The sequence below is a fragment of the Myotis yumanensis genome, unplaced genomic scaffold (genome assembly GCF_028538775.1).
Source record: "Myotis yumanensis isolate MYYU_CA2020_CCGP unplaced genomic scaffold, mMyoYum1.0.hap1 SCAF_18, whole genome shotgun sequence".
NCBI lineage: Eukaryota > Metazoa > Chordata > Mammalia > Chiroptera > Vespertilionidae > Myotis > Myotis yumanensis.
This window is the reverse complement of record NW_027223769.1, coordinates 11055635-11116582: the sequence shown is the minus strand read 5'-3', so window position 1 is coordinate 11116582 and position 60948 is coordinate 11055635. Positions and strand designations below refer to the sequence as shown.

At 51.9% G+C, this 60948-nt stretch overlaps 3 protein-coding genes and 1 non-coding gene across 9 annotated transcripts in view; 2 read left to right on the top strand and 2 right to left on the bottom strand.

Annotated features, from left to right (window-relative positions):
- Positions 1–829: 829 nt before the first annotated feature.
- CDH15 (cadherin 15) lies at positions 830–18012 on the top strand. Its single transcript, XM_070397947.1, has 14 exons — positions 830–972; positions 8487–8645; positions 8857–9012; positions 9990–10134; positions 11288–11448; positions 12353–12481; positions 12906–13091; positions 13982–14235; positions 14850–14992; positions 15155–15391; positions 15599–15838; positions 15944–16080; positions 16290–16457; positions 17349–18012. Exons 1-14 carry the CDS (start codon positions 931–933, stop codon positions 17547–17549), a joined length of 2358 nt encoding a protein of 785 aa, XP_070254048.1. The 5' UTR covers positions 830–930; the 3' UTR covers positions 17550–18012.
- Positions 6327–6433, top strand: LOC138997479 (U6 spliceosomal RNA). The gene has a single exon (XR_011468943.1). It is a non-coding gene; the product is annotated as a U6 spliceosomal RNA (small nuclear RNA).
- A 194-nt stretch (positions 18013–18206) lies between the features above and the next one.
- On the bottom strand, positions 18207–23075 carry SLC22A31 (solute carrier family 22 member 31). Its single transcript, XM_070398072.1, has 9 exons — positions 22698–23075; positions 21023–21126; positions 20772–20926; positions 20302–20470; positions 19949–20094; positions 19747–19855; positions 19414–19628; positions 18900–19011; positions 18207–18691 (listed from the first exon to the last, which is right to left on the bottom strand). The coding sequence occupies exons 1-9, from the start codon at positions 23073–23075 to the stop codon at positions 18385–18387; spliced, it is 1695 nt and encodes a 564-aa protein (XP_070254173.1). The 3' UTR covers positions 18207–18384.
- Positions 23076–38454: 15379 nt separating this feature from the next.
- The window catches only part of ANKRD11 (ankyrin repeat domain containing 11), a 243488-nt gene continuing 220994 nt past the window's right edge, over positions 38455–60948 (bottom strand). For 4 of the 6 annotated variants that reach the window (XM_070398880.1, XM_070398881.1, XM_070398882.1 and 1 more), the window contains 9 exons: positions 60935–60948; positions 60522–60725; positions 59091–59233; positions 56612–56759; positions 49512–56140; positions 44902–45000; positions 44672–44815; positions 42041–42133; positions 38455–39443 (listed from right to left, as the gene is read on the bottom strand). The exon at positions 60935–60948 is cut by the window's right edge and continues 157 nt beyond it. In XM_070398880.1, coding sequence (XP_070254981.1) covers positions 39258–39443; positions 42041–42133; positions 44672–44815; positions 44902–45000; positions 49512–56140; positions 56612–56759; positions 59091–59233; positions 60522–60725; positions 60935–60948 — 7660 coding nt within the window. In that variant the 3' untranslated portion in view covers positions 38455–39257. Of the gene's footprint in view, positions 39444–41696; positions 41851–42040; positions 42134–44671; positions 44816–44901; positions 45001–49511; positions 56141–56611; positions 56760–59090; positions 59247–60521; positions 60726–60934 lie in introns of those variants that run through there. The other 2 variants (XM_070398883.1, XM_070398885.1) reach the window with 2 other exon arrangements.

Here is a 60948-nt window from a genome sequence, read left to right as displayed (position 1 = left end):
ACAGACAGTGAACACATTGGCACATGTGATTCAAGATGGGAGATGCCAGTGAAGGCAGTGACTATGTCTAATGGGTGGTGAGGAGGCGCCATTAGACACAGCCCTTAATTAAGGCCGGGAAGAGCATTCCAAGCAGAGGGAACAGCTAGTCGAAGGCCCTGCCGAAGCAGGAGTGTGCCAGGCAGGTTCGGGGACCAGTAAAAAAAGAAAATGAGTGAATGAATCCACTCTGGCCCCCTAGCCCAACTTCACCGACCGCTGCCTTTTCAGATGGTCTTGGTTCCACCGTCTGACCCGGGGAGCGAGCGTCCCAGAATAGACGCCGAACCCGGACCCTCCAGAGCCTGCCATCTGCCTCCCAAGTGCTGTCACGGGCCCCCCAGTCCCAACCTAGGCGCACGCAGTCCTGTCACTCAGCCCCTGGTCACACCACCCCCACTGAACCCCCCCACCCCTACCCAATCCCCTGCAATGCTGTCTCTCAGCGCCAGACCTTGCCCACACAGTGCTGTCACTCATTTTTGACCCAGCTCTCTAGCCCAGCAAAGTGCTGTCACTCAGCCCAGGCCCCGCCCTGCACACGTGCTGTCACTCAACCCAAGTCCCCTCCCCATACTCAGTCCTGGCCGGCCCCCACCCCACCCAGCACACAGGCTGTCACTCTCTTGGCCCCGCCCCAGCCCTGTCCGCACACTTGCGCTGTCACTCAGGCCCAGACCCCGCCCCCGCCCCGCCCCAACACACGTGCTGTCACTCACTAGATCCCCAGCCTGCACACTTGTGCTGTCATTCAGCACCAGGCCCCGCCCCGCCCACGTGCAGTCACTCACTCTGCCCCTCCACCACGCACTTGTGCTGTCACTTAGTGGTTCTGTCTGAGCGGGAGGCGCAACTCTGCCCGCAGGCGAACACTCGGCAGGCCTGTCGCCCATGGACACCGTGCTCCTCTTCGCCCTCGGGCTGCTGGCCCAGGTAAGACATAGGCGCTGCACGGGGTCCCTGCCTCCCTGCACTGCCCGACAGTCTTAGAGTAGGGCTCCAGGTCACCCCGGGACTGCTGGCCCTGGCTGCCTTTGTGGGCCTGTGAGCTGAGGGTCCTGGGTGAGGCTCTGCTGCCCGGGGCGCTGTAGGCCCCGGGAGTGAGGGGGGTCCAGATGCCAGAGTAACTGCCTCTGCCTGGACGGGGAGCCAAGCTGGGAGACTGCCAGGCGGCCACCTAGCAGGCAGCCCCTCCCTTTGAGTGTGCCCCTCGGTCCTGGGGTAGTCGGTCTTGTGGTGGTGGACAGGGAGAGGGCGGAGCAGCAGGAGCACCCCAGCTGGAGGAGCTGGGAGGCCAGATTTTTGTCGGGACCCTGCTGAGGTTTGGGGGAAGTCTGAGCCCCTCTCCATGAGCCCTGCCAGCAGGAACAGCTGCAGCTCCACCCTCCAGGAACTCACTCTCCCTTGGGAGTACCCTGTGCCCAGGGAAGCCCGGCCCCAGCACAAAGCCCACGACCTTGCACATCCCTGCTGGTCCTCCAGCGCCCCACCATGGGAGCAGGCTAGGCAGAAGGAAGCACAGACTGCCCCCTTCCTCCCCGCCATGTGCGCCCCTGAGTAGGGCCACATCTCCTCATGTCCTGGCTGCTGGGCAGGCGCTAGGCTGTGCCTTAGAAGGGAGCATGACCTCAATGGCCTCCTGCCTTCAGAGACTGGGCTGAGCCAGGTCACAGGCCAAAGGCCAGGGGCCAGGGCCGGGCAGTGGTAGAATTATTGTTGCTGTTACAGTTCCAGGCCCATTAAGCAGCATGGGATGCTGATGAGAGGCGGGCTTCCCAGCACCCACCTCAGGGGCTTCCTGCGGTCCCTAATTCCCAAAGACTCACTATCCGGCTGGCCAGCTCAGATTTCAGCCCTGGCAGCTGACCAGGTGCCTGCCAGCCCGACCCTCCACAGCAGCTGGCCCCTCAGGGCACCAGGCTCCAACTATCTCCTCCCCTGCCTTTAGGCCCTCCCACTCCCCCCCCTCCCCGCCCCCCAGACAGTGTCCCTATGCCTAGGCCTCAGCGGTGATCACCTAAGCCCAGCAAGGCCTCTGCCCTTCCAGCCCTCTGCTGGGAGACCACCCCCTGTGGGGCCCAGATGCCTCAACACCTTCCACTCCCTCCCCACTGGACCTGGGAGCAGCATTTCTGCCCCAGCACCTCACCGGCTGTCATAGCATCGTATCATCGCAGGCACATTCCTGCAGACCCGCTCCTCTGGGTCAGCGGGTGTCCACCTTCCACTCTGCCGGAGGGGAGGGGAGTAGAAACCTCTCAGATTCCTTGCCCCTCCCCCAAGGGTACTACAGAATGCCTCTCCCCAGACAGCTGGGATTCAGGTGGGGGTGAGGGGCTCGCCAATGGGGGCCCGGTTGCTCAAGTTCCTGCACACAGCGGCTTAAATTAGTTCCATTGTCAGGGGAAGGAGGGGACCAGCCCACCCTTCCCCAGTGCAGCTCAGCTTTCGGACTTTAGTCCTCTCCGTCCAGCCACACGGGTTCTGTGGCTGCCCTTGGACACTCTCTCCTCCACCTCCATGAGCCCCCAAGGCAGGTCGGCCTCAGGCCCTGCAGGGCTATCTGGGGTGGGCCCCTGGGTGGGGGTGAGGGTCCTGGAGACCAGGCTGGGCAGATCCTTTGCCTTGGCTGAGGCACGCCCCTCCCCTGCCTGGGTCCCCTAAAAATCTCAACCAGGGAGCTTAGCGTGTATATTTTCAGAACCGATGTTTGTCACCCCGTCCTCTGCCCACAGCAGCTCCAATAGCTGAGCTTACCCTGGGAGTGGCAGAGGGATTGGGGTAGCAGCAATGATTCAGGACAGGTCCATGCCCTGCGGAGAGGCACCCCGAGCCTGTGTCTGGCCAGTGAGCCACATGGTTTCTGGAAGAAAGAGGCTCCCCCCACACTGCTGGGGGCTTTGCAAAGTGTGAAGATGCCCCAGGGGCAAAGGGGGAAAGTGCCTAGAACAAGATGGCACCCACAGCAAACACTCATCCTCCCAGTGCAGGGTAGGGTGACAGTTGGGGAGTGGCTCTCCAAGGGGGGCTGTCAGACACTCTTTAGGGCAGGGGTCCTCAGACTTTTTAAACAGGGGGCCAGTTCACTGTCCCTCAGACCGTTGGAGGGCCAGACTATAGTTTAAAAAAAAACTATGAACAAATTCCTATGCACACTGCACATATCTTATTTTGAAGTAAAAAAACAAAACTGGAACAAATACAATATTTGTATTTGCATGTGGCCCGCGGGCTGTAGTTTGAGGACCCCTGCTTTAGGGTGACAGTTGGGGAGTGGCTCTCCAAGGGGGGCTGGATGCTGGATGGCACAGTGGCAGTTTGTCACAGCAGCGGGAACAGGCAGAGAAAACGGCTGCTTTTCCCACGGCCCTTTGCCTGACCATCCTCATTCCTTCCCTAAAGCCTGCAGCAGCTGGAGGGGAGCTCAGGGGTGCTCGGGGCCAGGCCGACAGCTGGGCCCATTCCTGGCATGCCTGATGCTTGCCAGGCCATCCAGGAATGGGGTGGCCTGGATTCCAGCCTGGGGTTAGGGGCTCAGGCTTGTGGGGAGTCCAGAGCAGGGATTCTTGACCTCCATGGCACCCGGCCTCCCCCACAGCCCAGGCTCCTTCAGGCTACAGGCCTCCTGCCTGGTTCTTTGAATCTGAGAAACCCAGGGCCTAGGCCAGTGGTTCTCAACCTTCCTAATGCCGCGACCTCATGTTGTGGTGACCCCCAATTTCATTGTTACAAATTGAACATAATTAAAGCATAGTGATTAATCACAAAAGCAATATGTAATTATATATGTGTTTTCCGATGGTCTTAGACGACCTCTGTGAAAGGGTCGTTCGACCCACAGGTTGAGAACCGCTGGCCTAGGCGGTGTTGGAGGGATGTCCCTGCACCCAGAGACCCTCCTCAAGCTGCTGTTGCCTCCACGTTTTCTCAGGTTTGCCCAACTGCACCAGGAGGGGGTGGAATAGAAAATGTTTGCTCCCTTTTATCCAACCAAGACATACAGCTGTGGACAGGACTCGGGGGGCTGGACCCCAGTCAGCAAATATCCTGCCCAAGCCCAGGTCCCCTGCTCCCATTCACCAGGGGCCACCGGAAGCCCCAGTGCCAGGAGGGGAAGGGGGCGGGTGTCTCCTCACTTTCCACCCAGCCTTTGCCTAGGGTGGTGGGCAGCCAGCCACATGCCCAGCTTTCTTCCCAGGCTCCGGAGAGAGGGGCTTGCTTATAATTCCTGGTTTTGAACCCGCCTGGGCTGATGGAGAGAAGCAGAGCCCTTGGGGCTGCCCCAGGCCCGCAGGCAGGACGGACACAGGCAAAGGGCGAGAGGCCTCTGGCGGGCACTGTCTCATTGCTTCCGAACGGAATTGATGTTGGCAGTGATCTCCTCACCCAGCGCTCACCACAGGCTCTGGGTCACCCCACTCACAGAGCCCCGAGATGCGGAGGGACTTGCCTGTGGGGCTGTGTGACCCTGAAGTCCCACCTTTCAGCTCAGTGCTGCCCAGTTCCCCCGTGTTTCCAAGAATCACATGGGCTTCGTGACTACTGGGTGTCCTAATTCAGTAGGCCTGGGGGATACTCATGGCATCCCTATCTACACACACACACACACACACACACACACACACACACACACACACACACTGTGACTTGATTAGTCAGCTTTTGGACCCCTGGCCTTTGCTACGTGTCTCTGCCCCACAGTGTGGCCTTTGTTGTCTGACCAGGGAGGAGTCGAATCACCAATCCTGTGGGATGGGAACTTCCCTGAAGCCAGAGAAGCATCGGGGCAGGAGGTGGCCAGCTGCTCACAGGCCCAGTGCCCTGGCGGGGTCTGGGTTGGGCGGCACCATTCTGGCCCCTGCACGAGTGTTTGCGAGGCGCTCACCACGCAGCCTGGTCATAGCAAGGGCTCTGCACGGTGGGAGCTTCATTACTTGGCAGCCCTTGGGTTGGGTGCCAGTGCTGGGGTGGACCCCAGTGAGGGGCAATAGCCTTGGTGTCTCTAGGGCTTCCAGAGTGTTCTCTCGGTTCTTGGTTAAAGGCAGGTCAAGGGTGAACATGGGGTGTCATTGGGCTTGGCATGGGAGACAGCAAGATGGGTGGCATATGTGAGCACGTCACTCAACAGTGTTGCCTGTGTCTGGGGGTCTGTGTGAGCTGGCTTTGTCCATGTGACTTTGTTCCACGGTCCCCCAGCCAGCACATCGATTGGGAGGGGGTGTGGGAGGACAAAGGACTCACTGAGAAGTGCTCCTGCGTCCGGAAGTCAGTGCAGCCACCCCCACCGCAGCCTCTGATCTGGGTGAGGGGCCGTGCCAGGGCGCTGTGGCTTCTGCTGACCTCATGAACTTGAGCCCAGACAGACTAGGACCCAGGATTCCCAGGCTCTGCCTCCTCCGCACTGGCCCCACACCCAGCTGGTGGGCATCCTGGAGTGTCAGAGAGGCCCTGGCAGGAAGGGGGCAGACAGAGGCTGTGGTGGGCTGGGGGGTAGGGGCCGTCCCAGTTGTGGCCACAGCTAGACGGGGCTGAGTGTGTCCCCCAGCGTCCTGCTCAGAGCCTGTGGAAAGGAGCGCCTGTGGACTGTGCCCAGCCCCGGTCCCACCCCCGCCCCATGCTGAAGGCAGGGCCGGGAGGGCGCCAAGCAAACACTGGGCTCCTTTCAGAGCCTGCTCCTGAGCGAGGTTCCCTGTGGCTCCCGGCTCTGCTGCACTCTGGCCTCGAGCAAATGGGGACTCAGCCTCTGGGGAGCTGTGAAATGTCCTAGGGACTGTGAGGCTGAGAGAGGGTCTGGGGAGGAGGGAGGGGAAGAAAAGAAAGGGACAAGGGGGGTTCGAGCTTGGTGCTCCCCTCAGATGCTCAGAAAACATTCGCTGTCCCCACCAGCACGGTGACGCAGGCAGGCAGGTCTCCACGTGGTGGGAAACCACGCCAACCTGGAAGTGGCTTGTGCTTGGGTGGTTCTGGCAGCAGTCCCCGCAGGCTCAGGGGCCAGCGCTGCCATCTGTCCGGCTGCAGGGAGCTCAGAGCCTGGCCAGCCGCCCGGTTCCTTCTGCAAACCGGGTTTCTGCTGCCTGGACTCCAGGCTCCGAAGGGGACCGGCTGCTGGCAGTTTAGATGAGGCAGAGGGAGGAGGACTCCAAAACTGAGGAGACGGCCTAGGCAGTGATGGCGAACCTATGACACGCGTGTCAGAGGTGACACGTGAACTCATTTTTTTGGTTGATTTTTTTTTGTTGTTAAATGGCATTTAAATATATAAAATAAATATCAAAAATATAAGTCTTGTGCTCGCTTCGGCAGCACATATACTAAAATTGGAACGATACAGAGAAGATTAGCATGGCCCCTGCGCAAGGATGACACGCAAATTCGTGAAGCGTTCCATATTTAATATATATATATATATATATATATATATGTCTTTGTTTTACTATGGTTACAAATATCAAAAAATTTCTATATGTGACACGGCACCAGAGTTAAGTTAGGGTTTTTCAAAATGCTGACACGCCGAGCTCAAAAGGTTCGCCATCACTGGCCTAGGGCCACCGGAGAGGTTGGCTTTGGCTTGGATGTTACTGCCATTCTGTCAGCAAAGTGCCTGAGGACCCGCTGTGCCCGGCCCTGGGCTGGGGGGGAACAAGTCCTGGGCAGAAGCCGGGGAGGCGGAGGCACGCAATGAGGATTGAAGACAAGAGGATTACACAGCCCAGCAGCCTTCTGCCCCTGCCCCGCCCCTAAGCACCCCCCACTCACCAAACACTGACCCTACTCCCCTGAGGCCACCAGCCCACCCCCTCCCATGCTGTCCCTCCACAGACTGCATGGTTGGGAGGAAGAGAAAGCGAAGTCAGCAGGATCAGGCAGCTGGTGGGGGGCCTTGCAGGGCTTGGAGGGGCTGTTGGAGCCACCTGGTCTGCCTGGACTAGAAGAGAGCCCCCCTCAGAAGGGCCCAGGAGCCTAGAGACCCTGGGTGGGGGCAGGCATCTCCCAGGCCTGTGGTGGGGGAGGGGGTCCAGGCACCTGCTGGGGCCCAGCTGGGTTTGGCTGCAGGAGAATGTAAGAAATGCACCCTCCCATGGCCTGGCCTATCCAAGAGCTGCTCCAGCATCAGCCTCACCCACAATTTGGGGAGCATGAGGGGCCCCCGGCACTTCCACTCCGGAGTCCATACTCAAGCTGCCAGCACGGGGCCGAGGAGCGGGTGTAGAGACCTCCTATGTAGGCCAGGGCCGTTCTGAGGAATGCGGTGTGGGGCTGCTGCCAGCTCTGCCCTGGACTCACAGGATGGGACTTTCTCTTGAGCCTCAGTTTCCCCATCTGAGCGGTAGGGTGGGGCTCTCTGTGACAGACAGCGGGCAGTGGGTCTGAGGAGCATTTGGGCCCCTCCCTATGCTGGCCCACCTGATTTTGATCCCAGAGTTCAACAGGTGGTGACCGCCTCACCATGGGGCAGGACCTGGGACCCTGTCTGCATGCCCCCCACCCCGGGGCAGAGTGGGGGGAGCACGGCTACCACCTGTGCCTCAACCCCCTCTGCCGCCCCCCAGACTGGGCACTGGGACTTGAGTGGCAGCATGGCACACAGGGCATCCTAGTCCCTTGGACATGTGGATTAGGAGGGAGGAGCGTGTCCGAGGGTCCCCAGGTGCCAGGAACTAAGGGGTGAAAGTGGCACCTGGTTCCACAGGTCTGGAGAAAGCCAGCCCAGAATGGCGGGGCGCTCTGGCCCTCAGCCGGCCCCTTCCTGTCGCTGGGCCTCTTCTGACAAAAGCCTTAGTCAGGTCGACCTCAACCAATCCTCAAGGATCCAAGCTGTGAGGAGGCCTGGGACGGCCACGTGGCACCTCCCATTGCCCCAGCCTGCAGCCAGGAGCCCCCACACCTCCTCCTCGGACAGATCCACCATGTGCAGGGCGCAGGAGTGCCCCTGGCACCTGCTCTCTTGCCTACCCTCCACCCCCTGATCCACATTCTTCACAACAAGGGCCTCCCAGCTGGGCCAGCTGTTGCCATTACTCATCACTTTCCTCCCTCCCAGCCCTCCTCTCCCAGCCCCAGGTTCTCCCCGGCCCTGGCGCCCGAGTCTCCCCTGGGCCACGTTGGGGAGAGGTGCCTGGCCCTCAGGAAGATGCGGTGGGGGTACAGCATGGTCAGCCCCTCACATCCGAGGCCTGTGATGACTCCCGGACCGAGGTTCCAAGGCTCCCAGGAGAGGGCTAGAGACGGACGCTGAGCTTTGGGGCGCCGGGCTTGGGGGTGTGGCTGCCGGGGCCTCCCAGGGTCCTGAGCTCAGGGTTTTGATGTGGGGCAAGGTGCTCCTTGCCTTCCAGGGAGGGGAGTTCACTTGCCCACCGCCACCACCGTGGGAGAGTAGCTCTCAGCTGCTCCCCAGGCTCCCTGGGGTACGAGCTGTGTGACGGCTGTGTGTGTCTTTGTTGCAGGGCCTGGACCTCTCATTGGGGGTTCCCGGGCTGAGGAGGCCCGGCACCCTGTTCCCCTGGCACCGGGCACCCTCGTCTGGCCGCGTGCGCAGAGCCTGGGTCATCCCCCCCATCAGTGTGTCCGAGAACTACAAGCGCCTCCCCTACCCACTGGTGCAGGTGAGGGGAGGGGCGAGAGTGGGCAGAGCAGGGGTGGTTGTCCCCAGTGGGTCCCCGAAGCCATGTGCTTTAGGCTGGGAATGCCATCGGGGCCGCAGGCTGAGCTGCCCACCCCAGCGGGGCGGTGGGGGGGGAGCAGGGGCCGAGGCTGCGGAGAGGGAGGGGACCCCACCCTGGGGCCCCTCCCCCAGCCCATGTCCTGCCCTGGCAGATCAAGTCTGACAAGCAGCAGCTGGGCAGTGTCATCTACAGCATCCAGGGGCCCGGCGTGGACGAGGAGCCCCGGGGCGTGTTCTCCATTGACAAGTTCACAGGGAAGGTGTTCCTGAACGCCCTGCTGGACCGGGAGAAGACTGACCGCTTCCGGGTGAGCACCTCAGGCCAGATCACTTCTCCAGCAAGATTGGCGTCCTTAACTGGCGGCCAGGGGCGGGAATTGGGGACGAGTCCCATTTAACGAAGGAGCAACCTGAGGCCCCTGCAGCAAGGAAGCACCTCCCCATACTGGTGACGCCCTGTCACCCATAGCCGGCTCTCCCACACCCACTGACTGCATTTGGTGGGGACGGGATGTTGGAAGAATCCCACAGTTTTGCCAAATCCCACTGGCAGGTGCCTCTTGACCACAGGGGTGGGGCCCAGGGGAAGGCACCACAGAGCCTTGGGAGGGTCGAGGCTGTGAGATCTGAGAGAAAGGCAGTGGGGTGGGAGACAGGAGCCACGTAAGCAAGAGGGTGAGGAGGGGAGCCAGCGCCTCCTCTGAGTCCCTGCAGAGTGACCTGCCCGGCCCCATCCCGGTCTGTTGTTCGGAACCTGCCTGGGGGAGGGGCCTCTGCCTGTGCCTCATGTGCCGTGAATCTTCCTTCAGACTGTTCCTCACACGGAAAGCTAGTAGAGTGACGTCTTTCCTGGGAGTTACGTCATGGCCGTGCTCCGAGAGGATAAAAGGTGGTTTAATTAAAAATTTCATGTGCACAGGGGAATTAAAATAATCTCCAGGAGGAGCCAAACTGTATAGAAAAAGGGAGAGAGACCAGGACTGCTAGTGAGAGCATTGCTTCCGCCCACCTGAAACATGCTAGCCCCTGGGCTGGGAGCTTCCTGGTGGCCAAGGCAAGAGGGGAGGCAGGGGTCGCCCTGGCTGCTAGGAGAGAGCAGTGGCCTCTTCAGGGGAAGATCCATTTGCTGCAGCACATGCCCCACCCCTGGACCGTTGCTCATTTGTTTAAGTTGGTGTTTCCAGCAGAACACAAAGTCTGCACGTGCCGTCCCTTCTGCGTGGCCCTTGTGGGAGCCACGGAAATGTGGGGCTCACAGTGCCACTCCTTGCTCTCTGTTGACTAGCTAAGGGCCTTTGCTCTGGACCTGGGAGGATCCACCCTGGAGGAGCCCACGGACCTGGAGATTGTGGTTGTGGATCAGAACGACAACAGGCCTGTCTTCCGGCAGGAGGTGTTCACGGGCCACGTGCTGGAGGGTGCTGTGCCAGGTGCGGTGGGAGCCGGGCCACCCGCGGGGCGGGGGTGGGGGCGGGGAGGGGCTGCAGTGGAGGGGCTCTGGGTAGGTCAGAAGCCCAGGATTTCCCTTTAGCAGGAACGTCAGAGGTCCTAAAAGATTCTAAAAGTAAGGAAACAGTTTCCAGTACTGATGGAATCTCCTCAAGTCACTTCCTATTTCAATATTCATTTCAAACCCCCAAGTCTTCCAAAATGCATTGAGAGGGTTCATGGGTGGCAAAGCTCTGGCGGCTGCTGCTTCTTTTAAATTGAGGTAATTGAGGTGAAACTCACATAACATAAAATTAACCACTTTAAAACGAACACTTCAGTGGCACCGAGCACATTCACAAGGTTGTGCAACCAGCACCTTATCTAGTTCCAGAACATTGTCATCCGCCAAAAGGAAACCCATGCCCACGGAGCAGTCATGCCCTCTCATTGCTTCTTAATTCTACATTCTGGTCACAAACAAAACTCAACCCTCCGTCCTTTCTGAGTCTTTACAGGACGGACCTGCTTGTCTGAGTCTGTTCCAGGGCAGGCAGATTCCATTCCAGACAGATTCCCTCCTTCTTCCCACCCTGCTCTCAGGGGCTTGGTCAGAGCCCAGGCGAGTCGTGCTTCAGATGGACTATGGGGAGGATGGAGGTCAGACCTAAATCTCACCAGAGGGAAATGGGTTTTTCTGCCCAAAACCCCTCCTGGCCCCTGCATAGCCCCCACCCCTTCCTGAGATTTGGTGGCTTGTTTGCCCCAGAGCCCAGGTCCGGCCCTGGCCACTGCTTCTCTCTGCAGGCGGGGCTGAGGACAGCGCCTGCTCGGCGTGCGGGCACACCCTCTGACTCCCAGGCAGCTGGGGCTCAGGGCCAGCCCCGGGTTCTCCGGCTGGTTCGCCTCGTCTGACCCAGTGCTCTCGGCCCCTGCCGGGCCGTCTCAGTGTCTTGTGGGAGTCGCAGATATCGATTGACCATGTATCATACACTTCTGCTTTCTCCCCCACCAACAGCACAGGCAATGGCTTGGACATTCACGTTTGCACAGGCCTAGCCGGGAGCCTGGACCTGGCATGGTGGGCCACGGGGGAGTGGAAGTTAGGGGTTGGCACTCATGGGTGTCTTGCTCACATGCCCTCATCCTTCCCAGGCACCTATGTGACCAGAGCCGAGGCCACGGATGCTGACGACCCAGAAACAGACAACGCGGCCCTGCGGTACTCCATCCTGGAGCAGGGCAGCCCCCAGCTCTTCAGCATCGATGAGCACACAGGGGAGATACGCACGGTGCAAGTGGGCCTGGACCGCGAGGTGAGGCGCCACCGTGCTGCTTTGGAAGCTGGGAGCAGGGAAGCCAGCGTCCTGTTTGACCAATCTACCCACCCTGGTGGTGCTTTGGGATGCACGGGGCAGCTCATTTCGAGTTGGGCCCTCTGACCCAGTGCTGCTCAGCCAGACTTGCCCTCCCCTGCAGGTGAAGGAGGCCTCCAGTTGCTGCAAATGCTCATGGTGGCTCCCGGCTCTGGGCACAGACTCGGCTTGGGGCGCACCTGCCTCCTGGGTGGTTGTAGGGTTAGGTCGAGAGAGGGTGTGAACGGCCCTCAATACAGTGCCTGGCCCTGACACGTCCTTGGACTCAGAGGGTGTTTTTTCTGCCAAAAATACCCATTGCCTACTCGGCAGTCGGGCTTGTCACCTCTTGGGCCCCACAGTGACCACTCACGCTCTGGAGTGATGGCCACCCTCTGTCAGGACCACTGCTGCCTCTCACTGCCGGGCTTCTGTGCAGCATCCACACCTCCAGGAAGCCCTTCTTGGTTTCTCCACAGCCACCTGTGTGGCTCTGTCGGGTCACTTGCTGTGTTAGGTGGTCCTCATCCATCTCTCTCTCTCTCTACTATGGCAGGGACCCAACTCGCAGTGCCCTCAGCACCCAGCACGCAGCAGGTGCTCTGTAAGTGCTTCTCTGGCTGGTAGCTAACCTCCTGCCCACTCCAAGGCTGGGCAGAGTCTAGGGTTCACAGTGCTGCCATTAAACCCCGAGAGGCCAGGCAGCACATCTGCCCCAGAGCTTGGGAGCAGGCAGGGTACCTGGAGCCACTTGGGGCCTCTGCCACCCACAGGGCTCTCCTGTGTCAACTGAGCCCGCAGGTGGCCCACTCCTTACCTGGTCCTGGGCCCGCTCAGTCTCCCGACCCCTCGCTGTCATCCCCAGGTGGTCGCCGTGTACAATCTGACCCTGCAGGTGGCGGACATGTCTGGAGATGGCCTGACCAGCACTGCCTCAGCCATCATCACTCTCGAGGATGTCAATGACAACGCCCCCGGCTTCACCAGGGAGGAGGTGCCACCCCTGTCCCCACACCACCAGCCCCTGCTCAGGCTGCCTTCCCCTCCCCAGGCCCAGTGGCGACCAGGGCTTCGTGGCGGGTTGAGGCTGGGTGCTTTGGAGCAGGAGTCCTGCACAGGTAGCACAGAGACTGAATTGGGGCAACAGAGACAGTGCTTGTGATCAGTGAACCGTCAGGAGTCGGGGGAGGGGGGGCCCTGGGAGAAGCAACCTAGACATCCCTCTGTCTCCCCCAAACCCATGTGCAGTTGAGCCCACAGAGAGGGCTCATGGGGCCTCTGGCGGGGGTCGGGTAGTGACTCTGGAGGCAAACAAACCTGGGAGGACTCCAGTGGGTGGGCAGCACTCAGCTGGGAGGGGCGAGGGAGGGAGGCCCCACCCCTGACAACCTGGCAGGTAACTGGAGTGGCTCCCACAGTTCTTCATGGAGGCCACCGAGGCCATGAGTGGAGTCGATGTGGGGCGGCTGGAGGTGGAGGACAGGGACCTGCCAGGCTCCCCCAACTGGGCAGCCAGGTTCACCATCCTGGAGGGCGACCCCGATGGGCATTTTGCTATCCGCACAGACCCCAAGACCAACGAAGGCGTGCTGTCTGTGGTGAAGGTGAGCGCTGCAAACTCCCCCGGCACAAGCATCCCATACAGGGTGCCTCTCCTCGCACCCTGGGACCCTGTTTGGATCCTCTGCATCCTCAGGAGAGAGTAGAGGGAGGGATGGAGCCAAAAGGATGGGAAATGCTGGGAGAGCAGGCTCAGGTCGCGCTGACCACAGGGCCTGTGCGTTGTTTACAGTGTGCCGCCACGCTGCATAAGAATCGTGTGTGAATACAGACTGTACCCGTGAACCTGAGAAACAGCAGGAAACACGTGTGTACACACACGTGTGTATATTCACACACGTAAAGATATAGATATATTTAGATATTGATATCTGAAGAGATTTATTGCAAGAAATTGGCTCCCGCCATTGTGGGGCTGGCTGGGCAAGTCTGAAGTTGGCAGGGTAAGCTGGCAGCTCAGAGCTGGGCTGCAGTCCTGAGGCGGAATTCTTCTTCCTCAGAAACCTGTTTCGCTCTTAAAGACTTTCAACAGTGTGTGAGGTTCAGGATATCCAGATGGTTCAGGACAATCTTCTTAAGCCAAATGATCGTAGATGTTACTTTAACCAGATATCTCCCGTCAATACCCAGATGCATCGCTGGGAGGACCGCCCAGCCAAATAACACAGAACTGATCACACAACACCCAACAAATTCATTTTGAGTGACGAGTACTTATTTGATCATTTTTACATTATTTCTGTGCCTTCTTTTGTCCTGCATACGTTTTCTTTTTCCAAAGCTGAAAAGGAGAAGGACAGCGGGGGCTCTGAGGGCAGGTCTGGGGCAGCAGCGCCAGGGGGAGGCATTCTCCCGGCCGCACCTGCCTCCGGGTGCCCGACCGCGAGGGGCCCGGAGTCCTGAGCAGGCTGTCAGCTCTGCTTCCTCCCCACAGCCCCTGGACTATGAGAGTTGTGACCAGTACGACCTCAGAGTGGAGGTGCAGAACGAGGTCCCCCTGCAGGCGGCTGCGCCCAGGGCCGAGCGGGATCAGGCCAGAGTCAGCGTGCAGGTGCGGGATGTCAACGAGGCGCCCGTGTTCCAGGAGAATCCACTGAGGACCAGCCTGGCGGAGGGGGCGGCCCCAGGAACCCCTGTGGCCACCTTCTCTGCCCGAGACCCCGACACACAGCAGCTGCAGAGGCTCAGGTACCTCCCCGGGGACCCTCGGGGTGAAGCAGAGGGAGCTCATAGACATAGCCCATTCCTCCGTTTCCCTGCCAGGGCCAGAAGCACGGCTGAGGGTACCCCAGCCCTGTGCCCTGAGGGTTCCCAATAGTCCGGGAGGTCTCAAGTCCCATGTGTGCACATATTGGTGTGACCCTGTTCTATAGGGCAGGACTATACTGACACGGCCACCGTCTATTCTGACCAGCCTTAGAATAGATAGTGTCTAGCCCTGTCCATTCTGGCAAGCAGTGCTCCCATGGGACTGGCCCTTGGACTTCACCCCAACCCTGGCCCTGTGTATCTGTGTCTGTCTCCACGGTGTCCACGGTTGAATCCTATCCATGTGATGCTGTCAGTCACCACAGGGCCCTGGTCAGCGCACCTGCCTTCCTGAGCCTCAGTCTCCTCATCTGTGAATTGGGATAGAAAACACCAGCTTAGGGCCTCGAAGGCTAGGGTGTGTGTGTGTGTGTGTGTGTGTGCGCGCGCGCACAGTGTGGAGGACGTATGTGTGTCTGTATGTAACCACACCTTGAGGGGGTCCCATGTAGCTCAGGGCCACCCTGTTCCTGTTTTCCCTCCTTGGCTGACAGCTACTCCAAGGATTATGACCCTGAGGACTGGCTGCAAGTGGATGGAGCCACAGGCTGGGTCCAGACCCAGAGTGTGCTCAGCCCGGTGTCTCCCTTCCTCAAGGATGGCTGGTACAGGGCCATCATCCTGGCCTACGACGATGGTGAGCACTGAGTCCAGGCCTGGGCTCCATGGCTCTCTGACCTAGGCTGGGAGTCCCTGCCGCTGGCCCAAGGGCTGGGAGCCAGGCCCTCAACTGAGCCGACAATAGGGTGGGCAGTGGCTCTGGCAGGGCAAGGAGCCCACAGGCCTCTTCCGTCTGCAGCTTCCCCGCCCTGCACGGCCACCGGAACCCTGTCCATTGAGATCCTGGAAGTCAATGACCACGCCCCCGAGCTGTCCCCCTCATCTGGAAGCCTGTGCAGTGAGCCAGACCAGGGCTCTGGCCTTCTCCTGGGTGCCACGGATGAGGACCTGCCCCCCCACGGAGCCCCCTTCCACTTCCAGCTGAGCCCCAGGGTCCCAGAGCTGGCCCGGAACTGGAGCCTCAGCCGGATTAACAGTGAGCTCTGCCCCCCGCTCGGGGGAGGGTGTCCAGACCTGTGACCTGGGGGTCACTCAAGACATGGTCCTGCTGGTCCCACCTCAGTGGTCCCTCAGGTGGGGCAGGGATTAATTATCACACTCAGTGGGCAGATGGGAAACAGGCCCAGCATCTCATGGTCCCCACGGGGCACGGGGGCCCTGCTGACCTAGGTGCCCTCCACAGTGAGCCATGCGCGCCTGCGGCTGCGGCACCAGGTCCAGGAGGGGCTGCACCGCCTCAGCCTGCTGCTCCAGGACTCAGGGCAGCCACCTCAGCATCGCGAGCAGCTCCTTAATGTGACCGTGTGCCACTGTGGCCAGGATGGCGTCTGCCTGCAGGGGGCCGCTGCACTGAGGGCAAAGGGCACAGGCCTCAGCCTGGGCGCCCTGGGCATCGTGCTGGCCAGTGTCATCCTGCTGCTCTGTGAGTGCCCATGCCCTGAGACCACTGCCCTTAGTCCCACCACACCGCCCCCCCACGCCCCACGCCTCCTTCTGGGAGCCAACCTCACCTTGTCTGCCTACCCAGTGCTCGCCCTGCCGGTGGCCCTCCTCTCACGGTTCCGACAGCAGCCATGGGACAAGGGGCTGCTACCGGGGCTGCAGGATGACCTCCGGGACAACATCCTCAACTATGATGAGCAGGGGGGCGGGGAGGAAGACCAGGTAAGGGCAGGGGTGGGGTGGGTGGGGTGGGTGGCGTGGCGGCTCAGAATGTTAAGCTGTGGCTCTGGGCCAGCACCCAGGCTCCAAGGGTAGGGGCCTCCCAGATCCTCTCCCCAAACCCCCAAACCTATTGCTCTCAGAAAGGCGCCCGGGATGGAAACCCCACCCTGTCATGGACCCAGGCTCAAGTCCACGCACTTTGTCCGCAGGATGCCTACGACATCAGCCAGCTGCGCCACCCGGCAGAGCTGGCAGCCCTGAGTGCCCCTCTGGGACGGCCGCTGCTGCGCCGCGACACCCCGTTCAGCTGGGTGCGCCCCCCACCATCCCGCGTGCTGCCCACCAGCCCCGCTGACATGGCAGACTTCATCAACGATGTAGGTCCCCCAGGGGTGGAGAGGGCAGGGGGCACACACACACCACACACAAGTACATCCATGTACCCCGTACATGCACAGCCGCAGGGAGTGGGCTCACTCCTGGGGACCCTGACCGAGCTTCCAGGAAGCTCCTGAGGACCTGAGAGCTGAATGAGGCTTGTGGAACAGAGGGTCACAGCCACTTAAGCCCCCGGGAAGTGGAGGCCCTGACACCCGGCACAAGATCGCGGTAGACCCAGTGGAGCTGGGGCTGGTTGTAGGCTGCACTGGCCACAAGCGCTGGCAGAGGAGATGTAATGAGCCCTGCAGGTAGAAGTGCAGCTGGCAGCTAAACCCAGGCGTCTATAGTCGCTCCTCTGGACACAGCATCACTGACTTCTTAAGGTCAACACAGGAGATGCCCAGAACCCGGGAATCCCATTGAGTGGGCGACAGGGGGAGCAGGCAGGCACTTCTCAGTAGTGTGCCAGGTGCCACACCTGCCTGCACACGTGGTGCCCTGGCTCATACAACGCCCCTGACAGCTGCCCGGCGAGGGGCAGGCCCAGGTTCAGGTATGCAACCTACAGAAGCCAATGTGTATATTAACAGGTGGAGGCAACAGACCAGCCAAACCTTTAAGAGGCAGAACCAACGGTTCTCCAGATGGGGTGTCAGGAAGCCTCAGGCAGGACAGTCTTCAGGGAGGGCTGGGCCCAAGGAAGGAATCAGAGGGAACCTTCTTTTTTCAAATCTGAATCCTGGGACTGGGGCTCCCAATGGTGCTGCTCCTGAAACCCCGGTAACCCTCAGACCTCCTCTGCCCCTTCCCGGTGCCATACCTTGGTTGACCTCACCCTGCACTGCAGCTGGGGTGCGTGTGCCTGAACTCCTGGGGCCTCTCTGTAGGGCTTGGAAGCTGCGGACAGTGACCTCAGCGTCCCGCCCTACGACACTGCTCTCATCTATGACTACGAAGGAGATGGGTCCATGGCAGGGACACTGAGCTCCATCCTCTCCAGCCGGGGTGACGAGGACCAAGACTACAGCTGCCTCCAGGACTGGGGCCCTCGCTTCGCCCGGCTGGCCGACTTGTACGGCCCTCCCTGAGGGCCGGATGCAGTGGCCACTCAGGACGGGGCAGAGCTTTCTGATGGGGACCTGCACCCACCCTGCTGAGGGCACAGCAGTTGGACACAGAGGGTGGACCTCCTCACCAGGATGGACAGCCTGACCACAGAGGTCTGACTGCACCTGTCAGCAGCTGGCCGTGTAGCGTGGAGGACTGGCTGACCTGTGCAGAGATGCCGCAGGGCACCTGGTCCCACACGCCAGGTGCTTTGGGCAGCCTGCTTCTTCCGGGGAAGACAGAGTCCCAGGGGCAGAGCCCGGAGCCTGGAGTGGAACTGTGGGAAGGAGGTGCCTCTCCCACCCTGAGAGCCCCACAAGCACTGCTCTGAGTCACCTGTGAGGGGGGCAGCCACCCTCATTCCCAGCTCCGACAGCCCCATGCAGATTTCATCTTTGTATGAAAGGAAGCAGCTCTCCGGCAAATGTGAATTAAAAGTGTGGTCTTTCCGGTACAGGGTCTGCACAATGACCTGCAGTGCCTCACTCCACCCGAGTCAGGCCAGGGCTGCAGTGGGGACTGGCCTCCCAAGGGGAGCGGTGGGAGGGGCTGCAGGCATCCTGGCTTGGACAAGCTTGGAGTGGGGACCCCCTCAGCCCAGGATGTAGCCCGAAGGAAGAACTAGTGAGGATGTCAAGTTCCATGGATGCCTTTATCCTTCACAAGTGGGGGTTGGGGTGAGGAGGCCAGGGCCTCCAGGAACAAGGGGCCCAACCGAGGACTCACCCTTCACACTGAGCCCACAGCTCCTCCCTGAGACCCCTCTGCCCACACTGACATGTGGCCATCTGAGGGGAGGTGTGTCTGTCCAGCCAGTCACCCTTCCTGGACCAGTTGTGTCTGGGCCCAGCAGTGGGAGGGTGGCAGCAGGGGCAGGTAGTCCTGGCGGGGACGGACCCGAAGGAGCGGTGATCGGCGCAGGCGGTCAGCATCCTGCAGTGACTGGGGCAGCCCACGTCCACGGCTCTCAGGCAGCAGCAGGACACACACCAGGGCAAGGATGGCGAAAGAGGCGAAAACCACGTGGAGCAGGAAGAAGCCTCGCCGGCCGTGCATGTCAGCGATGGGGGCGGCCGCCTGGCCCAGGAACCCAGCACCCAGCACGAGGCCCAGCCCTGCCGCCCTGCAGGCGAGGGTACAGTGTGGGCAGCCTGGGCAGGTGGCCATCCGCCATTCCTGACCTTTCTGTGCCAGTACCCTCCATGTCACCCAGGAGAAGACCAGATGTGACTGAATGGAGAAGTCTCGGGTATACGCTGGGGAGGGAGCGGTGTGGGGTGTCCAACCCCAAGAGGACACAGTGTGTCCCGGCTGGGCAGCCCAGAGCTCACCTGATCACTGTGGGGAAGATCTCGGCTGCAAAGAGGCTGCTGAGGGTGGACACGGCCTGGGCGGCCAGCAGCCCCAGGACAGAGAGGGACAGCACAGTCCAGGCGGGCAGGTCTGGGGATGAAGAGAGGGTCCCATGCTGCCCAGGCCCGGTGGAGCCAGGCTCCCCCCTCGTCCATGTCTCAAGGGGTCCTGCTGGGCCTGCCCTCCCCAACCATTCACCCCTGCACCTGCACCCTGGGTTTGGCATCAGGTGTTGCAGGCTGCCCCGTCCACACCAGACCCTTAGATTCAGCCCCTTCATGTATATCCTTGTAGCCCCTTAACTCTTTAGGCCTCAGTTTCCCTGGGTGCACAGTGGGAAGATGAACAAGGTAAAAAGACAGTAGCCTCATCCCAACACACGTGCTTCTCTCTTATGACCCCAGGAGGGGGCTGATCCCAGGACCCTCCCCGCTCCGTCGGGCTGACAGCCAAACAGGATGACCCTGTTCGCCTACAGGGCTCTGCACTCACACTGGACCCCTGAGAGAATCAGCAGGGATGCCAGGCCCATGACCAAAGTGCCCAACAGCAGGACCAGGCGGCGCCCCCAGCGATCCGCTGTCAGGAGCAGGAAGACGATGGCCACCACCTCTAGGCCAGCCCCCAGGAAGTAGGGTCCGTAGAAGGCCAGCTCATGAGCGGCCAGTCTTCGGAAAAAGCTGGCTCTCATGCCCCCACTGACCAACCTGGGAGAGAGGGCAAAGGTATGGATTCAGCCAGAGCTCAGGACTCTGGAGACTGAACCCCCAAAAGGGGTGGTGGGGCACAGACCCTCTCAGCCCACCCACACCCTCCTCTCCTCACGAACTGAAGCCCAGGATGAGTCCGTTTCTCCAGGTGACGCGCGTGTGCAGTAGCTCTAGGACCCAGTGGCGCTGGGGCTGGGGGTTCCCTGCAGACAGCACATCTAGCTCTATGGATATGAGAGAACATGAGAGGGTGTGTCTGTGGGGGTCCTCCTCCAGCACCCAGGCCTCCCTTCTCCTGGCTCCTCCTGGTGCATTACCCGTAGCCAGGGAGCTCTCCTCCTCGGAGCTGCTCTCAGGGTCCACGCCGCTGGCTTCCGCAAAGTGCCACAAGATCTTCCTGGCTTGGGCCAGCTGCCCCGTGGCCAGCAGCCAGCAGGGAGACTCCGGGAACAGGGCTGGGAACCTGCAGGGGTGGGGTGAGGATGCCTCAGGTCCTCCACACAGGGACAACAAGGGCCAATGCCCTTCCTCCCTGGAACTAGGGTCAGGACATCAAGTGGCTTTCTGCGTCCCTATCCCACACCCACATGCCTGGTGCCGCACAGAGGTGTAGAGGGAAGTGACAGGTGGCCTCCATGGAGGCTGCTGACCTGTCTCCTGCCATACTTACCCCCAAAAGAGCAGCAGGAGCCCTGTTGCCAGGGCACTCAGCCCCTGCAGAAGATGCCAGTCCTGTGCGAGCAGGGCCAGACCAGGCGACAGCAGAGTGCCCGCCACCAAGAAGAGGCCGGCCCCCATGGAGAACGTCAGGCGGTGTGGGGGGTCACACAGCTCCAGGCCTGAGCAGATAGAGAGGGCCTGAGGCCGAGTCCTCTAGAGAGGGCAGCTCTGCCCCGGGCTGTGGGCACCAACTGCTGACCTGCCCAGGAGTGAACATCTGAGCCAACTCCCTGCCCACTCCAGCACCTGAGCCAGCCACAAACAGCAGAGTCACTCAGCAAACAGTGCCCTTCCATCTTCTCAAGAAGAGCCCTCAACAAGAGTACAGGGAATCCCCCCCCTGCGGCTGACGTCCTCCGCTAGTGGGGTTGGAGGCCCAGCCTGAGTGGGTGCCCCTCTCCAGTCCCCCACAGTACTCACGAGTCACGTAGAGGGCCAGAGAGGCCCCTGCCAAGGACCCCCCGTGAAGCAGCCGCAGGGCCAGCAGGGCAGGAAAGCTGGCAGCCAGAGCCTCACCAGCCCCCAGGCCTGTGGCCAGCACCAGGGAGGACACAAACACAACTCTGCGGCCAAACCTGGTGGGCAGTGGGGGACACACATGGATGCCGGTCAGGACAGCTCAGGGGTTTAGCTGGACCCTGAGGGGCTCAAGGGGAGGGGCAGCACCTCACCAGTCACAGCCCATGCCCAGGATGATACAGCCCAACAGCCAGCCCAGGAGGTGGCTCGTCTGCTCCAGTGGCACCTTCCAGCCGTTCTCACACACGAGGTTCCACTGCAGGGGACACCCATCACTGTCAGCCAGCCAGGACCCCCACCGTGCCGAAGTCCCCAGAATATCAGGCTGGAAGGGGCCCTTAGACATCCTGCTCCAACGCTCCTTGATAGAAGGGGAAATTGGGGCACAGGGAGGGCAAGGGACCTGCTCGAGGTCACACAGTGTGGGTCCTGACTCTGGTGGGCGTCACATGGAATTAGAAGAATGTCTGGGCTGAGCCCCCAGGGGGTGATGACCTGTGGTCCCCAGAGGACCCACATGGAGCCCCAAGTCTGGTTTCTGTTTTTCTGGGTGGAGTTTCATTCACCTCTTTCCAGCCCTCACTCTCCCCCACAGCCTGGACCTCAGCTGACCTTAGTTTCTACCTGCTGGGCCCTGGGCCTCCAGGGCCTTACCCTCACTTCTCCCCTGCCCTGCTCACTTCAAGAGCAGCTCCCGGAACAGCCTGCAGAGCTGTGCTCACCTGCTTTTCCTGTCAAGGGCACTTGACCTCAGTTTTGCACCTCCCCACCTTCCCACTAAGGCCCTGTGCCTTTTGTACGAGCTTAACATACTGTCTGGAGTCACAGTGTGTCCGAGTTTTCATTTTAAAATCCAGCTGACCGATCGATATACCAACAGGAAGCAGGTGTGTGGTGGAACAGAATGGGTGGGAGAAGAGAAGCCCTGCTGGTTGAAGGGCCAAAGACAGGACTAGCAGGGATGTGGCAACCTCGCCCCAGTTTCCACACTGGGGCCGATCCTCCCAGGGATGGGGGTGCAGCTGTGGGGCTGAAGCTGCCAAAGGGAGTTAGGGTCAGAAGGTACTAGCTGCCCCTCCCCATGTCTTCTCACCCAGACCCCTGAGTTGCCCCCTCGGGTGCCCCTGCCTCTAGGTCTGCCTTTCCCAAACTGAACTGACTGTAAGCTCCCTTGATTCAAAGCCTTCTGTTTTGGAAACCCAGTCTTGACATAGCCCAAAGCTACAGGTTGCTCAAAATGTTCCTGGCCCTGAAGTGAACTCCTGGTGCCGCCTACCTGGTCATACCTTCAGCTTAACTCCTCCTCTTCCTCCCCCAGGCTGCCTGCCCACCTCGGCAGCCCTTGGGTCGGGTCGTGGACTCTACCTGGCACCCTGATCACTTGGGCATCAGCTGCACCATCAGAGAGGGGGGCCGCATGCCCCAATGAGAGCCTCAGTAGACCAAGGGCAGCCATGGGAGTGAAGGAGGGGAGACAAAGAAAAGGGGTAGCAGAGGAAGGGGGTGGAGGGAAATGGGAGAAAGAAGGGGAAAAGAGAAGAGGGACAGAAAGGGGGAGGGAAGGGGGGTAACAGAAAAAAAACGGAGAAAGGAGGGGAAGAGAGCAAGAGAGAGAAAGGAGGGAGAATAGCAGGGGGAGAGAGAAAGGGGGAGAAAGGAGAGGGAACAGAGGAGAGGGGGCAGAAGAAGGAGAACAGAGAAATGGGGGAAGAGGGGCTGGGGGAAGAGGGGCAGGGGGACAGAGGAATGGGGGTACAGAACAAGGGGGTTACGAAGGAGGGGAGCAGAGTTTGGGTGGCAGGGTGCAGAAGAGCAGTCCTCTCGCACCTGGGTGACCGGGCTGCGCAGCAGGCCGGCGGCGGGCAGCGCGTAGTGCCAACCTCGCGTGCAGGACCGCGTGCCGTTGGGGCGGGCGCGGGGCGAGGGCTCGGGGTAGCGCAGGAGCAGGCAGGGGCTCCGGGCGCGCGCGGGGCCCAGGCGAGGCACGCTGGCGTCCAGCAGCGCGGGCCCGCTCAGGGTGCGCAGCGCTGGGGGCAGCAGCGCGGGGTCCGGCTGGCAGTGGTGCGCGGGCAGCGCGGTGAGCAGAGGCTCCGAGCCCAGCGCCAGCCCCAGCGCCACGCACGGCAGCCACGAAGCTGTGGCCAGTAGGCGCCGCGCCCGGCCGAAGCCTCCCGCCGCGCGCAGCACCCGCACCTCCGGCTCCATCGACGCCTCTGCGCCTGGGCGAAGCTGGTGAGGGAGGAACCTGCCGGCCTGAGCCTTGCTGCTGGCGGGGCCTAATGGGCGGGGTCGGCAGGTGGGCCTCGAGGGGCGGGGCTCTCGGGGCGGGGCCCGAGGGGCGGGGTCCTCAGGGGGCGGGGCCTAGGGGCGGACAGGACCTCGTGCCGGGCCTGGGAGGGGCGGGGACGGGGGCGGGGCTGAGAGGCTCAGTCAGAGGGCGGAGCTAGGACCGGCCGCGGACCGCAAGGCCAGGGAGGGCCTCCGAGCCTGGGCCGCCCGCGGGGTTGCGGAGGCGCCAGTGGGGCGTCGGGCCGCCCTGGAGGCCGAGCCTGGGCTGTCCGCCGGACCGGGCCAACGCTGTCAGGTGGCGTCGGGGTCTCGGCGTCGGCCTGAGAGCCCGGCGGCCGTGGGGTGACTGGGGGTCGCGGGCCAGACGTGCACTGGACCCTCACCGGCCTGGCGTCGGGCCAACGGAGCACGGGATGCGGACCCTCCCACTGCCCCGCCCCCGCCCCGGCAGCCTGAGGCTGCCCTGCAGCCGCGGAGGGAGCAGCTGGGACTGTTCGGTTCCGTGTCCAGCCCCGGCCCTCCGTGTGGCCCCACCGTTGCTGCAGCCCTGGCGGAGTGTGGTATCGAGTGAGGTCTGCTTGGTGCTCCATTCTCAGAAGTTTGAAGATTATCGTCATTATTTTGCAAAACTAGCTTCAGTTACTTTGTCCAGCTCTGGGTCCTCTGTGACCCTGGCTCGGAATGGCATTGCGTTTATGAATTAAGTAGGGGCACCGACACCATCACCCTGGTGGACGCTTCCATCCCCAGGAGCAAAGTAGGTCGCGTTTGTTTTCAACTTCTGTTGTTCCTCGTGAGGAACATTACAATAGGTCCTATAGATTACACCTGAATTTTCCTAACTAGTTTGCTTTCTGTTGCTTTGTGAAGGGACTGTGGATTTGCATTGTATTTTCTAACTGGCTATTTTCTTTCTTTGCATTTAAGGATGTTATTGGTTTTAAAAATATTTTATTGAGATGAAATACACATAACATAAAACTAACCATTTTATGCTACCACCACCTTTATCAAGTTCCAAAATATTTTCATCACCACAAAAGAAAACCTGGTAATCATTTAAGTAATCAGTTCCTATTCCCACCCAGCCATACAATTTGTGGCCTTTTGGGTCTGGCTTCCTTCACTTAGAATAATGTTTTCAAGGTTCGCTTACATTGCAGTATCTGTCAGGGCTTCATTCCTTTTTGTGGCTGAGTAATATTCCATTATATAAATCTGTCACATTTTGTTCATCCATTCATCTGTTGACGGACATTAGGTTTCCACTTTTTTGCCTATTGTGTGAATAGTGCTATGAACATTGGTGTACAGCATATTCTCCAATAACATCATTTCATTCAAAGTTGTTTTGTTTTACGTTGGTGATTTGCTGTGAGAACTTCACTCTTGTTTATATATCAACTAAAGGCCCAGTGCACAAAATTCCTGCACAGGTAGGGTCCCTAGCGGCTGCCGGCTGCCAGCCAGGGCCTCCCTTCGCACCTGCCTTGGCCTGGTGCCACCTGCTCCACCATCCCGCCCCAGTCCTGCTCTCATTGGGGCCCATGGGGGAAGCAGCACCTCCACTGCTGCCCGCTGCCAGCACCACGTCGCTGACACCCGCCATGTTCCACACTGTCCCCTGGTGGTCAGTGCACGTCTAACTCCCGGTCGGTTGAACTCCCACCCATAGGATAATTTGCATATTAGCCTTTTATTATATAGGATTAGCCTATGATAAAATTGGTTTCATTATATGTCATTTTGCTTAGTTGCAAAACCTGTCGATGTTAAATGAGCGTTACTATACAAGTATTTGAGTACCTATTTTCAGAACTTTCAGGTGTATGTGTAGAAGTGAAATTTCTGGGTCAAGTACTGAGTCTATGTTTAACTTTTTGAGGAACCACCAAACGATTTTCCACACAGCTGTTTATTTTTACATTCTCACCAGCAACACACAAGGATTCCAATTTCTCCACCTCCTTGCCCCCACTTACCTTCTCGTTAAAAAACAAAAACAAAACTATACTCATCCTGGTATTTCATTGTGGTTTTTGTTTGCTTTTCCCTAGTGGCTAGTGATGTTAAAAATCTTTTCATGTGCTTGTTCATGTGTATATTTTTTGAAAATAACTGTTCAAATTCTTTGCCCATTTTTCACTCGAGTTGCATGCCTTTGTATTGGCCTCCCGGTACATGGGAGGACACTCAACCAACTGACCCACACCAGCTGGGTGTAATTTGATTCTTTTTATGTAGCAGGCATTCAGAGCTATAAATTTCCCTGCGTTCCTATAAGTTTTATTTTCTATACTCTCCAATTATTTAAAAAGTCTCCCTTGTGATTTCTTCTTGGACTCTGTGTTTCACATACAATTGTAAACCTACTTTTGCCTCACCCTGTGTATAACCTAAGTATTTCTCCCTTCAGTTCTGTCAGTTTGGGGTTTATATATTTTGGGGCTTTGTTGTTTGGTGTGTATATGATTATAATTGTTATAGCTCCTTGAGGGGTTGAACTTTTTATTTAATCCTCACCTGAGGATATGTTTTTTTATAGATGAGAGAGAGATAAAGGAAGGGAGAGAGAGAGAGAGAGAGAGAGAGAAAAACATGGATGTGAGGGAGAAACACAAGGTGACTGGAGATTGAACCCACAACTTGGGTACATGCCCTGACCAGGAATCATGCCCATGACACTCTAACCAACTGAGAGCACAACATCGATCAGCTGCCTCCTACATACCCCCTACCAGGGATTGAGCCTGCACCCCCCGGGCACGTGCCTCTACCGGGAATTAAACTAGCAACCTTTTGTGAATGGTACGATGCCCAACCAACTGAGCCACACTGGCCAGGGCTACTTGTTTCTTTTTTAATATATACCTTCTTGATTACCTTTTTATTTTAAACAAAATTTTTAGGTTTTTGTTAGTGGTTACCTTGGGGATTACAATTAACATCTTATGACAACTTAGGTTAAACATACAACACCCTAATTTGAATAATACCAATAAGTTTTAAAAGTATACAAACACTGCTCCTATACATTTCTGTCCCTCCTTTATATTATTATCATCACAGATTGTATCTTTATATATCATGAACCCATTACCATAGATTTTAATGATTATTTTGTGCACTTGCCTATTAAATAATATAGGAAAAAAGGAGTTACAAACTATACAAAATACAATAATACTGGCATTTATATTTACCAATGTTTACCTTTACTATTTGCCATGGACTGAATTGTGTACCCAAAATTCATGTGTTGAAAACCCTAAACCAGGGGTGGGCAACCCCTGGCACGCGTGCCAAACATGGCACGCCAGTAACTTTGGCTGGCACGCGAAACCCTCTCTTAAAATCTTCCATTTACAATTTTTTTCTTAATATCGACTTTTTTATTTTTCAGATAAATTCAGTGTAGGTGCCTCTTAGATAAATAAATAATTTTACATAACAAGTTATCTTAAAGACCACAGACATGGATTGACGAGAGAGGGGAAGAGCAATTTCTATGCCTCTGCCTTAACTCTCCCTGCCTTCCTAGATCCGACCAGTGTTTTGGTTTCATCCACATGCGCTTGTGAATCTTTGTTCTCAGTGATGAATTTTGTTAAGTCTCATAATAGGAGTAGCCTGATGGATGAAAGTAGTAGCTCATGCATATCTCTGAAGGTCACGAAATATAAACCTGATGTAAAAATCTCTGTCATCAGTGATGCAGCAGCAAAAGTCCCACTGATAATATCAAACGGAGTCAAAGTTTTTTGTGGGACTATCAGTGTACATGTATACATTAAAAAATAAATGTATTGTTCATCATCATATACTGTGTTTTTGTCACTTGAATGAATTTTATTATTTCTTCAAGGTTCTTCACATACGTACACCTTAAGAGATATCAAGTAGGCATAACATGTTCTCAAAAAATTAGGGTTGGCACGCAGAAGTATTTTGAGTCAAAGATTTTGCTGGTTTTGGCACGCACTCACAAAAAGGTTGCTCACCCCTGTTCTAGGATTTTTATGGTTTCACGACTTACGTTTAAGTCTTTTATCCATTTTGAGTTTATCCTTGTGTATGGTGTAAGTTGTTGGTCGTTTCATTTTTTTGTATGTCTCTGTCCAATTTTCCCAACACCATTTATTGAAGAGACTGTCTTACTCCATTGTATGCTCTTGCCTCCTTTGTCAAATATTAATTGAGTGTATTGTCTTGGACCCATTTCTGGAGTCTCAATTCTGTTCCATTGATCTACATGCCTGTTCTTGTGCGAGTACCAGGCTGTTTTGATTATGGTGGCTTTGTAGTATAACTTGAAATCTGGTATTGTGATTCCTCCAACTTTGCTTTTCTGTCTCAAGATTGCTGCAGCTATTCGGGTTCCTTTTTGATTCCATATAAATTTTTGGAGTATTTGTTCTAGATCTGTGAAATATACTGTTGGTATTTTAATAGGGATTGCATTGAATCTGTGGCTTGCCTTGAGTAGTGTGGACATTTTAATAATGTTGACTCTACCAATCCATGAACATGGTGTATTCTTTCACTTGTTTATATCTCCTCTGTTTTTTCAATATCCGAATACAGTTTTTTTGCCTCCTTGGTTAAGTTTATTCCTAAGTATCTTAATTTTTTTGTTGCAATGGTAAATGGGATTATTTGTTTAGTTTCTCTTTCTGAGAATTCATTATTGGTGTATTAAAAAGCCATAGACTTTTGGGTGTTGATTTTGTATTCTGCTACATTGCCAAATTCATTTATTAAATCTAGTAGTTTTTTGGTAGAGTCTTTGGGGTTTTCTTTGTACAATATCATGTCATCTGCAAATAATGAGAGTTTTACTTCCTCCTTTCTAATTTGGATGCTTTTATTTCTTCTTCTTCTCTGATCACTGTGGCTAGGGCTTCCAGTACTATGTTTAATAAGAATGGTGAAAGTGGACATCCCTATCTTGTTCCTGTTCTTAGGGGAAATGATTTTAGTTTTTGCCCATTGAGTATGACTTTCATGGTAGGTTTGTCATATATGGCCTTTATCATGTTGAGATATGCTCCCTCTATTCCCATTTTACTGAGAGTTTTTATCAAAAATGGGTGTTGGATTTTGTTGAATGCTTTTTCTGCATCTATTGATATGATCATGTGATTTTTGTCTTTCAGTTTGTGTATGTGATGTATAATGTTTATTGATTTGGGAATATTGTACCAGCCTTGCATCCCTGGAATAAATCCCACTTGGTTGGTGTATGATCTTTTTAATATATTGCTGGATCTGATTTGCTAATATTTTGTTGAGGATTTTAGCATCTATGTGCATCAAGGATATTGGCCTGTCTTCTTTCTTTGTAGTGGTTTTGGAATTAGGATAATGCTGGCCTCATAAAAAGAGCTTGGAAGTGTTTCTTCCTCTTGGATTTTTTGGAATAGTTTGAGGAGTATAGATATTAGTTCTTCTTTGAATGTTTGGTAAAACTCCTCTGTGAAGCCATCCAGACCCGGGTTTTTGTTTGCTGAGAGTCTTTTGATTACTGCTTCTATTTCATCAGTTGTTATTGGCCTATTCAAGTTTTTTTATTCTTCCTGATTCAGTTTTGGGATATTCTATTTTTCTAGGAATTTGTCCATTTCACCCACATTGCCCAGCTTATTTGCATATAGTTGTTCACAGTATTTTCCTACAATCCTTTGTATTTCTGTGGTGTCAGTGATTACTTCTCCACTTTTGTTTCTATTTTTTATTTAATTGAGTCCTGTCTCTTTGTTTCTTGATGAGTTTGGCTAATTATTCATCAATCTTGTTTATCCTTTCAAAGAACCAGCTCTTGGCCCTAGCCAGTTTGACTCAGTGGATAGAGCGTTAGCCTGTGGACCAAAGGGTCCTGGGTTTGATTCCAGTCAAGGGCACGTACCTTGCTTGCAGGCTCCTCCCCAGCCTGGGCCCTGGTTGGGGCTCAGGCAGGAGGCAACCAATTGATGTGTTTCTCTCACATTGATGTTTCTCTCTGTCTTTCCCTCTCTCTTCCACTCTCCCTAAAAAGTCAATGGAAAGCCGAAACCGGTTTGGCTCGGTGGATAGAGCATCAGCTTGCGGACTGAAGGGTCCCAGGTTCAATTCCGGTCAAGGGCATGTACCTGGGTTGCGGGCACATCCCCAGTAGGGGATGTGCAGGAGGCAGCTGGTCGATGTTTCTCTCTCATTGATGTTTCTAGCTCTCTGTCTATCTCCTTTCCTCTCTGTAAAAAAATCAATAAAATATATTTTTTAAAAAAATCAATGGAAAAATATTCTCGGGTTATTTTAGGAGGATTAACGAAAGACAAACAAACAAACAACAACAAAAAAGAGAACCAGCTCTTGGTTTCATTGAATTTTTTTAAAAAATATATTTTATTGATTTTTTACAGAGAGGAAGGGAGAGGGACAGAGAGTTAGAAACATCGATGAGAGAGAAACATCGACCAGCTGCCTCCTGCACACCTCCTACTGGGGATGTGCCCGCAACCAAGGTACATGCCCTTGACCGGAATCGAACCTGGGACCCTTGAGTCCGCAGGCCGACGCTCTATCCACTGAGCCAAACCGGTTTGGCGAATTTTTTTGTATTTAAAAAAATCTCTATGTCATTTATTTCTGCTCTAATCTTTATTATTTCCATCCTTCTACTTACTCTGGGGTTTTCTTGTTCTCTTTCTAGTACTTTAAGTTGCAGGGTTAAATAGTTTATTGTTAATTTTTCTTGTTTTTTGAGGTAGGCCTAAAGGACTATGAACTTCCCTATTAGGACTGCTTTTGCTGTGTCCCGGAGATTTTGGGTTGTTGTGTGTTCATTTTCAATTGTTTCCAGGAAGTTTTTTATGTCTTTCTTGATCTCGTTGGTAACCTACTCATCTACACTAATAAAAGAGAAACATGCAAATTGGTGTCACACCGCTACCCTTCCCATTGGCTAATCAGGGCGATATGCAAATTAAATGCCAGCCAAGATGGCGGCCGGCAGCCAGGCAGCTTGAAGCGAACATGAGGCTTGCTTGCTTCAGTGACGGAGGAAGCCAAGCTTCCCCGCCTGCCTTGCCGGCCTCTGAGCTTGCAGTTTGAAACATTGTTACAAATATAGAAGCTAAACAAACCCCCAGAAACCTGCTTTCAGCCAGCCGGGATCTCAGAGCTGGAATTGAAACAGTGTTTCGATTATAGAACCCAAACAAACCAGATACCTGCTTTCAGCAGCCGAGGCCTAAGAGCTGGAGCCAAGCCTCAGAGCTAAAGCTGGCCCAGAATTTTTAAAAAAAGAAAAAAAGGAGCGGTTGGGAGCTTCAGTCACCGCCAGCCTGAAAACAGCCCTCAGCCCCTCACCCAGACTGGCCAGGCACCCCAGCGGGGACCCCCACCCTGAAGGGGGTGTGACCAGTGGCAAACAGCCATCATCCCCTCATCCAGGCTGGCCAGGCATCCCCACCCTGATCCAGGACACCCTTCAGGGCAAACCAGCCGGCCCCCACCCGTGCACCAGGCCTCTATCCTATATAGTAAAAGGGTAATATGCCTCCCAGCATTGGGATCAGCGGAGCTGCGAGGCCTCCCGGCACCGGGATCAGCATGACAGGGGGCAGCGCCCAAACCCCCTGATCGCCCTGCGGCTCTGTGTGTGACAGGGGGCGGGGCCACAACCTCCCTATCCACCCTGCTCTGTTCATGACAGGGGAAGGTGCCCCAACCCCCTGATCAGCCCTGCTCTGTGCCTGATAGGGGGGAGCTCCCCAAACCCCTGATTGCCCTGCAGCTCTGTGTGTGACAGGGTGCAGCGCCCCAAACCCCTGATCAGCACTGCTCTGTGTGTGATAGGGTGCGGTGCCCCAACCGCCCCCCCTCCCACCGGCCCTGCTCTGTGTGTGATGAGGTAGAGCCATAACATCCCCATTGGCCCTGCCCTGAGTGTGACAGGGTGCGGCGTTATCTCCCGAGGGGGTCCCAGACTGCGAGAGGGCACAGGCCAGGCTGAGGGACCCCCCTCCCCCGCGAGTGCACAAATTTTTGTGCACTGGGCCTCTAGTTGTTTAATAAGATGCTATTTAGCCTCTATGGGTTAGAATGTTTTGGGGTGTTTTTACTGTAGTTGATTTCTAATTTCATTCCACTGTGATCTGAGAAGATGCTTGATATGATTTCAATCTTCTTGAATTTGTAGAGACTTTTTTGTGTCCTAACATGTAGTCTGTCTTTGTGAATGATCCATGTGCACTTGAGAAGAATGTATATTCTGCTGCTTTATGATGAAATGTTCTGTAAATGTCAGTTAAATCCATCTAATTCATTGTGTCCTTCTGAGTCACTGTTTCCTTGTTAATTTTTTGTCTGAAGATCTATCCAAGTGAAGTCAGCGGGATGTTAAAGTCCCCTAATATGACTGTATTGTTGTTGATCTCTCCATCAAAGTCCTCTAGAAGTTTTAAAAATATATTTTGGTGCTCCTATATTGAGTGCATATATGTTTACCAGGGTTATATCCTCTTGTTGGATAGATCCCTTTAGTATTATGTAGTGACCTTTGTTGTATCTTGTGATGGCCTTCATTTTGAATTCTATTTTGTTGGATATGAGTATTGCTACTCCAGCTTTTTTTCTTTTCCATTTGCATGGAAAATTTTTTTCCATCCCTTCACTCTCATACTGTGTATGTCTTTTGTTCTGAGGTGGGTCTCTTGTAGACAGCATATAGTTGGGTCATGTTTTGTATCCATTCAGCTAGCCTATGTCTTTTTAAAAAATATATTTTTTTTGATTGCAGAGAGGAATGGAGGAGAGAGAGAGGGAATCATTGATTGGCTATCTCCTGCACACCCCACACTGAGGATTGAGCTTGTAACCCTGGCATGTGCCCTGACCAGGAATCGAACCCTGACCTCCTGGTTCACAGGTCAACACTCAACCACTTAGTCACGCCGGCCGGGCTACCCTATGTCTTTGATTGGGGCATTTACTCCATTTACATTTAAGGTTATTATTGATAGGTACTTATACTAGTATATTGCCATTTTAATTCTGTATGCCTAGGTTTCTGTCTTTATTTCTTCTTCTCATTATAGCAGTCCCTTTAGCATTTCTTGTAATGCTGGCTTGGTGGTGATGTACTCCTTTAGCTTTTTTTTTTTTTCTTTTCTTTTTGTACGGAAAGCTCTTTGTTTCACTGTCTATTTTGAATGATAGCCTTGCTGGATATAGCCATCTTGGTTTCAGATCCTAGCTTTCCATTACCTTGAGTACTTCATGCCATTCCCTTCTGGCCTATAGAGTTCCTAATGAGAAATTAGGTGTCAGCCTTATGGGAGCTCCTTTGTAGGTAACAGTTTGTTTTTCTCTTGCTGCCTTTAAGGTTCTCTCTTTGTCTTTAATTTTTGGCATTTTAATTATGATGTGCCTGGGCATGGGCCTGTTTGGGTTCTTCTTGCTTAAGGTTCTCTGTGCCTCCTGTGTGTGACTTTTAATCTTTTTCCAGGTTAGGGAACTTTTCTGCCATTATTTCTTCAAACACATTCTCTATCCCTTCCTCCCTTTCTGCCTCTTCTGGCACACTTGCTATTTGAATATTGTTATGTTTCACATTGTCCCACAGCTCCCTTAAGCTATTCTCCTGTTTTTTAATTGTTCTTTTCTTTTTGGTTCTCTGATCAAGTGATTTTTTCAACCCTGTCTTCTAATTTACTGATTCAATCCTCAGCTTCCCCTAATCTGCTGTGTATTCCTTCCAATGTGTTCTTTATTTGTGCTATGTCATTCATTATTTGTTTTCATAGTTACTATATCTTTTCTCATGCTGTTGAACATCTTTACCATCATTATTCTGGACTCTATATCAGATAAATTTATTTCCATTTCATTTATCTCTTCTTCTGGAGAATTCTGTTGTTATTTCATTTTGGGGTTGTTTCCTTATCTCCTCATTTTGGCTGCCTGTTTGGGTTTGTAACTATGTATTAGGTAGATCTGCTACACCTCTCAATCTCTAGTGCAGGACTGTGTCAAATGCTGTTTCTGACTAATTAGATCAGAGACTCAAAGCCTCCAGAGACTGCGACCACCTCTGCCTACAAACGGATAGGATTCTGTCTTGAATTGCCCTCAGGCAATCGTTCACAGGTGTGTCAAGAGTTTTTCAATAGGGTGGGGCAATTGCTTCTGCCTGGAGGCTGTTATTTTCAGTCGCTTAATGGGCATCAGAAACTCCGCACTGTGGGGCAAGGTGTTTCCCAATAGGATGGGTCAACTGTCTTCCCTCCAGGCAAAGCCACCTGTATAGCAAATGTCTGCATAAGAAAGATGACCTCTGGCCTGGCTGCTGTGGCTCAGTGGTTGAGCATTGACTTATGAACCAGGAGGTCATGGTTTGATTCCTGATCAGGGCACATGCCCAGGTTCCAGGATTGAACCAGTGTGGGGTGTGCAGGAGGCAGCCAATCAATGGTTCTTATTATTGATGTCTCTCTCTCTCTCTCTCTCTCCTCTCTGAAATTAAAAAAAAAAAAAAGATGACCTCCATAGTGTGAGGCAATGACTCAGCACAGGAAACTGGGTTGTCTGCCTTCTGAGCTCTAACCCCAAATCCCTTGATCCTTCTGCTCACATAGCTCCAGTCCACTCTGCCCTCCCTCTGCTGGAGCACAAGGTGAGTGGCTCCACGGGGAATTTTGTGTATTGGCCCTTTAAGAGGGTGCCTGCATTTCTAGCCATCTCTCCCTGTTAGACAGCAACCTCGCTGCTTTTCACAGCCAGATGTTATATCAGTTCTGATGCTCTCTGCTGGGGGGCCCAGCTTGGGGATTAGACCCCAGAATTCTCAGTGGCAACCCCCCACAGCTGAGATAGCTCTTTGGAACTTCAGTTGCTGTCTGTGGGAGGCCAGCCAGCCCTTTTGTGCCCCCACCCCTCCTACCAGTCTCTATGCGATCTCCACTTTCTGTCCTTGGTTATCAGGGTTCTCTCCAGTGAGTCTTCTGTTGATTATTCAGGAAGTTTTTCTGTATTTTAGTTGTAATTCCAGTTTGGTTCTGGAAGCATACTGACTCTGCTACCATTTTTAATCTCCTAGTACTGACATCTTAACAAGATCGTCTCCCAATCCACAATATATATTTCCATTATTTGTCTTTTTAAAAATTTTCCCAGCAATGTTTTGTAGTTTTCAGTGTACAAGTGTCTTTTGTCTTTTTGATTAATTCCTAAATATTTTAATCTTTGTCATGTTATTCTGAATTAAATTACTTTTGTAATGAATTTCAAATTGTTCATTTCTACTAATTTTGCTTTCAGTAGTTTATGCTTTACCTAGGTATTGATTTCTTGGAGTTCATCCTCTTTAGGTTTAGCTTCTTGAATATATAGGTTCATATCTTTTGCCTAACTTGGCACTTTTCAGCCTTTTATTCCCTCAAAATTTTCAGCATCATCTGCTTTCTTTTCTTCTTGTGGAAGTCCCATGACATGAATGTTAGATCTTTGTGTCCCTCAGATACCTGAGAATCTGTTCTTTTTATAAAATCTTTTTCACTTTGTAATTCAGATTGAATAATCTCTATCGATCTCTCTTCAAGTTCACTATATCTTTCCATTCTGCTATTAAGTTTATACATTCAGCTTTTTGTTTTGCTTACTTTATTTTCCAGTCCTAATATAGTAACTTTGGATTTCTTTTGCTGTCAGCTTCTCTTCTGCAGATTGGGAAAAGGCCTTCATTTCTTTTATGTTTTCATCTAAGTTGGGGGCTACCTGTGCAAGGCACCAACTTCCTTGACAGGACCCTGTGTCCAGACTGACATGTTGACCCATAGCCCCTGGGGACTGGGCATGCAGCGGTTCTCAACCTGTGGGTCGAGAACAATGAAAATACATCCTGCATATCAGATATTTACATTACGATTCATAACAGTAGCAAAATTACAGTTATGAAGTAGCAACGAAAATAATTTTATGGTTGGGGGTCACCACAACATGAGGAACTGTATTAAAGGGTCGCAGCATTAGGAAAGTTGAGAACCACTGGTAGAGCTTATTTTTGATACTGATAAGATTTTGAAGCCTCTGAAGGCCAAAGGATCAGGAAGTGTCTGCAGAGGCCTTGATTTATGGGATGGTAGACCCTCTCACGATGAGGAATTTAGCACCCATCTGTGCCAGAGCCAGGACCCTAGGCTGCAGTCAGGGGGCACTAGGTGTGTGGAGCAGGGGGCTAATGGCAAGACATTAGTGCCTGTGGCCAAGCACTGCCTTCTTCAAGCTCAAGCCAGACCTTCCTGAGGGTAGTTTGATACAACTGTAGTCACAGGCCTCAGGGACCATCAACAGTATCTCCAACCAGGCACAATTCCGGAACCCTCAGTGTTCTAAAACCACCTGCCTTGGCCCTGGCCAGTGTGGTCCAATTGGTTGGGCATCGTCCTGTGCACCAAAAGGTTGCTGGTTCAATTCCCAGTCAGGGCATATGCCTGGGTTGTGGGCTTGATCTCTGGTAGGGGTTGTACAGGAGGCAGCTGATCAATGTTTCACTCTCATGTCAATGTTTGTCTTTCCCTCTCCCTTTCTCTCTAAAAATCATAAAAAAATCTTAAAAAAAACCAAAAACCTGCACTGACCCCTCAAGCTCCGATAGAGATAATACTGACTGGGAGCAGAATCACCGACAGCCTTTGTTTTTAGAATTTATATTTAAATTTATTTTTACATTTATTTTCGTTGCTACTTCATAACTGTAATTTTGCTACTGTTATGAATCGTAATGTAAATATCTGATATGCAGGATGTATTTTCATTGTTCTCGACCCACACTTCACTGATGCCCACCAGGCAGCTATGCATGCTGTGCAGGTGGCCACATGCATGGAGTCAGGGGGTTCCAGGACATCTGTTGTGGCCTTATGCTGCTGATGCCAAGGCATATCCATGGGAATGAGTCCAATTTATGTTGTCTTAAAAAAGAAAAAAAAAAGAAAAAGCAGAGCTGCTCTGGGTGGCTCAGTTGGTTGGAGCATTGTCCAGTATACCAAAAGGTTGTGAGTTCAATTCCTGGCCTGGGCACATACCTACATTGTGGGTTTGATCCACATTTGGTGTGCATATTGGGAGGCAGCCAATGGTGTTTCTCTCTCACATTTGTTTCTCTTTCTCCCTAAAAATCAATAAAAACATATCCTCGGGTGATTTGAAAAAAAGAAAAAAAGCAACAGCATCAGGGCTTAAAAGAAGTGGTGTTGTGATCAGAGTTCTGTGCTTAGAAAACTAATTTTTGCCCAGAATATACACTGGAGCTTTGCTGGCATCTCTGTGCCCCTTCCCAGACACACAAATGATGGGACCAGGCTGGAGGGGATTTGCACAAAGGGGAAAAGAGAGAAGCAGAGAAGGGGTGCTCCCACCATTATCCCAGGCATGGACCCTGCAAGGCCACACCATTTTCACACCCTTTGGGAAAACCAAGGCCCTGCCCATGGCCTGCTCCCAGAGAGGCCAGGGCAGGCCCAGGAGCCCTACTTGCACCTGAGGAGAAAATGGTCACAGGTTGTCTCAGGCCATTCTGGGGTGCACTTTTGAGCAGGATGCTCTGCAGTGGACATGGCACCAGGAATCCTGCTCTGGAATACTGTGAGGCAGAGCTGGTGATCTGGACTAATTCCTACAGCTTCTGCTACACCCACCAGGTATACGAAGCATGGAGACGAGGCTGAGGGATCCCAAGACATGAGCAAGGAAAAGGGCTGTCCAGACCCTGCTACCTGAACCTGTCTCCTCCACACATTGTGCATTCCTGCAGTATCCCAGATGTTGGGGGAGCCAACTCTCTGTGAGCCAGGTAATGCCACTTTGGGAGCTCCTACTATGAAGGTGGCCCCCACACACCCCCAGACTATCTGGCACACCTTGGAGCCAGCACACAGGCTCTCATCCCATTCCTGCAGGTGTTCTCCTTAGGGAGAAGCACAAGGTGTGAATGCCCTTTTTGCTCTGTGAAATGCCCCAGCCCTCTCCTGGGATGCGCTGGGCTCAAACCTCCAACTCTTGCCCCGGGAGCTGGTTTTGTTAGCACCAGGTTGTTAAAGTGGGGACCCCACACCAGCTGCTGCCACACCGGAGAACCTGTTAACAATGCAGACTCATCCCCAAGCAGAAGTTTTCTCAGCACAGGGAACAGGTAAAGCCAGGAAGTGAGAGCTGATCAGGCCTAGGCAGTGGTCTTTTTAATGCCATGATGCCCAGAGACTGGCTGCCCCAGCAGAGAGAGACTCTTTTCTTCCTCAGGATAGATGACGCAGGCATCCTGTTATGTTTCTGGCTGCCAAAGGCTGGTCTTCTCTATGTTCCCATGTCCTCAGTCTCTCTGCAGAGAGAAAGTCTTGGTATTTTGCAGGAGCTGATGGCTCTGCCCCAGGCCCTTGTCTGTCTGGGGTATGGGATGTGAAGATTGCGGTTTGGGCCCCGGCCTCCCCAGCTAAATCCACCCCATTGTGAACTGAGCAGCTCCTGGGGCAGAGGAGGAGAGCCTTTCAGGAAGGGCAAGAAAGGAGGGGAAAATACATTTGACCCTTTATAACAACACATGTTTGAACTGTACGGGTGCACTTATATGTGTATTTTCCCCAATAAATGTAAATGTATTTTCTCTTACGATTTTAACTAGAGGCCTGGTGCACAAAATTCGTGCACTGGGGGGGGGGGGGGGGGGGGAGGAGTCCCTCAGTCCGGCCTGTGCCCTCTTGCAGTCTGGGAGCCCTTGGGGGATGTCCAACTGATGGGTTAGGCCCGCTCCCTGTCGGACATCCTTAGCGCTGCCACGGAGGTGGGAGAGGCTCCCGCCACCACCGCTGTGAGCGGCACTCCCCGTGGGAGTGCACTGACCACCAGGGACAGCTCCTGCGTTAAGCATCTGCCCCCTGGTGGTCAGTGTGCATCATAGTGACCGGTTGTTCCCCTGTTCAGTCCATTTGCATATTAGCCTTTTATTATATAGCATACATTTTTTTTCTAGCTTTATTCTAAGAATACAGTATATAATATAACACATTAAAATATGTGTTAATCAACTATGTTACCAGTAAGGCTTCTGGTCAACAGTAGGCTATTTGTAGTTAAGTTCTGAGAGAGTCAAAAATTTTTGACTATATTGTTCAAGGGTCAATTGTATAATTTGTTTCAAAATCAAAAGCTAATCATTTGGGAGGAAAAATATTTAAGACAATGGAATTTTTCAGTGGAGCAACCCTCATCTCATAGTCCTGTATATTGGCCCCTCCCGGGAAGGGGACTGTCTTGTACAAAGAGCATTTAATTAATTTATTTATTTCTTTACACATAACTGAAGTGATGTTACAGTACATAAGTTATTTACAACTGTGCAGTAATGTGTTGCAAAATAAATTATCTAGAAGGCAGCAAAAAGTACATTGTGAATGTGTATAAAACTGTACAGCGTTTACGGGTACACTTTTTATATGATTATTGGCTCTGTAGTGTTTCAAGTTATGTTCTCAGAAAGAGAAACAAAATGCCCAAGATTAAAGGAAAAAATATACAAACCACGTGGATTTGACTCCATTAAAAACACAACTGGAGAGTCCTGGCTCTGTGTCCCTCTGTGGCAGGCAGGTGGGCGGCGCAGCTGGCCCTCGCACAGCACAGCGTCCCAGCCCCAGTCTGAGGCCTGTGGCTGTCAGCAGCTCCATGGCAACAGGACAGCAGCAAGGATGGCACTCTCCCTGCCCTCCAACCTGAAGGTCACTGTTTGTGAGAAGTGGACGCCTTAATTTTATTTCCTTTAGTTGATCAGAATGGAACAAGAGATTTTTAAAAACGCAATCCGTTCTGCAGCTCCTGAAATGCCCGTGCAGCTGGCTGGAAAACAGATCCCAAGGCTGCCGTGTCTGTGTCCCCGAGGTCTCCTTGTCCTCCCTTGGCAGCTGGTATAAAAGAGAAGTGCTCCAGGGGGGCAAAGTGCAGGGTTTTCCCTGGGTGTTCCCACCTGAGGGACAAGGTCTCCTTCCGCCACCTGGACTTGGCAGCAGTGCTGGGCTGACCCATGTGGCCCTTGCTTGTGTCCTGTGCAGTTGTCCTTGTGGTGCATCAGGCTGGCAGAAGCACGAAGTCATCATTGACGTCTACCATGGGCACATAGAAGGAGGGCACCTCATTCACACACAGGGACTTGTGCCCGGCCGGGTCCAGCTCCTGGACCTTCAGCTGCCACTCCATTCTCTGCACAGCATTGAGGGCTGCAGCCTCATGCTGCTGCCGCATCAGGAGACACGTCTGCATGGAAAGCACAGTAGGTGAGGGAAGTGGAAACAAGACTCTGGCCCAGCCCCCAAGTACCTAATTAAGAGGACTGGGCCTGGGTCCCCACTGCCCACTCCCCCTGCCTCAATACCCACTGGGAGGATGGGGTTGAGGGACCCGGGCCAAGCTCTGGCAGCAGAATGGCCTGCCCCTCTGAATAGCCCACAGCACCACCCCTGGCCTTCTCATCCTGCCCTGTGAGTAGTCTTGCTGACCACATGAGGAGACTATCCCTGCTCTGTGTCCTCATTCTCCATGGATTTCACAACAGCATCTAATTAGAATTTACAACTGATTTTCTTTTGTTTACAATTCTAATTTATATGTGGTGATATTGATTTCATTTGCATTTATAGAAGTTGTATCTTTTATTTATTTTAAAAAATATATATTTTATTGATTTTTTTACAGAGAGGAAGGGAGAGGGATAGAGAGTTAGAAACATCGATGAGATAGAAACATTGATCAGCTGCCTCCTGCACACCCCCTACTGGGGATGTTGCCCACAACCAAGGTACATGCCCTTGACCAGAATCGAACCTGGGACCTTTCAGTCCGCAGGCCGACGCTCTATCCACTGAGCCAAACCGGTTAGGGCAGAAGTTGTATCTTTTAAAAGTACACTTCATTTCTAAAAAGGGTTATCTAGGGTTTAGTATTAAAGTGTTTAATCTTCATGGGTATATTATTAAATAGATATTAAATCATATTAAATAGGTATAGTTAAAAACAAATAATGACCCACTGGATTACTGAAATGGGACATAACCAAATGTAACACCTGTGGGTCCAGGGTTGGGCACATTTTGGGAACAAAGGGGATTTAAACATGGCAGGTAGTAAGTAGACCATACTTTGGATTAACAAAGTTTGACTCTGTTACAGTGACTGTACAGAAAAATAATCTTAAGTGTGCACACAAATATTTGGGATGGAATATCACAATGTATAATTTGTTTTAAAATAATTGTCTTTTAAAAGTGTGTTGAGGGTGGGGGATAAAAATCCTCCATCTTTAGTCTTCTGGAAATAACCTCTGAGTGCTGCAGCATGGAAGCCATGGCTCTGCACTGTCTTCATGTGTACACTGCAATGTGTCTGAACCTCAAGATGGACCCATTTTATAAGCAGCTCAGATACCTTCACAGGCTGGGCCATGTTTGCCTAATTTAAAATATTTTGTAGTAATTACATCTTCAGATGTTCCCATACTCCATTTAATCACAGAATTATCAATGGGCTTCTGGGTTTCTATTTTATTGGGTTTTCCCAATGAACTTTTTTTTTTTTTTTTTTACATTTCCCCGAGTTTTAAATGACTCAAGGGTATTTGCTAGGTCAGGTGGCCAAAATATTGTGAAATTTGACAGATACTATTTACCCTACAAAACTACCAAATGACATGTCCCCAACTGCAGAACCTTGCAGAGGAAGCTAGCAGTGTGTCTTCTAAATAGGATCTAATTTAACTTGTGGCTCTGAAACAAATGGTCACATAACACATGGCCTCATGAAGGTGTGGCTGCTTCATCTTCATAAACTGACTACATTCTTCACTAATTTCTTTTTCTATCCACCTTTTTTTTTTTATTAGTTTGTAAGTTCTTTGGACCACTAAGGAAACTGGACTTATGTGGCATTTTTAATGTACAAAGTCTAATTTTAATGTGGTTAAAGATTATTTCTCTTTTTATTGGGAAATCTTCCCTGTGGCTCCCTTCAAGCCTGGCTGAGAGCAATGGTGTGACTGCACTGTCACCTGGAAGCTGGGCCTCACCCCAGCTGCACCTGCACCCACATCATGATGAGATGCTAGGGCCTGAAATGCCACATGGGCTCACTGTTCTCTGCTCTGTGTTTTGTGTCTACCTCATGTGGTACCTGTGTGCACTGCTATGACACCGTGGTCATGGGCCGTTGAGGTAAGGAGCACAGGTTAAGGCTGGAATCCTGGAAACACTGTCTTACTCTCCAAGTACAGGTAATACAGGGTTGGGAATGGGGGAGCTTGGGGTTCCCCTCCACCAGCTCTGTAGCTCGCAGTGAGAAGAGCAGCAGGCACAGTCCACTCAGCCCTGCCTCATGGAGCTTCCTAGGGTGGTGCTGACCTGTGTGTTAATTTTGTAACTGGCTCATAATTGTTGGTAAGTTTTACAGCTCGTTCTCATGAGTGACCCCATGCCCATGTGCAACTCTAGCAACTGAAGATGAGGATGTGCTTCTTACTTGCTAATCTTTCTATCTCCCACCCATCCTCTGGCCTGCTGCACTGGTCAGCACATCCAGAGCAGTGGTGATGGGTGTATGCTGTGGAGGGATCAAGATGGGGTCCCACAGAGGTCTGACCGCCAGCTGGTGACAGGAGCTGCTCCCCGCATACCTGGACAGGAGGGAAGATACTCTAAGGAGGCAACATGGGGGTGGGGATACCCTGAAAGTATCTGCTGGGTTCAGAGAGTCTGAAACTGTCACCTCCAAACATGGGACCCAGCAGCAGCCTCCCCGCATCCCAGAAGACTCCTGGGGGCTCCCAGCCCAAGTAATGTTTGAGGGGAGTACAGTGCACTCACCTTCATGCGGTCGTACTTGTCATCCACATCCTGGAGCCAGGAGATGAACTGGCGGGCGTTGAAACGATCTCTCACAGACTTGTTTTCGTCACCCTGGAGGAGAAATCAAGTATGGGCGTTTGATAAGGGAACAATGGAGAAAGCAAACCTGCAGGGTGTTTCAAATCCTCCTTCCTAAGTGAAGAATGAAAGCTGTAGTCTCATTCCTGAATCCACATGCTGTCATCATGCTAAAAGACAAACCAGTATGACCCTTGGTCATCCTCCTCCCCATATAGCTTGCATAATATGCCTGGGTGGATGTGGTCCGTGATGGAGCTGCCCTAGGGATGACTTGGTACCGTCCATGAGGGCTTTCTGCATGTCTTTTACGACACCCATATAGGAAACAGAATTGGGAAGCCCTCAGATTCTGGCCTGCACTGTTTCTGGAGGCCACACACAGGCACATGGTAAAGCTGGTGATGGTATGTGTTTTAACTTCTGGTTGTAAACACTGGAAGTAAATTTTTTTTTTTTCGTAAAGGGTGTTTGACAGGCCCGAGGTGGTTGAGGGCCAGCCTCCTGGTTTCACTCTGTAGGAGTACTACACCTTGAGGTCACCATTCTTAAGTATGGCAACATCTCTGCCTGCGATGGACTGCAGTTTACAAACAGGGATGCTTTAGGAGGGACCAGGAGACAATGGAGCAAGTAGTTTTCAGATTCCTGCTGTCTGGTTCTCCCTGGATGCTGGAGTGGATGGCGTGCTGAGAAGAACATGTGAAAGTCTCTCAGCCATAGGTACATGAGCGACCGACCACCTGGTGGCTGAGCCCAGGCTCCACACCAAACATATTTGCCGGGAAGAAGTGCACCCTGAGGCCTTCTCTCTTGAACCTTCAGAAGGAATGTAGGAAATCCCTTGAAGATCACCAGATTCCTTTCTTTTTTTGTTTTAGATGCAAACCTTTGAAGCACCTAACCCTGAAGTAATCACTTGATCCCCAACCATTTTGTTTTATAGTTTGTTGACAAATGTTTTGTTTTAGGAAAAACTTGTCTCGATACATAGTATGTTAAGTGGGGAAACTTTCAAACATATCCTTCAAGAATGTATGTTAAGTGAATGGAAAATCTTTAATGTACTAATTTAAAAAATTTTTTAACTAAAACCACTAAACCCACTGTATGATACCACACAGCCACAGCCAAACCAGAAATGCTGCTCAGAACCCTAGGGGTCCATGTGATCCTGACACAGCAGGAGTTCATGCCAGCCAGGGTGCCAGGAGGTGCATCTGTCAGTAGAGCTCTTGGTGCCAAGGCCTGAACAGTGAAGGGGGGCAGCAGGAGAGGCCCAAGAGAACAACAGTATTCTGGGAAAGTCAACATGAGCGGGGCAAGAAGCAGAGGGCAGGCCCAGAATGATGCACACTGGGTTGTTTCTAAAAAAGTCACAGTGGTTGCTAGGGAAGAGAATAAATTGGGGAGTAAAACCCAGGGCAGACAGCCTCAGGAGGCCAGGCCCGAGTGCGGCAGGCAGTAGGAGGTAGGAGAAGCAGCCAGGCTTAAGATGGACAATTGGGGACATGAGAGACTGCTTTGCACAGTTTAAATTTTAACTGTGTCCATGGATGGGTAAGAGGCAGCTGAAATCTCCTGAAGCTTGGGGTTGCCAGCAGACAGAGCCACTTAATGGGACAGTCTTGCACCCCAGCAGACCAATGGGGGCAGGGGCGCCCAAATGTTTAATGACAGGTCAGGTTTGGTGGGGGAAGCAAAGGGTATGACCACATGGGACATACCCTGACCTAGGGGTAAGGGGAGCCAGGATGATCAGCTGGGGTGGATGAGGCAGGGCCTCTCTGGAGGACAGATGGGCATTGCTCTGGACTTTGCTGCCCAGCCTGAATCAGATCAACAGGAAAGTTCTAACAGGACTCTGGGGAGTGGGAAGGTAACCACTGCTATGCTAAGCAGCCACAGGCTCCCACACCTCTTGGCCCTTGGCTACAGGGCCTGGCTGCCAATGTCACCATGCTGATGCAAGGGCATCATTATCCCCAGCATGATAGCCTCCTATGGGGGTCTTCGCTGCAGAGGCTATTTATGCAGCAGCTCTAGGTGCTACTCATCCTAATCATTTGTATATTTTAGAGCAGTCGTTTTTAACCTTGGCTGCACATTAGAATCACCTGAATCTTTTTAAAATCCTGATTTCTGGGCCTCATCCTCCGGAAATTTTGTTTCTTTGTAACTAATGTTGTGGCCCCACCCCATAACAAAGAAACAGAATTTCCGGAGGATGAGGCCCAGAAATCAGGATTTTAAAAAGATTCCCAGGTGATTCTAATGTACAGCCAAGGTTGAGAACCACTGTTTTAGAGGAAAGTTTAACTCTTCATGTGATTGAAACTAAGGCCCAGTCCAACCCAGTGACCTAAGAGCCTGTGTTTGTTAGAACCCTGGAATGGGGCCTCGAAGAGCCCATGCAGCATTTCATGACATCAGCATTACATGTACTGCTATCTGATCACCCCTGCCTCCCTTGTCCCGAGGGCAGATCTGCTCACATGTTCAGAGTAGTTTGTGGGGGCACAGATCTTCTTAGGAGACAAGTGTGAGTGCACAACCTTGGCAACCACTGACCTGACTTTCCAGAGGCATGTTGTAGACCTCAGAGTCCAGCAGCATGGTGCAGGCACTAAATGGCACCGCCTGATTCGCGATGGTCCTCGCTGCCCGGCAGTGAACCCGCAGGATCTCCTGTTCACAGGAGACGATCAGTTTTTCCTGGAGGACAGAAACCATATGAGCCAATCCCAATACGGCCAGATATATCCCAGGCCCACAGTCCCCCATGCAAGACCTCTTCTTACCCGTTCGATGCTGTGCTGCAGGCGCAGCTTCCCCCTCACAGCCTCCTGCTGCTTGAACAGCTCCTTCAGGGGCTCCGCCAAGGAGGGAGGGGGTGCAATCTATAGTCACAAAGGGTGAGAGGGAGGGGGGTTAATGGAGGCTGGGAACCTGCACCAGCAATAGTGTCTAAGTCTGACCTGAAGACACACCTATGGTCCCACAAAATGTAGACACACCAGGGAATTTCCTGGAAACAATTAGATGCTCATACACAAGAGAGCAGGCAAATGAACAATGGCATAGAATCTGGCCCAGAAAGGAGCACTATGCAGCTATGAAAAAGAATGAAGGGGAATGAGTTCCAGAGATGGTGTGAAGTGTAAAAAGCAAAGTACAGAGTGTCTACACTGCTACCCTTCATGCAAGAAAGTAGAGATCAAGAACACATATGCTGTGCTGTTTGTGCAGAAGAAATATGACAAAGACAGAAGAAGAGCAAATGGGGCAGAGGAGAGGAGGAGGATGCTGGGCTATTTCCTTTTATAATAGTGAGGTTTCATGTCCCCCAAATAAACTCTAACACCAAATGGGATGCAGGTGCCAACATGGAACACATGCAACAACAGAGCCTGACTGTCCTGCTGGGGGTCAGAGTGGGGAAGTGAGGGGCCTGGGTTACTTTGGAAAAGATATCATTAGGCGAAAGTCCAGAAGAACCACCATAAATGCCATCTAACCAGTGCAGGCATTTCATGGATGGGCCAGCACTTGTGAAATGAGACATGTATACTGGGAGTGAACAGGCCAGTAAACACCTTGCAGTAAGAAGAACCGAATCTCTCTCTTAAAGAAGGAAGATGCGAGCACATGATGAAGTCAAGATTTCAATGTAGACCAGATGGAGGGATGCAGAGTAACACACCTCACCTGGCTATGTCACTCAGGACAGTGACCACATCCTGCACCCAGGATGTGGTTTCTAAGCACCATTCCCACTAGAAGGAACCACGTGGCTAATGACAGGACTCAGCTGGAACATCTTGTAAGGCTGTAAAGTGAGAGCATGCTCAGAAAGATGGAGCAACCTAAAGGAGTTCCTAATGGCTAAGGCTGGAACAATTTGCATACAAAATAAGTAATGGTGATTTTTGTTGGATTACAGGAGCATTTCAATCAATAAACACAGAGAGAGGGAAGTAGACTATAATCATTAGGCCAACACCACAGGACTGACTGCTGCAGACAAGATTCATTAAGGAGACTAAAATAGGCACAAGCTCGAGGATAATAGGCCTTAAGAGTTTCACAGTACCTTCCCCAAGATATTTATCAACTAAAAAGGGAAAGACAGCAACTGCGCCACAATGCGACTGCTGACACCAAGAACAAGACATAACACACCAAGACCTCATGTCACATCTGTGCAGTCTCACTAAAAACATGTCCCTCCATCCAGGTGTGGACATTAGACCAAACATCTAATCAATATTCCTCAAAAGGGTCATCAAACTGTGCCTTTCAAGGAAGACAAGGGGTGGATGACCAACCACAGCCCTGGAGACCCAGGAGGAGATGCATCCGAGCCCAGTGAGGGCACAACATATACTCTGTGCTTTCAACTCTGTCAGTCTAAAATTAGCTCAAAATAAGACATTAGAACATCTAGCTGGTCTCTTCAATGGCACACCTCGCTCATCAGGCTCTGCTCCATCCCCTTTGCCTCAAAGGACCCAGCCCCATGGGGTCTTGGTGTGCCTTCCTCTTCTGACTCTACTGGGCCACCCATAGGTGGTACCAGGTGGGAAGACACAAACACAGTGGCGCATCTAGGTGTAAGCCTTTCTTGTTTTCGGGTTTTAGTATTTCTAAGGCACCACCATTTCTGGATCCTCAAGAAAAAGCACCAAGACCTGGTGCCACAGCTGCTGGAACAAGGCCTCAAGCCTCTGGTCTGGTGAGAAATCCAGGAAAGCTTGACCGCTGTTGCCCTCACTCAATAGCCTGGGTGCTCAATTATGTGGTAACAGGAAGTAAAACAGAGCTTTCTTCTAAAAAGGCATGAATCCAGTAGAAGTAGAGATGTATAGACCACTGACAGGGTGAACCCTGGGTAGTAGGAGTATAATGACGTCTACTAGTTTATTTTCTAAACTTTGTCATGGTACTCTTTTATTTTGGTAACTAAAATTTAAACAATAAAACAACAAAAAAGACTCACCAAACAACACATCTTAGGCCAGATTTTTCAGAATCTAGTGACCCAGATGAAGGCAGACAGCTGGATCCTCCCAGGCCAGACAAGGGCAAGGTTGCCTCAGTCTCCCCTCCCTAGAACAGCTCGGGGTTAGTGTACCAGGAGAAGGGAGTGTTATGCTAATGACATCCCGCTGGGTTCAAAACTAGCCATGCTCCCTGGGAACAAAGTGCTGGGCTGGGCAGGAAGGGTGGTGGCCCTGGTAGTTGGGCCCCCATGCCTCAGCCATTGAACCTGATGCTCAGAGCCACTCACCCTCATTCAGAAGATGCTGGGTGTCAATCCTGGTTAGCTGAGCCTACTGCCTGATGGAGAGCCAGCATAGATACTGACTTTTGGACCACCAAGATCTGACAGCAGAACACATATATCCAACATGACCCTCCTTTGGGACAGGAAGTTCCCTCTGGGGAATCCTGACCAGCATCCTTTCAACAGCTGTGACTGAGGCTCATTCTGGGCCTAATAGGCAAATCAAACCGAAGTCCTGGCTTTTCTTCAAAGGGGTGGAATGGTCTAAGAAATGAAGCAAGTCAACTGCACAGTGTGTGAACAGGTGACCCCTGGGAGCACATTAGGCTGGAGTCCTGAAAAGCCAGGAAGGTTGTGGCTGAGCAGAGGGCAGAGATCTGTCTCTACTATAAAAGGATCTCTTTGCCTGCTGTGCAGAGAACAGAACCCAATGGGCAAGGAGGAAGCAGGAGCTGGCCTAGGTGAGAGAGTGGACTGGGACAAGCAGTGACATGGGAGGTGCTGGCCTGTAGAACCCCATATAGATGAATTTGCTCATGGCATGAGGATAAGAGTGGAGGGTGACGTGCAAAGCGGGGATTAAATGTGTCACATCTGCACAGACCAAGAGTCATCAGGTTGAGGTGGAGGGTGAGCCATCAACGGATGAAAATGGCTGAAAGAAAATGGAGGATCCAAGCTGGTTTGGCTCAGTGGATAGATCATTGGCCTGTGGACTGAAGGGTCCCATTTGATTCCAATCAAGGGCACATGCCCGGGTTGCAGGCTCAATCCCCAGTAGGAGGCAGGCAGGAGGCAGCCGACAAATGATTCATCATTGATGTTTCCCTCCCTTTTCCTTCCTCTCTTAAATCAATAAAAATATATTAAAAAAAGAAAGAAAATAGAGGACCTGGGTACAGTGCAGAGATAGGTGGGTGCTGAGGACAGACCCGCTTGGGTAGAGAAGCCTGGAGGCCCAATGAGGGGTGTGCTTTGAGCAGGTGACAAAGGTGCCAGGGTCACTTAGGGCTCCAGTGAGACGAGAACTGAGGCCTGACCTCAGGTCAGTAACATGGAACCGCTGGGAACCAGGATAAGAGGTGTAGAGGAGTTCAAGGGTGACGGGCTGGGGTTGGAGCCAGGCCATACATCCCCGTGGAGGCCTTTAGCTGTTAAAACAAGTTGAGAAAACTCTTTTGCTCTTGGCTGCTTGAAGATTAGCTGCCATAATGAATGACACAGTTAACTATCTGGACCAGGAAGTTCATGAGCCAACAGGTTACTTCAGCAGAAACAAATGGTCATTGATGTCCTTCATCCTGGGAAGGCAACAGTACCTTAGACAAATTCAGAGAAAACTAGCCAAAATGTGTAAGACCACACCAAATGTCATCTTTGTATTTGGATTCAGAACCCATTTTGGTATGACAGCTGCTTTGGTATGATTTATGATTCCTTGGATTATGCAAAGAAAACAGACTTGTATAAGAAGACCTCAAGAAAACAGAAAGAAATGCAAGAACGGGAATGAAGAAAGTCAGGCAGGAACTGCAAAGGCCAATGTTGGTGCTATTAAAAGTGAACTGGAGAGTGGAATCTTCAGTGACTATCTGTGGTGATTGTGTAGATTTTTCATAAGAGGACTAATAAATTAAGAACTTTTATGTGAAAAAAAGGGGGGGGGGGTTGAAAGGAGGCACTGAGATATAGAAAGGGGGAATGCTGTGCAGGTGTGCCTGACATGGAGGTGGGGGCCTTGGTCAGCAAGACATTGGGGAGACCAGGGACTGAGCAGCACCAGGGTTGACTCTAGTTGGAGATATGCAGGGTGCGGCCACAGCAGTGGGTGATAGTCAAGAGGGCGTGGGCATGGACCCAAGGGCACACAATGACCCAGTCAGGCACTGGATGGGGAGATGACATAGGAAAAATGATGAATGACAAAGAGGAAACTGGATCTCCTGACCCAGAGGGATTGTATCAACATGGACATCCATGTTGGAGGGTGGTCCCCAGGATGGCACACCTACTCCAAGCTCTGGCATCCCAACAGTTTGGCATTTGCATTTAGACATACAGCAAACAGGGTCCTGACCCATCAACTGGCACCCTTGGGGTCTGGGGCGCCACCTTGGCACTCACCACTGGGATGTGCAGCTTGCTGAGCGGTTTGCCATCTAGGAGGTAGGAGCCTGTATAGGTGACGTACTCAGCGTAGCACTGGGGTGCCTGTGGGGTGATGTAGCAGAGGATCTTTCGCTTTTCCTCGATCTTCTTCCTGATCTGTAAGTATTCAAAGTACGGGTTGGATCTGTCACTGTGGTAGGGCTCTATATCATCCAGCTTTATGGCATCGACGATGGCAGCCAGTGTCTGCTGGATCACCTCCCGTGTCTGCTGTGTGGACGTGTTCATTTGCTGCTGCAGCTGCTGGCTGGAACGCTGAAAGCGGCGTTTGCGTGGGTGCTGGGCCTGGGGGTCCTCCTCCTCAGAGCATCGACCCTTTGCTCTGGGGGTAGGGGCAGGGGCAGGTTCCTTCTCGGAAGGAGGAGAGCTCTGCTTGTTCTGGTTGGCCAACATCTGAGCCCGGTTCCTGGTCATGCGCTGGGGGATCTCCTCCACTTTGGGGGCTTTTGGGGCTTCGGCTGTGGGTCTGGGTTCTGGTTCTGTAGTTTCAGTCTGGACGCTTCCTGAAGGCCCCTCAAGCCCAGCACTGTCATGGGGGCCAGCCCCGTTCACCACCTGTGCCTGTGCAGGGCTGTCCCCAGAGGGCTCAGGTGTGCTGTGGGATGCTGCCAAGGGGTCTGGGCCCTCTACCTCCTCATCTCCACTACCTAGTGGATGCTGCTCTGGGGGTGCTGGTGTGAGCCCCAGGCTGGAGTCGGAGGCCTCAGGGGCCCTCCCCTCTGACACAGCCTCGGCTTCCACTGTAGTTTCCAGAACAATGTCTGGCTTTGGCCCCTCTGAGGGCAAGGGCTCAGGCTCAGGCTCAGCAGGGAGCCGGGTAGCTGCCTGATCAGGAGACAGCACGAGCTGTTCCTCAGCAGCTGATGCAGCCACATCCCCACCATTCAGGACCACAGGGGCCCCTGCAGGGGTACTTTCTGGAGGAACAAGAGGACTCTCTTCTACAGGTTCTGTTTCGACATCAGAAGCATCTTTAGTTTGCAGAGGAAGCTCTGGCAGTGAGAAGGGCCCCAGGTCCAGGTCGTCCTCAGAGTTGGGGAAGGCATCGGGCCAGGGCACTGGATCAACCTGTCCCAGGGCAGGGAGACTGTGGCCATTTTCCAGGAAGGTATTTTCCAGAGAACCCAGAGCCTCCACCTGAGTCACGGTGGTCACACACGCAGGCTCCGGGGGCACATCAGGGGCCGCTTCAGGAAGCGACTTGCAGTTACTAAAGAAGGACTCCAGCCTGGAGGAAGAGGCGAAAGGGGCTGATTCTTCTGCAGTGGAAATGGCAGCTGGGATTGCTTCTGCAGGGGCATCTTTAACTTCCTCAAGTCCTGGCTCAGGGACCGGCAGAGGATATGGGACAGGGGAGACCGGGTAAGGGGGCTCTGTGGTGCCGAAGGGCCCAGGTGCAGCAGCGTGGAGGGACTCGGCAGGACAGAAATGTTTTGGGGACTCTGAGAATCTCTGTGGAGACTTAAGTATAAGGTCCGATCCCATGGGCCAGCTGACAGGGTTTTCAGGGGCACTCCCAATTAGGCTAGAAGAGAGGCCCTGCTCCGAGGTAGCAGGATGAGCCCACTCAACCGGCTCCTCTGTGATTACCGTGCTGAAGGGGCCCTCATCCAGGGGCTCCAGGTAGCTGGGCTCTGGGGGGATGATGGCAGCGGTGGCCTGCTGGTCCTCTGTGGCATCCAAGGGAATGCCCAAGTCAGGGGGAAGGGTCCCCTCCATGGATGGGGCCAACAGCTCATCTCTGTGTGAAGTGGGGGACTTTGCTTGTAAACCAGAGAAGGCACCCTCTGGAGAGGGGGTGGTGGTGACCACGGCTGTGGGTGGGCAGTGCAGTGTGTCCACCTTGGGGGAGGGGATGCCATAGTCTGGGGAGTAGTACGCCGGAGACAAGCAGGCAAACTTCTCCGAAGGACCTGGGGGCACAAGGGCCTTATCCTCCAAGTGCTGCCCTGGTGAGTCGTAACTGGATGTGGTAGGGACACTCTGCTGTCTGAATAGCTTGTCTCCAATGCTGAATTCTTCTTCAGGAGTCCTCCTGATATCAACAGAGACTGAGCGATAAAGGTTTGTGCACAGAGGCCTTGTAGGCGTCTGATTTGGGGTTTCCGAAATGCCGCTCCCTGCAACAGAGAATCTATCAAAGAAGGAGGGGGAGCAAGCACTGGCAGCTGTGCTGGAGACCGGTGGGGGATCTGTGCAGTCAAATATGAGGTCAGGATAGTCGTCAGCACTGCAGGATGGGGTCCTGGGCGTGTGCATTGCCTCCTCGTAGCTGGGGCCAGACACCACAGATGCGGGGGTGGGCACCCCAGTGGGCCGGTTCTGGTCAGGCCTGGGAGAAGCAGGCAAGACCTCTTTCATATGAGGTCCTGCCAACCAGTCTCTGGAGTCCACAGCTGGTCCTGGGTGGGGCTTATTCTCAGGGACTGGTGGAACAGGAGCCAACTCCTTGAGCTTTTTGTCTTTAAGGGCAGGGTCCAGTCCCAGTGGCTTCTTTGGAGGGATATCCAGACTCTTCTTGCGCATGTCCTCACCTGGCTTCATCCTCTCCTTGAGCTTAGGGTCTCCAGACCTGTGCCTCATCTTCTCCATCTGTTTCATTCTTTCTTTGTGCCGTTTGTGGCGTTCTTCAATCTCCAGATCTTTCTGGGAAAGCATTCTCTCGAAGCTGGTCATCATTAGATCGCCATCTCCCAGAAGCTTCTCTCTGGGCCTGACATCTTTCTTGCCTGAGTCTTTAGACTGTGGTAACTTATCATTTCCGTTGCTGATCTTTACAGAGTCACCTTTTTCTTTATCTAAAGTTTCCTTGAATTTATCCTTTAGTTTGGTCTCACTGAGTTTCAGGCTTTCATCCTTGGATTTATCTTTAAAGGAACTTAGAGGACTGTCCTTGTCTTTGACTGCAGGTTTGTGCTCATCCTTGTGATGTCTCAGGAGCCCTTCACCGTGCTTGTCCCTGTGTCTCTCCTTCTCATCTCTCCACTTCTCTCGGTGTTTCTCTCGTCTCTTCCTCTCTTTTAGGATACTGATTGCACTAGAACCATAAGGCTTTAGTTCCTTTTCTATTTTCTTGGAAGGTTCTCTTTCAGAATCATTTTTATCTTTCTTTTCTGTAGAAAACAAATCAATGGTTTTATCTAATTCATCTTCTATGTCAGTTTTTGTACTGTAAGAAATACCATAAGCATCAGCATCCAAGAAATCCTTTTCATACTGGCTGGAGTCCTTTCTGCTGCCAATGTCCTTGTAATCATCATTCTTTTCTTTTTTTTCAGACTTTTCTTTTTTGCCCCTCTCTCGATCATGGCTTTTCTTGGATGAGGATGAAGAGTGCCTATGCCTTTCTTTCTCCTTCAGCTTCTCCTGTGGGCAATTCTCCTTGACCCTCTCCTCCAGAGGCTCTGTGAAAGACACCTCCAGGAGGGCACTCAGGCCTGGGTCCTGCCCTCGGTCCGTGAAGCTGTCAGAGGACACCTCACTAATCTTGTCATTAGAATCTTCTCTGTATTCATGCAGAGCTTCTTCCTCCAACTTTTCCAGCAGGCTCTTCTCCACCTCAGCACTTTTCGACACCTTCCTCTCTCTGCAGTGCTCCTTGTCTGGCCTCTCCCTGTGCCTGCTCTTGGCCTTGTCTTCTGCAGAGGGCTTCTTCTCCACCTTCTCGGAGGGCTTCTGTTTGTTTTTCTTTTCCTGAATAGAGTCAACTGAAGTTCGGTCTTTCCTGTCCTTATATTTTTCTGTCGACTCTTTATCCTTCTTCTCTTTGTGCTTTTCAAAGACTTTTTCTTTCTTATCTTTCGCCCCTTCTGTGGTTCCTTTTTCCTTTTTCTTTTCTTTAAGTTCTTTCTCTTTCTGCTTCTCTAAGTGCTGCCTGTCAACAGAGTGCTTCCGGTGTCTGTCTGAGGGGTATGGCTCCCTCCCATCATCTTTTTCCTGGAGGCTGTCTGCCCTCTGCATTTCACTGGCCTCTCCAATTTTGAATCCACTTGCTGTATAATCATCTTTTTCATCTTCACTTTCATCTGTGAATATATCAGCAATATACCAGCTTTTCTCTTTTCCCTTTTTCTCATCTTTTTTTTCAGAGAAGTCATCTGAGATGATTCCAGGGAAACTCTTCTCCTTTTTTTCTTTAATTTGGTCAAGAGATGTTTTTCTTTCCTTGTCTTTGCTATGTATATCTTTATGTTTTTCTTTAGTATCTTTTTTCTCTTTAAAACATTTATCAAATTCTTTGTCCTTCTGACATTTTTCAAGGATAGACTTTTCACTTTTATCTTTGTCACTGGACTTATCTTTATATTTTTCTAATTTTATTTTTTCCTTCTTCTCCTTCTCAAGGCCGTCTTTCTTCTCCTTCTCTCTCACCGAATGATGCCTTTCCCAAGGCTCCAGACTCTTCCCAAAGTCACAGTCAGACCTGTCCTTGAATACACTTTCACAACTATACTCCTTCAGGTCCTCTCTGTACGCCTCCTCGGCCTTCACTCTGCCATCTTTCCGCTCCTTGGTGACCTCAAGAGGGTCCTTCCTGTCCCTGCAGATGTCGCTCAGATCCCTGTCCTTTCTGTCTCGCCCGCATTCAGCAGACTCTCTCCTTTTTTTGTCCTTTTCTGAAAGATAGCTGGGGATATTTTTATGCTTTTCAATTGGGTCTTTTCTCTTCTCAGAGTTTTTATCCAGATAGTCCCTGTCTTTCTTTCTAAAGAAAGCATCTTTGTCGCTCCGTTTTTCACTGTAGTCTCGCTTCTCCCGGCTTTTGTTTTCCCGCTTCTTCTCCTTACTGTCCTCTTTCACCGTTTCCAAGATCAGCCTGGCCACAGAGTCATTTTTAATGTCCCTATAGTCTGTCACTGGAGAATCCCAACTATCTTCTCCTTTGAAATCAAAGGACGAATCAGACAAGTCAGAAAACCACCTATCTTGCTGATCATCAGAAAGGCTAAATTTGGTGTCTTCATTCTCCAGAAACTGACTTTTGTTACAATATTCATCAAAAGCAGAATCTTCCCTGTAAATTTTTTCTTTTTTGGGCTTTTCTTTATCTTCTTTGAAAGTCTTTTCCTTCTCTTTTGCAATTTTGTCCTCTTTAAAATCATTCTTTTTCTCTAATTTTGAGGGCCTGTCCTTGGACTTTTTCTTTCTTTCCTCTTTGTACAGTCTCAGTTTTTCCTCTTTTGGAGACTTTTCCTTCACTAATTTCTCCTTTTCTGCTTTATTTGAACGGTCTTTCTCTTCTCGGAAAGACCTGCTGACGTCTTTGTTTGTGTCTTTGATTCTCTTGAGTGACTTTTCATCTTTGGAGATCTTTATTATGTCATCTTTAAAGAGCCATTCTTTTTCTTCTGACTTCATTTTGCTAAGCTTCTCTTCTTTCTTAAAGTGATCTCTATCGTGCTTTAATACTTTTAACTTGTTTTCAGTGGAAATGTCATTGTCTAAAAGTATAGCTTTGTCCGACCTTTGCTTGGAGTCCTCATATTCATAAGTGAAACTTTTCAATTTGAGTTCCTGACTAACTGAACACAGCCCTTTCTCCTTGTTTTTGTGTTTGTGTTTTGTTTTATGTTTCTTGACCACTTTTCCCTCCTTGTCTAGTTTGGGAATGGCACCGTCCACACTGGGGTGGAAGGAGCTCTTCTTCTCTGACAGAGTGCTCTGTAGGCTGCCGCGTTTCCTATGCTCCTGCCTCTTCCTCAGCGGCTTCAGTGACTCCACACTGGAGCCCTCAGAGGAGCAGTCAGACTCACTGGTCAGTCTTGTTCTCGTGGAGTCTGATAAGGAACTGACCTCTGACCAGGCAGGAGAAGAAATGGTTTTCCAATTGTCTGTCCGCCAGTGCTTGGTATGCTGGTCTGTGTGGCTGGGGTTATGCTTCTGGGTGGCAGAGCTCCCATGAGATGAAGTGGAGGAAGCAGACAGGGAGCTGAACAGGGAGGGGTCCTTCAGCACCAGCGGGGACTCCTTAAGGCAGCCAGAGCTCCCCACCGAGTCCCCATCGTCCTCACCGCTCTCTGAGGACTCGCTCTCTGACTCGGAGGAACAGAATTTGTCACTCCTTTTCCCAAACCGCACTTCTTTGCCTTTTGTTTCTTTCTTTCGCTTCTTTTTCACTTTATTTTTTTCCTTCTGCTGCTTAGAATTAGAAGGTTCCCGTGTTTTATTACTGGGCAAAATTGTGTGTGCAGAGAGTCTCAGCTTCTCTCCTGTCCCCACAGTGACTCCGATGTCCTCCTCATCTGATGTGTCTGACAAGATGCGGTGAGCCGCTTTCTTTGGTGCAATCGTGTTATTTTTAGTGTAACTTTTCACTTCCATTTTGGGTATAGAAATAAAACTATTTGATTTAGTCTCTTTTCTGTAATCCTTTTTCAGTAAATGTTTGTCATCCACTGGAGGGACTCTGTCCTGCTCGTCATCCTCATCAAACTCATACTCATCCTTGACAGGGGTCACAATTTTCTGGGGCTCTGGATTCTTAGCCTTGTGCTTTAGTCCTTTCTCAAACTCAGAGTCTGTGTTATTTCCATCAACTGAACTAGAAGGTGCAAATGATGGGGCGTCTTCCTCCTCTGAGCTCTCTGTTGGAAATAAGGAGAAAGATGTCAGAGGCAGATTCAAAACACCTGCAGACATGGATGGGGGAAAGCTGTCTCAGAGGTGACTTATAGAAAGGCCTCCCCAAGCACTTGGTCACCCGAGGATGAGAGTCCTGGAAACCCCACAGAAAAGCACTTCACTTGAGTTAGTGAAATCTGAGGCCAACCATGGGCTGAAGGAAACCAAAGAGAGGTTTGTGCAAAGACAGGTTGGTATCTTAGGATAAGCCTGCAGGTTTTTTAGTACTGAAACCCCAGGTCCTCAGTCCAGAATTTCCTGTAAGTGCCAGGTGTCTAGGAGGTTGGGACCTGGTGTGCTGATCTGCAGATGAAAGCCAACATTGCCTCTGTTATTACAGCAGTACTGAGAGGTTTATACCTCGTAGTGTCACACACCCTGCTCCCACATCCATGACCCCCACCCTGAACATAGCCTGATGCCCAGCCACTGACCAGTTGAGCTCTCCTCACTGGATGTGTAGGTGCCCTTGCCCAACAGGAGGTTCACCATGGTCGGGGAGTTGGCCACCTTCAGCGGTGTCTCGCCCTTTCGGTTGCTCTGCTGAGGATTTCCTCCATACCGCAGCAGCAGTTTCACCACCTACAAGACAGTAGCAGGTGCTTGAGGATGTGTTCTGAGAAACACTGACTGTACAATAGTAACCGTGTAAAACTGTAACTTGTTCAGAGAACCTTGAGCTTAACCAGGGAACAACCCAAGGCAGAGGGCCAGAAGTTGGTGTGCACAACCCTTTCTGGTGGGGTCTCTAGACCTGTGCCTCTTCCACAGGAAGGACCCTAACAGAATCCTGGCACCCCTCCCAGGCTCTCTTGCAGATATAACAGTTCCAACTTCCACAGAAGACCTCTTCACTCATGATGAGTTGACCACTTTACTGGAATCTTCTCACATAAGATTTCCCCTCCTGCCAATGTGATGAGCTCACCATCCAACAGGGTCCAGTGATCATGAAAGGGTTCTACTAGTTTAGGGGGAAGTTTCTTATTGGAGGGGGGTTTACAGAGAGAGGAAACAAAGACCAAGCTTCTGCAAGCTGGTTTATTTTATGTTTTCATTTATTTTAGAAAATAAGATAATCTCTTCAGTGCTTTATTTTATATGGGTAAGGTGGTCAGAAACACTCAAGGTGATCTTTTAACAGCTCTGTTCAACTGTTTATTGTCAGCAACCTGGGCTGATTATATGCCCATGACAGCTGATTCACTGAACTGAAGTACAAATATTAAATTCAGTCCAGTCTGAGGTAAGAGCATGAGAAGAATCTTTAAAAAGGATAGAACTCTTGTTACTCACATACTCTATTTTCACTCAGTAGTTACAATTTCTACTGCTCCATCAGGACAGTCTCCTATTGCTGCTCTAACAAATCACCACCACCTTCGTCTTATATTTCTGGAGGTCAGAAGTCCAAAATCAGTCCCCCTGATCCAGCTGATGTGTGGTATTGGCTCTTTCCTTTCCATGCATATAGGGTTCCTGGCAGTGAGGGGGACTCTGGTTCCATGTCCATGTTGTCTACCAGCTGAAGGCCATTCCAGCTGCTGGAGGCCATTGCATTCCTTTGCCATGGCCCCTGACTCTAAGGCCAGCAGTGCAGTTCAGGTCTCCCTCAAGTCCTCCCTCCTGCCTCTGCTTGCAACTCTGACACAGCCAGGAAAGGATCTCTGTTGTCAGGACCCTTGAAAGCCACTGGGCCAGCCTAGATAATCCATGGTCACCTCCTATCTCATGGTCTTTCACTTTTTTCCATCTGCAGCCCCCTTACCATGTGAGGTCACATGTCACAGGTTCCAGGATCAGGATGGGGATATCTTTGGGGGCCATTATTGTACCTCTCCCACCATGACTCCACACTCTTTGGCATTTTCCACAATAGAAAGATTCAAAATGACAATTTAAAAAATAGATTTCAAATGACGACTTCCTTCCTCTCTACTTCCTCACCTACCAGCTCACAGTCAGCTTCATGTCACCAACATCTGCCCACTCCTCCAGGTATTTTTAGCAAATCACACACATTTCATTTACTTCTTCAGTATATTTCTCTAAAAGGTTTCTTTAAAATCAAGAAACTATAATGCCATTATCTTACCTAAAAAGTTAACTATAATTCCTAACATCAAATATATAATCAGTGTTCAGATTTCTCTATTTGTCTCAGAAATCTTTTAACTCAGAGTGCCCTCCCAATCTCTCTCTCCCTTGCAACGACTTGTCAAATTATGTTCATCACACTCTTGATGCTACTGGTTCCCTGGTATCTGCCAAAAGTGACCAGGCAGAGCTGTCATAAGGAGCATTTCTGATCTACTGGTGTCATCATCCTCACCATGCAGGGGCCTCGTCAAGATGGCTCAGGTAATGACTGCAGCAAGACTTCATCTTTGTGACTGCCTTGCTTTCTGGTAGCACAAGATGCACCAAGCACATCATGTACTAGTATATCTCTTGCTTCAGACCTGGAGGCAGTCATTTCCCCAAGGAAGCCTAGACCTCTCAGGGGAAACCGTGCACTGGGGTACTCACTGTTGTTGGACTGGCTACACCCCTCAGCATCACATCAGTCAAGGCCTTCCCTAGTTTAGTAGAACCACAGGGACAAGGACAGGGTCCAGCAGCAATCCCCAGGATCCCCCCTTCCTATCGGTGTGATGGTCACCTACTAAAATCCAACTACACCTGCGTGGCCAGAGCAGGGCCCTGTCCTACACAATGCAGACAGTACTGATTGTTGGAACTGTGAGAGGCCATCCAAGTGCTGATCCAGGATGAGAAAGCTGGGCTGGTCAGAGAGGACAGCTCTGGTGAGGGATAAAGACTAACTTCTCAGTTACCCAGCAAACATGAAGGACAACGAAGACAGAGAGGCAGAAGCTACAGAACGATGTGGAAGTCAGACAAGAGACCCACCTTGTAGTGCCCATTGTTGGCAGCATCATGCAGGGGCGTGTCGTCATCCAGACCTTTGGTATTCACCTCTGCACCCGCAGCCAGCAGCTGCTTGGCAACATCGTAGTAGCCTCGGTTACATGCCTCGTGCAGTGCTGTCCAGCCTGGAAACAGACACTTAGGACATATGTTATTTAATCCTCAGGAACGTCATTCCTGTCTCAAAGCAGCACTCCAAGGAAGCTGATGACAAGAAAGAGCCCTGGAGGGCGTTGCTCTGCACTGAAAGGCTAGAGATCCAGGGAAACCCTGAATGCTTTTTACTGTGGTGCCTCTTGTATGCTCAGGGATATTTGGCTTGTTAACCCTACAGATTAACCACCTGCAGGGTTAATCTTAAACAATAAGGGTGGAGGACTGGTGAACACAGCATCATGAGGAGAGCCTCAGTCTGGCTCATCCATCAACATTTGGGGAGAAAAATCTCCCATTTTGGAAACACACCCTCTATGGAGCACATAGATGAGGCCACATCGGGAGAATTCCCCTGGCGGTAGCCCAGAGCCTCAATCTGCCACCAGGTAGAGTGGCCACACACATCAGTGTGCAAACAGGGCCCACTCCTTTGGACACAAATTCCAGTGCTGTGAAAAATCTTGATATAGGACAATTGTTTCTTTTAAAAAAGGTGCTAAATTAGATGTTGGTCAGATACTATCAACTAGTATCTAGGGCAATGGGAAAAATCTAGAAGTATTCTGCATGAAGACTCCTTTGCTCATCTTATGTTCTTATTCCCCTTTAACAGCTCAATTCTGTTGATTATGCACCATGGCATAATGGAAATATTTTATGCAAAAAAGGGCAACACTGAAATGCAATTATGGGGCCCTTCCTCAGCCTGTCTCAGGTCAGGGAAGCATACCCATTTGTCATATTAAAAGCAGAGTCTCAAGGTGACACTTCTCCCCTGGAAGATGGGAAGGTGTCCCTGGGATGACAGGCACAAAGGCATCCTCTGCTTAGGCGACATGACTTCTTCCTAAATATGCCAGAGGCACTCCTTGAGGAGCCAGGAAGAATGAATTCTCAGCACAGAATTGGGGTTTATATAACACAGTAGAGTAATATAGCTAAAAATTCCTCAATTCTCTTACAAATAAAGAAAAAAAATGATTTTTAAATACTTTCCAAGAAACACTAATTCCTCCATCTCAGAAATAACAACTTATACATCTACCTCATGCATCTAGAACACACCCAAAGAACCATAGGGGCCCAGGGTCTGACTCTTGTTCCTGCCAGGCTGATCCCAGTGCAAGGCTATTGCTGGCAGGATGATGACACTTGGCCAGAGAGCTCCGTATCTCTAGAGGCCAGCCTTACATCCGCCTGTGAACTTGCTGCAGGATTCCCCTGCCCTGCCATCTCCTGGGTGCTGGGAGTGCTCACCTGCAAAGTCCTTGACGTTGACATCCGCCCCTTCACTGATAAGCTCCTTAATGCGCCGGGCGTCTCCCCGGATGGCAGCCCGATGCAGGCGGGTCTCCCCACGCTCGTTTCTCTTGTTCACTTTATCTTTGGTTTTTGAGGCAGAGTTAGGCGTCCCCTTCTGACACACTGTCGACTGGGAGGGATGCTTTGGTGTTGTATCTACTGCAGGCCAAGGAAAGGACAGGTGGAGCATTACTGGGGGTAGAGCCAGTGAGGCTGGGCCTGGGCGTGTTCTCTGCTTTGTAGAAATTTCCAGAACCTGGGCTGTCTTCACGAGGGAAAGAGGATGGCTTTGCATGGGTGCCCATCCCCAGGGAGAGAGCCTCTCCAGTCCCAGAAAGCACCCACCATCCATCATCCTGGTATCTCACCTGGGCTGTTTGCA

Coding starts and splice junctions, on each gene's coding strand:
- SLC22A31 (XM_070398072.1), bottom strand. CDS start 23,075: ATGGAGCCGGAGGTGCGGGTGCTGCGCGCGGCGGGAGGCTTCGGCCGG. Junction 20,471..20,771: donor TCTGGCCCTCTACGTGACTC/GTGAGTACTGTG, acceptor CTATCTGCTCAG/GCCTGGAGCTGTGTGACCCC. Junction 19,012..19,413: donor GATTCTCTCAGGGGTCCAGT/GTGAGTGCAGAG, acceptor CTTCATCCCCAG/ACCTGCCCGCCTGGACTGTG.
- CDH15 (XM_070397947.1), top strand. CDS start 931: ATGGACACCGTGCTCCTCTTCGCCCTCGGGCTGCTGGCCCAG. Junction 13,092..13,981: donor GCGTGCTGTCTGTGGTGAAG/GTGAGCGCTGCA, acceptor TCCTCCCCACAG/CCCCTGGACTATGAGAGTTG. Junction 16,081..16,289: donor GGGGCGGGGAGGAAGACCAG/GTAAGGGCAGGG, acceptor CTTTGTCCGCAG/GATGCCTACGACATCAGCCA.